The 71485-nt window shown below is 42.8% G+C and overlaps 4 protein-coding genes and 1 long non-coding RNA gene across 9 annotated transcripts; 3 read left to right on the top strand and 2 right to left on the bottom strand.

The window, feature by feature from the left end:
- Window positions 1–16864: 16864 nt before the first annotated feature.
- On the top strand, window positions 16865–24173 carry rhoaa (ras homolog gene family, member Aa). 3 transcript variants are annotated; one of them, XM_079274248.1, is made up of 5 exons: window positions 16865–16924; window positions 18958–19113; window positions 19719–19839; window positions 19932–20062; window positions 22367–24173. In XM_079274248.1, the coding sequence occupies exons 2-5, from the start codon at window positions 18958–18960 to the stop codon at window positions 22538–22540; spliced, it is 582 nt and encodes a 193-aa protein (XP_079130374.1). In that variant the 5' UTR covers window positions 16865–16924; the 3' UTR covers window positions 22541–24173. The 3 variants fall into 3 exon arrangements, with proteins under 3 accessions (XP_079130374.1, XP_079130376.1, XP_079130375.1); XM_079274250.1 differs by having other exon boundaries at window positions 16910–16978; XM_079274249.1 differs by lacking the exon at window positions 16865–16924 and adding an exon at window positions 16991–17150.
- Window positions 24174–30843: 6670 nt separating this feature from the next.
- LOC306781094 lies at window positions 30844–31958 on the top strand. The gene is made up of 3 exons (XR_013772185.1): window positions 30844–30990; window positions 31399–31567; window positions 31659–31958. It is a non-coding gene; the product is annotated as an uncharacterized lncRNA (long non-coding RNA).
- A 4292-nt stretch (window positions 31959–36250) lies between these two features.
- Window positions 36251–40477, bottom strand: tpk2 (thiamin pyrophosphokinase 2). The gene is made up of 8 exons (XM_079273650.1): window positions 40298–40477; window positions 39964–40205; window positions 38889–38952; window positions 38678–38808; window positions 38416–38534; window positions 36995–37127; window positions 36798–36894; window positions 36251–36695 (listed from the first exon to the last, which is right to left on the bottom strand). The coding sequence occupies exons 1-8, from the start codon at window positions 40365–40367 to the stop codon at window positions 36649–36651; spliced, it is 903 nt and encodes a 300-aa protein (XP_079129776.1). The 5' UTR covers window positions 40368–40477; the 3' UTR covers window positions 36251–36648.
- gmeb2 (glucocorticoid modulatory element binding protein 2) lies at window positions 40182–48653 on the top strand. 3 transcript variants are annotated; one of them, XM_079273648.1, is made up of 11 exons: window positions 40182–40300; window positions 41649–41775; window positions 42716–42872; window positions 43016–43086; window positions 43222–43346; window positions 43477–43580; window positions 44233–44390; window positions 46022–46090; window positions 46185–46322; window positions 47490–47612; window positions 47729–48653. In XM_079273648.1, the coding sequence occupies exons 3-11, from the start codon at window positions 42730–42732 to the stop codon at window positions 48280–48282; spliced, it is 1485 nt and encodes a 494-aa protein (XP_079129774.1). In that variant the 5' UTR covers window positions 40182–40300; window positions 41649–41775; window positions 42716–42729; the 3' UTR covers window positions 48283–48653. The 3 variants fall into 3 exon arrangements, with proteins under 3 accessions (XP_079129774.1, XP_079129773.1, XP_079129775.1); XM_079273647.1 differs by lacking the exon at window positions 40182–40300 and having other exon boundaries at window positions 41448–41775; XM_079273649.1 differs by lacking the exons at window positions 40182–40300; window positions 46022–46090; window positions 46185–46322 and having other exon boundaries at window positions 41448–41775.
- Window positions 48654–50139: 1486 nt separating this feature from the next.
- On the bottom strand, window positions 50140–51426 carry pdyn (prodynorphin; the record flags this gene model as incomplete). Its single annotated transcript, XM_079274268.1, has 2 exons — window positions 51303–51426; window positions 50140–50688 (listed from the first exon to the last, which is right to left on the bottom strand). The coding sequence occupies exons 1-2, from the start codon at window positions 51423–51425 to the stop codon at window positions 50140–50142; spliced, it is 672 nt and encodes a 223-aa protein (XP_079130394.1). The 5' UTR covers window position 51426.
- Between the last annotated feature and the right edge of the window lie 20059 nt (window positions 51427–71485).

Raw genomic sequence — 71485 nt, 5'->3', positions numbered from 1 at the left:
CTGTTAGGAGGTTGTGGTCATGCTACGTATTCATTCACAGCATGTAAATACCTGTGAAGGCCTCTGTGGTCTTTGGTCCTCACTCTTTAACTGCTCCAACACTTTACTTACTCGCTTGCTTACTTAGTTTCTGGGTAAGACTCCTCCAAGATGTCTCCAAGAACCACAAATAAGAGAGTCATCTTATCCCTCAGCACTTTATTATGGCAACATCTGGGGAGCTCAATTTTTATCTTTGCTCATCTATCATATTTTACTTACAATAAACTGGAAAACTCTCTTTTTTTAAATTACAATTATCTTTGGACCTAAATCAATATCAGTGTAGTAGTGTTTCAGTATGCATCACCTGCTGGTAACTGTAGAACAGATGTATATCAATCAGATGCAGACAAAGAAGTTTCTACTTCAAGGCCTGTTTATGTACGTCGAGCTCGATGTTTCCTGAAGCCACAACAAGCTCAGCTTATTGTCTCCAGCTTCCTCCTCCATTTGCAATTCTATTGTGGAATAGCGGTTATCTGTCACAGAGATCAATGTAAAAGTAATAATACTTACCCCCAGTCAGAAGTGTCTCCAGCAGTGCTACAAACAACCTGCACCAATACACGCGGCATCCTGCCGTCTCCTCCGAGTAATAGCCGTTTAATTACGAAGAACAGGAAGAAATCATTGGCAATTTTCAGGGAGACAACTAATATCTCACACTGGGGCTGCCGGACTGAAGAGGAGGCAGTGCAGAGAGCAGCGTGGGCCCTCTAGTGCTCAACACGGAGAAGCACCCGGAACCTTTGCGAGCGGACGCCACAGTGAAGGCTGCTGAGACATCAAACGCAGTCAGCATCAAGAGAAGTCATGCAGTAAAGAGGACCTTTTCTTCCTCTCCATTGCCTCTAAAACATATTGCTCCTCACGTTTAATACTGTAAATGTGATAACGCTGCTCAATGCTCAATAAAGCAGACAGATATTCACTGCGCCTACACGGGATTATTTCTGGAGCATTACATCACTCAACTGTAATCAATCCTTCTTTCTTTACACGGCACATCATCCACACCGTGTAATGCGCATGAGTGCATGGTTCTCATAAAGAAATAGTGTAAAGTTTCCCCCCTTGCCTCCTCATCTCCTCTGTATTCAGATGGAGCAATAACCTAAGTGAGTTTAGGACTGTTACAATGTGTAGCAGTAAAGACAGCTGCGTTTGAAGGAGCAGTGATGACTGATTACTATAGTGTGTGTGTGTGTGTGTGTGTGAAGTATTCAGATCCTTTAATAAATAAATATATCAAGTCCTGCATTCAAAATGTTTCTTTGTGAAAATAAATGGCAGCATTATCAGAAAACGACCTTAAAGTCAAATGAAATGATCATTTGTTGTATTACTGGACTGGTATTTATGATAAACCGGCAATAACAGATTTTTTTGGCCACTTGGAAGCCGCAGAAATGACATAAAATATCAACATTTGAGCTGATATATTGAATTGAAGCACTTGCCCTTTTACACATCCAGCAGTGACAGAGAGACATTAGCATTCATTTTAAAGTGTGATACTGATGAAGCTTATGCCAATATCTATTCTCTTTCAGCTTTGTTTTTGGTCTCCACTAACCCCTGAGGGAATTATCCTTAAATGTCTTTCGCTGTTAAATGCTCCGCTATGTTCACCAGCTCTGCGCTCACTGTGGCCGTCTGCTGCTTGGTGCTTTGCCGACACATTCTAACTCACAATGTGTCAAATAATGCAACCTGGTGGCTGCTCCTCGGCATCTTACCGGCATTATGGGCAGATCGACCTCAGAGACCCATCAGCTGTGGGTTTGTTAAGTTACACCTCTCATATTACACATAACCATTTCACCCAAAACATTTATTGGAGAAGCTTCCATGTTGAGTCTGGTCATGTTACATTTTTCTGGATTTCCTCAGATTCTGATTTGTATTGACTTGAGCCAACACATGGTGTTTAGTGCAAACAACATTTACAATACAATAACAATAAAACAATGATGCCCGGCAACATTAAAGGTACCCTGTGGAGTTTTTGACCACTAAAGCAGAGGTAGAACACTCTTCAAACCAGGCACCTAATTTACTTGTAACACAGATAAATGGCTTATGTACCTCGGCAACTACTTTTCCTTGCAGTACTTTCCCCAGCTTTGCCTTGGTATCCTTCATTTTGCTTGTGGAGCCTCTGATTTCTATCCACACCTTTATATCTCACAGTGACTTTGGGGATTCTGGTGGGGTACTGAACATACAGTTTAATACATAACAGTGCAAAATATCATATGAACTCATGTTATGTATGATGTGAAACCCAAGTGGCAACCAAACTGCAGTCCCTCAAACGGCCACTTGAGGTTGGTTCCAAAAGCGAGTCGTTCCGTAAAGACCGCCATGTTAAAATGCCCAGCTCTACAGCAAGCATTATGCACATGTTTCCAGCCTGGTACAACAACAACAACATGTCGCTACATCTAATTTCCCAGTTCATGACAACTATACGGGGAGTGAATTTTATACAACTGAACCGCTTAAAACTATGCATAAGCAAGGGGAAGGGCCTTTTTGAGTGACAGGTATAGTTTTGTCCCCGGTGAATAGCCGCTAGGTGGCTGGCCAGAAAGAGCACCCCAATTAATATGACAGTTATTGGGAATCCACTTTGATAACCAAGCTAGCTAGCTATTGAGCGCAAACGAGAAAGTGTTCGCTGGTAACTTAGCATTTCTTATGCTAACTGTACATGGGCCTCGCGCTTCCCCAGCACCGCCCTCTTGTCCAAATATGGACAACTCTGGCTCCGAAAACATCAAGATGGCGACGGCCAACATGCCAAACTCAAGGCTTCAAAATGGTAGTCAGGACCAATGGGTGATGTCACGGTGACTACATCCAATTCTTATACATTGTCGTGTTTTTTTTACCATATGGGTAAAAAGGTACAATATCTACCTCCAACATGAAAGACGTTTAAAGTAGCAGAACATGCAATACTCAAGTAAGAACAGCATTGTACATAAGTAGAGTACTTGAGTAAATATACGGATTGACATTCATCACAGCTTGCCTGTGTATGTGGATGAGCATTTGAGTCAAATTTGCTCTCCCATCTTTTCCGTGTGTGTGTGTGTGTGTGTGTGTGTGTACACCAGCTGTGTAATGGACCACAGTCGATCCGTGATCTGTACGGATCCCCCCTCACGGTTCGGCACGCATGTGAAGCGTATGACACAGTTTAACATTAACCACAGTATGAAATAAAAGTTTTACTTGCAATCGTTATCCGCCAATATTCAGTAAAATATATGATCAGGACATCATTTATGCTTTTCTAGTCGCCGATCTCTGATAATGTTACATTGTTAACTAATCCATGTTTAAATCAACAGGAGAAGAGCTAACATTAGCAGCACCGCTAATGGCTGATGTCGGGGCTGGATTTCACCCCAGAGAGAGGAGGCCGGAGCGCATGTCCAGCTGCTGTCTGCAGTAGAGACGCAGCGATAATAAATCTACCAAAACTGGTTTACAAATAAAAGGAATTTAATCCCACTGAAGCAGTTATGGCTTAATCCTTCTATGATAATCCTTCAGTATAAAAGATAAGCCTTTGCAACTTTTGGCAAAAGCTTCATGTCTCTAGATCTACTTCTAGCTACTAATCCTAAAACACTTAATGCTTATCTTAATTATGCATTTCCAAAACACTTATGATTATGACTAATTATGAATTCTCAAATATGAATCATTAAACACTTTGATTATAACTTCTAAACACACAGTTCTACACTCAAATTTCCTACACTGACGAACGCAGGATCTGTTCTTACATTATGATGCGTTCAGGCTCTGTTCAGTGAAGTATTGTGAGAATTGAACGAAGGTAAATTGTAACGTTATCATGATGTGTTCACGTAATCTCGTAAAATGTAGTGTTGGTGAGAAACTTGAATAAATCCAGTAGTTTGAAGGAGATGTTTTCACAACAACATCAATAGATAGAGATGAACTCTGAGCTGTTTACACGAGCTCTAATAATACATCGTTAAAACTACTAATGACTCGATTTGTTTTAATCAATGAAAATACAATCTTTTATTTCCTAATCATTTGAGTTGTGTCTTTATATGAAGAACAAGACACTATCTATTACTATAACGAAGTAAAAGGAGAACATTTAGAATGTTTGATGGTTCACTGACTTCAGAGCGGTGGAAATGATTTTTGGGACAGATGGATCCTTGTAGACCAGCTGCTCTAACCAAACAACAAAGGATGTGTATCTGTTAATATGGACCATCAATGATCGGCAATTACTATCGACAGCAAAACAACGGGATCAGGGATCTCTAAAAGTTATATCTGCTCCTTTTTTTTCTTTTGTGCCGATCCGATCCGGACCTTGAGTTGTATGATCCGTCGCACCACTCGTGTACACGGCCACATCCCCTCGCTCCTCTGCGGTCTTTGTCCCCGGCCCCTGCATCACCGTCCCCTTCCGTTTGTTAGGCCAGTGTTGGGTTGTGGATGTCGACAGATCTCCACAGCCTGCACGGCATGAAAAGCCCTCTCATTAATTCTGCAGCGAAAGACTCGATTACTGAGCTCCGAACCCCCTTACTGCTGAGAACAGCCTTTCCCCGCATGCATTGATTTCTGCGGCCCCTCTCTCTCTCTCTCTCTCTCTCTCTCTCTCTCTCTCTCTCTCTCTCTCTCTCTCTCTCTCTCTCTCTCTCTCTCTCTCTCTCTCTCTCTCTCTCTCTCTCTCTCTCTCTCTCTCTCTCTCTGTCCAGCTCAGCACACGCTTCCCCCCCACACACTGAATGATCTGAATATCATAATACGGCCCATGATGAATGCTAACTAGACAGCAGCTCCCGGCTTTGATGAATGAAGACACCGCGCAGCCCAAACCACAGATAACTATTCAGCAGGTATGAATCATGGTTAACCAGGCAGCACTTTCTCACAGAACAAATGAAGTAGCTTACTGTGGACACACACACCCTTACCGTACACCCACATGCATTCACACAGCAATGACGGGACGTAATGCACAAGGTTAGCTTTTGAAGGCGGTTTAATTACGCGTCCACCCGGTCCCTGCACGAATCAGAGGCCCACGGCCTGCTCTCACTTTGTTGGGCTTCTCCTTTGTTGTGTTTTTCCTCCTGACTTTGCAGCTCCATTCAAAACAAATCATCACTCTTTATTGCTTCCATATTTTCATGGTTGCATGGCTTTTCTTATTTTTTGATGGGAGAAAGATCTGATGATTTAAACAAGTCTGTCATCAGCAACGGCCTGTAAAAGTAACATACACTTCCATTATCTATAGTCTGTGGTTTTATGTTCAGCTCTACAGCATGTAACTCTCAGAGTAAGAAACAGAAGTGTGCATATCTTTTTTTGTTTTCTATTACATCCCCATCAAGTGATCTTATCATGAAAAAAAATAACGTTTGTAATTAAGGGAAAACTAGACGATGTTCTTCATAGACTTTCCGAAAAAGTGTGAAACGGTGGCTCTCCAACACCAACTCTATTGTCCCCAAGCCTCCTCCTGATGTTGGCACACTATCAGCAGCGGCAACAACTGTTGTAATAGTTGTATATTAATAAATAAATAATGATGAAATGTATTTATTAATTAAGTTATTCCCACTATGTGCATGTACCTGCATTACAAGCAATGACTGACAATGACCATGAATGTAATTTGCTTACTGTTTTTTTCATTCTTTTCTAGATGAACACATTTTGCGTCATTTTTTCTTCTTGCCTGTCTCTCTTTTATGTCTGTATTTGTTGACAGAATAAGTCGCAGACCCTAGCTGGAACTGACCCTTCGCTCATTCCCGTCCCTGGAATGCAGAATGGCCAATCACAGCGTAGCATCGACCAGCTGTCTGCCGACAACTATCCGTCTCTGCTCTCATGTCGTGGTTTCAGATTGTGTTTCATTTTCAGGCTGGTTAAACGTTGTACAATAGTGATACTCGTTACCAGGAGAGGTTGGACCGAGGCATACGTTTCTAAAATGAAATAATGCTGACTAAATACATCAGTATGTAATGCATACTGCTCACAATAAGAACGATTGAGTATCATGTTACCAGCAGATTGATCATGCTGACGTATGCTCAAGCAAGACGTATCACATGACTGATCCGGTCTCAAGGCACCCGCCATGCGGCTCTGTCACAGCTCCGAATGCGTCACAAGACATTTTGTTTTGCACAAGACAAATTTTTTGCTTGTACTTACCAATCCATACGTTTACTTTCTCATCTTAAAACTTAACAAAGTGACATTTTAACAGCTTGGCTCAAAACCTCACATGGTATGGTCTCAAGGCAGCTCGCCAGTGGCAGCAGTTACTTTGTTGCATGAAAACATGTTAAAACTTAGTCAAGAAACACATATTAAGAGCCTTTAGCCTGGCGCAAAGTCTTACGAGTGACAGCCCGGTCCCAAGGCACTCACACACAATGCATTGTGGGGCAGTTGCGCAGTAAGCTCACATCTTATACTCCAGAATACCTGCAGGTACACCCATCCATTTCTCTTGTACACAAAATCTACATACAATGCCATGTGAGCGCGTTACATACTCAATTTCCCCTAATATTTCGTGAATATATACTTGAATATATGTTAATATGGGATTTCAAAACCCGGTTGTGGATTTTTAGGATGACGATGCAAATCTCAGTGCTGGGGATGTTCTGTTTTGTAATTCCATAGGATCCAAGTTTTATTACAGCCATTGTTTTGTTTCTCTCCTTTCATTCCTTAGTTTTCCCTTCATACCTTCACACAAGCACATCCACACACAGATAACAGCCATAGCCGACACACACACATCACATACCACCTCGCTCCATAGTGCGCTGTATTAATTAATTAGGACTGTAACTAGGAACATTCACTAAAGTACTGTTTTTAAGTATTTGGAGGTACTTGTACTTTACTTCCGTACTTCTTTTATACTTTTACTCCACTACACTTCAGAGTTACTCTGCTGTTGAAGGTTTTACACACACTATGAACAGTTTATAAACTATGATTATTTGTTGTTGATTAATATCAGCTCCTTCTCCACCAGCTTCATCATATTTAATGGTAAATGGACTTGGACTTGTACAGTGCTTGTCTAGTCTTCCGACCACTCAAAGCTTTAACACTATGTCATCATTCACCCATTCATACACTGATGACAGGGGCTACCATGAAAGGTGCACCTGCTCTAACTAACTCATACCCATTCATACACCGCAGGAACAGCGGTTTGGGGTTAAGTGTCTTGCTCACATTGACGTCACCCAGACCATCAGTCCTGCTCTCAGCCTTCAGGATCTCATGATCAAAAGCAGTTTCTGGAGTTTGTAACCCTCTTGTGGACAAGTTAGAGAAGTAAGTGAGTGTGAGATACCTTTGAGCATTCAGTATGTGCTGGACTCCTTGGATCCTGTATTTCATTCAGCCTGCTAGGATGATGAGGTCTTGGACTGAAGAGGATGACCGTCATCAAACAGGGAGAGATAGAGGACACCTTAGGCACACAAAATGATGAGGAACCAAAGAGGAAGTCAGGACAAGAGAGGGAGAGGGAGAAGGTTAATGGCATTATTTGTCAATTACTGCACATTTTAACTGAATTTCCATTTTCCAAATTCCCCATTCGGTTGCCAAAACGCTGCAGAAGAAGAGGATGCAACGAGATGAGTTTATGCCCAAAGACTATATTTAGTATGATAATGCTTTGGCTCAGTATCTAACAGTACAACTTTTAAGTTGTCAAAGTTTTTGAAACACGTGGGAAAACGCTAACATTGTGTTTATTAAATGTATTCAATGTTAGAAATAATTCACCCTGCATATGTGTGCATACCTTTGACATCACCTGTATTGAGTTCATTGCAAATACTTGATTATGCTCCTGATCATTTTCTTATCATACGATATTTAGTCTTGGGGCACATGGGACTCCTAAAATACAATGAAATATGTAACAAATGTAGCTCATGCGCAAGTTCAGTCAGGAAGACATTCGCTTGTGATCGCTGTCTCTCCTCTCCTTGTAATTACTCTATCAGCTGATTGGGGGCGTGCACTGTTAAGCAACCAACCAGATTCGGCACACAGTTTCCTTAAGCCAATCAGCTCGTTGCTGTCAAACTTTAAAGTGTTCTCCTCTCTGCTGCTGTCAGGTGTCATTTCAGCGTTAAGCAGATGCAACCCTCCTCCACCCCAGTCGCCTCCAGTCAGCATCACAGTCGTGCTCCTGATGCATCATCAGATAGCAGCGACTCCTGTCATCACCACCACCAGTGTCTGGACTCCAAGGGGGGATTAGGCCTGTTGGACCTCAGTATCCCTACCCTCGCTGATAGTACTTCAGGATGGAGTCCAATCGCCAAAGACTTTGCACTTTGCATATTTGAAGCTTGTATAATAAATCATTGTTAACTTATGAAACAAGTCTCTCCTGATTGAAATACAGTAGTCCCATCATGTGCCCAAATAATATATATAGTGTGATAAGAAAATGTCATTTTTCAGCCAAACAGTTTGACTAATTTAGAAAAGATATGCACCAATAGCACCGTTTTGTAATAAGTAAAGTACATTTGTGGTCATGGAGTGCCCTCTGTTGAGCTTTAGAATGAGCTGCACTCTGATGTTTCTGAGTAATAATGTAGCTTCTAATAGAACTGTTTTTTCCTTTTAATTATAGACCACACTCAGTTCCGGTGGTTGTATTATGGAGGAAGAGATATTTGAAAGTGTCTCCTTTATTGTTGACGGGATGCCTGGGATGGCTGCAAACTATGAACCAGATTTAAGGGATCGTCCTCAGAACTTTGTCCTGCAGCAAACACAACAAAGTTCAAGCTCTCCCAGCTGAAGGCGACTGGCTCCACCTGCAGGTACATCTCTGACCTGTCTGGCAGCAAGCAGCACGTGAAGCTGTGGAAAGACGTCTCTGATTCTCAGACCGATCAGCACTGGATCCGATCCCCTCCGCTCATCTCCCTACGGCAGAACCTCCAGTCACCAGTCCGTCAAGTCTCTGGTTGAGCCCGCCTGGAGGTGGGGGATTGACCCCCTGGTGCGGGACCCCCACTGGCACTGACTCTTAGCCAGATCAGCACAACTTTACTATCTTTACCATAACTACTATCGGTTACGACTTACTCTGATCCAGAGTCTGTAGTGTGTTTACACTTACGATGTGAAATGTAAGAAGTGAGTAGCCTATGCATCAAAAAAAATAAAGGTAATGAAAACTAGAGCTGCTATCTTTATTAGTAGTAGTCGCATTGCTTACTTTTGCCGATACCATTGCTTTCATTATTATTCTACTGTATCACTTCTGCTGTAATCGTAATGTTTCCATCATTAAAACCCTTCTAGGAGAAAGCTGTGAGTGGTCAAGGGTACCATGGCGCTGGTCTGCCGGGCGTTTCCTGTGGAAGGGGGGTCAACCCACCTCAGGCCAGGGGTCAGACTTTCGGCCAACAGAATTTTACGCTCAGGGATAAGCGGCACTTCTTGCAACGTTATTCGCTGAAAGTTATGTCAATCAACACCAAATTCTACACCCGCCTTCCTGAGACTCTGACGCGTCGAATGCGGCGCAAACTCTGAGATCGACCTGATCTCTGAGATCCCTGAGATCGATAGGCTGACCTGGAGCCCAATACACACACATGGACTGAGAAAATCCTATGGATGACAGGCAGAATCATACTCTGATGATGTTAGGAATCTCAAAATGATTCCTAACAGCTGTATTTGGATGTATTGAATAATATGAGTGATAAAAAAAGTGAAATATATAGTTATATAGTATATAAAAGTACAATGTCAGTGCTGCAACAGCTGGTTCGAAAATGATGACATCGCGTGACCTCTCTGTACTAAAGCCTCTTATTCTTCACTTTATCCCACTTTAACCTTTATTCAGCAACTACTGATCAGTTATACAATGATTTGGGAGAGTTTTTAGGGAGCTGCTGCATTATTTCAAAAACATAATATCAATAAAAGTGCTTTTTTTCAGGCGAACTTGAATATTTTCAATTTACTATATTAACCAGCAACATATACACAATATTACCCATCTGAACAATCTCACCAGTGTTGTGATCTGATTGTAGCATCAAAAATGATTAAAATAGACCTTGTAGTTATAGAGCTGTGGTCTTGTTAGTATGGGTATGCTATTTTCGAGCAGAGGCCTACAAATAAGGCTAGTCCTTAAGAATATACTTACTACTCTCATTATATGAATACTTTTTGTCACATGCATCAAATGTGTTGTAACTCTGTTATGTTGATTATTCTGTACACATGACATCTATCACACTTCTGTCCATCCTGATCCTCCTCTGTTGCTCTCTCTAAGGTTTCCCCCTCTTTTCTCCCCACTAAAGGGTTTTTTGGGGAGTTCTTCCTGTTCCGATGTGAGGGTCGGGGACAGAGGATGTCACATGTGTATAGATTGTAAAGCCCTCTGAGGCATATTTGTGATTCGGGGCTATACAAAATAAATTGAATGGAATTGAATTGAAACTAGAGACAGACCAAAACCATGCAGCGTCCCCTGAAGAGGAGTTCCCACGTTCATGTAACACATCAGTTGCCCTTATGGAATGTTAATGGGATGTGGTATGGGCTGGACATGATGAAATATTTGGGAATAGTGTCCTTTAAATAAAATGTGGCAAAAGCAAATAAAAAAGAATGTGGGTTGATTCTTTTTCATTCATCCCTCACACACACACACACACACACACACACACACACACACACACACACACACACACACACACACACACACACACACACGCACACACACAGTTTGCCAGCTGCTCTTTTGACTGTATGAAAACTAAATAAACTGTAAAATTTAAGAAAGTGGAAGAAAACATTTTTCTTCACCATATCAGGAGCAGAACTCATATATTTAGGAGATTGTTTGAATCAAAACATGATTTTCAGAATGTAGCTGCTGTAGTTCGAATTGTGTGTCAGCGAGTTCTAAAAATAACAGAACAGCACGTTGTCATAAAAGTTGTAGAAGTACCGGTAGGTCCATGTTGGAGTCATTTCTCTAGCACTGAGAGAGAGATGCACATTTAAGACAGCATCATTTGCAGAAAGACAGTCACACGTTCTGAATCTGGAAAGATTCAAGCTTGAAGGTTCATTCTCAACCTTGGAAACACTAAACTGAGAAGATTTGACTTTTACAAAATGTCATTGTGGAGCTCAGATGCCTTTGGTGTGTCAGGTAAGACCTACTCACCACGCTCACAATACATTTGACATGATGGTGAATGTGTCTGCTTTGAAATCACACTGTGGACACTAATTTGTTCCCAACCAACAAGTCTAAAACGAGTCCTTCAATATATTACAAGACAGAGCCGCTCTGGTTTACATGTGCAAGCTGCCTGTGCAAGGGGGGGGGGGGGGGGGGGTCATTCTTACTCTTGGGAATAAACAGTGTTAGTTACTTGAGGCCAATGTTGGTTTTTACAATTACTCTATCTCCCTTATTGTATCCCTCCTCATACCAACACATTTAACATACTAGGACTACTGTGACAAACAACCAGCACAGCCAATCTTAACTTATTCATTCTCAAAGCATTATTTGTCATGTAATTATGTCATCCAAAGAAAGAAAGACGATTATCTATTAAAACTACAACTGCTGCAATTGGGTGCCTTTGACTGTGGTCCCCCAGGACCCCATACATTAGCATTTAAAATTATTATTTAAAAAGCAGTTATTAAACCAGAAATCAAGAAGTCATTAGGAACAGAGTAACTTACAAAGTCATGAGTTTTTAAATGTTTTGAGCGACCGCAAAGACCAGAAAAGCGCTACATAAATGCAGACATTTATACCTGTTTTCCGAAATAAATAAATTGATGAACATGATCATGCATTAATCAGTATTTGATACATTATTCTCCTTCACATGGTCTCAGAATGACAAGCAAACACTGAAATACAAGGGCATAACTCACGGTTAAGATGTGTATTTGATCATGTTGTGTTGACTGAATACACTGACTCCATGTTTCCGCCCGCAGCACTGACACCTGAGGTTCAGGCGGGTCAAACTCTGTTCAGCAGCTCCTCCGGTTATTCTGTTCTGGAGTTTATTGGTGAAGGCTGCTATGGTAAAGTGGCCAAGTGCCGAAATCTGGCAACAAAAGAGTCAGTGGCTGTTAAAATCCTCAAGCAGGATGTGGATTTCATCCCGGACACTGAGAAAGAGGTCGATTTTTGCACCTCTTCTCATGACATACAGTATCACCTTGCTTACATTTTCTCTGCTCTATCAGAGTATCTACAAGGAACCTCTTTGTTCCCCAGGTGTCCATTTTAGAGGTCATCAGTGTCCTGAATCCAGATCACACTAACGTGGTCAAGTTCTTTGAGCGGTTTGAACATATGGGACAGACCTGTCTGTCATTCGAGATGCTGGACAGGAGTCTCTATGACCTGCTCTACGAACGAGACTGGAAGCCACTCGCCCTGAACGAGATCCGCATAATCGCAAAGCAGGTATGTGTTATTGTTGGAACCAATGGTGTATTCTTTCATATAGGTATTACTCATCAATGATAAAAAACCTAATACAGTAGCAAATGGAACCCAATCCTAAACTTGTTTTTTCTCGTTTTCTCCCTGCAGCTATTGGTGGCCTTGGATGCCCTGAAGGGTCTCAGTATCCTGCATACCGATATCAAACCCGACAACATTATGTTTGTTGATATGCAGGACCAGCCCTTTAAGATTAAATTAATAGACTTTGGAGAAGCCATTCCCGCCTCTAAAGTCCAGCTTGGGATGGTGCTTCAGCCGATTGGGTTCAGGTGGGTTCATCCTTCATTCTTCTAAGCATCAATGTTGTGCTCTTGGTCCTTACCTCAAGCGTGCTCATCATTGGAACTTGTCTTGCTTCCTCAGAGCTCCAGAAGTTTCCCTCGGCCTCCCCTTCACTGAGGCTATAGATGTGTGGGGAGTCGGCTGCGTCCTGGCATTCCTCTATCTGGCTAACAATCTTTTCCCTGTCAAATGTGATTATCAGATGGTAGGTCAGCTACCTCAGACAAATGTCCATAACCATGTGGAAACTTTGCAGAATGTTAGCTGATGTGATTCTGTATATTTTGCCTGCAGATGAAGTGCATGGTTGAGGTTCTGGGTCAGCCGGAGTACCACTTGCTCCGTCCTGGGATATATACGCAGTATTTTTTCATTGAGGAAGAGGCTGCTGATCGTCCAACATGGAGGTTGATGGTAGAGTAACCATGTTCTTCTTTGATTGAGTTGGTGAAATCATTTTATTTTAACTCTTAAAATGATTCTCATATAAATATATATATATATACATATTGTTGCTTTAGATGCCTGAAGAATATGAAGCTGCCAACAATGTGAAAGCAGAAGAGCGGCAGAGCTTCATAGACCTTCCCAGCTCTCTGGATGACCTTGTTAATGTAGGTACCCTCAGCTTTGTTGAACGAGTAAAGACTGAATCAGTCGCAGGTATTAACCAGTGTCTGAGAGTTAGGGGCTGGATCAACTGACCTGAACCTGTTTCCAAATCCAGATCTATCCAAAAGGGGAGGCTGCTGAATTTGAGGACAGAAAGGCTTTTGTCGACCTCATCAAACAGCTTCTGCATCTTGACGGGGATCAGAGAATCTCTCCCCGTCGAGCTCTGCAGAACCCGTTCATTACAAAGTCCCACGTGTCTGAGCACACTGACAGCTGTTTCACTGAATGTTGTACTTCATCCAGGCTGAACACCTCAGGAACTATGATTAGTGTCTGCCCAATGGAGGCCTCAGCAGACCGGGTGAACATCTCTGCAGCTTTAAAACCTGACCAAGAGTCAGACGCTGGGTTTTATGTCAGAGGTCTACCCTCTGGTTCCAATGACGATGGTTCATCTATCAGGTCATTTGATGGAACCAAAGTCATTGTCTTCAATGACAACAGTTCCACCACACCGTCATCTGTAGATCAACTCACATACTCAGACAAACATTGGGATGACTGGTCTCCTGATGAAGGACTACCTCCCTGCTCCTATTATGGAGATCCAGCTGTCTGGTCTTTTGATGAAGGATTACCTCCCTGCTCCTATTATGGAGATCCAGCTGTCTGGTCTTCTGATGAAGGACTAGCTCCCTTCTCCTATTGTGGAGATCCAGCTGTCTGGTCTCCTGATGAAGGATTACCTCCCTGCTCCTATTATGGAGATCCAGCTGTCTGGTCTTCTGATGAAGGACTAGCTCCCTTCTCCTATTGTGGAGATCCAGCTGTCTGGTCTCCTGATGAAGGACTAGCTCCCTGCTCCTATTATGGAGATCCAGCTGTCTGGTCTTCTGATGAAGGACTACCTCCCTGCTCCTATGAAGATCCAGCTGTCTGTCACTCTGTCACAATGTAAATAAAATTGGTTGATGGATTGCATTGCAATACAATGTCTCAAGCTGCTTCATTACAGTACTTGCTACAAAGACAACTGACCAGGAGTCTCATTTATAACCGTTGCGTACGCTGAAATATGGGCCTGAAAGAGGCGTATGAGTCCCACGCAAACGTTGTGATCTATAAGAACGAACTTGATGGGAGAATGTGTGCACCTGTACGGAAACTCTGAAAAATGCGTACGAATATTTTGGACACAGGAAATTAGCGACGCACATGGTGAGGTGGTGAAATGAAGCCGGATTTTAGAAATGACATACATTTAATTTCACTTCATATCACACGTTACTTTACACTTATATACTGTCTTTATCATAAACCCCGGAGCACAGAGGAGAGACCGAACTACCGACACTTGGGCTCAGCTGATGATGCTGATAAAGTTATCAGCAAATCTAGTGCAAAATTGAAATTCCTATATAGGCAGGCCAAACATTTAGATCTTCCAACAAAAAGGCTACTCACATCAGCTCTAATCCAGTGTCATATGGACTATGCCAGCTCTTCTTGGTACTCTGGCCTGACCAAGACAAATCAGGGGAGGTTACAGATTATGCAGAACAAAATCATACGCTTCCTCCTTAATGCTCATCCTAGGACACACATAGGTCCTACTCAATTCAGACAGGTCAATATGCTGCCCATGAATCTTAGAGTTCAACAACTCAAACTCAACCATATGTTCAATATTGTCAATAACCAGGCCCCTGAATATTTATCAGGTTCATTTAAACTAAATTCTTCCAACCACAATACTAGGTCCAGCACCTTGTCCTTCGTCATTCCACATGTAAAGTCCTTCGGATCTACTTCTTTTGAGTTCACGGGTGCAAAGCTGTGGAACAGCCTCCCTAGTCACATCAAGGCCAGCGATTCTAAACCGGTTTTTAAAATCAGGGTTAAGCAATTTTTTTACCATGAAATGGCCCTTCAAGATAACAACCAATTTATTTATTATTAGTATCATTTTTTTTTTCATTTTCTATTAAGTCGTCATGCTTGTCTGTGATTTTTCCCTTCTGTGGGCCACAATGGAAACAGGTGTTTTTCGCTTTTTTGTGTCACCCTGTATTTTTTAATGTATTTATTTGTATTATTTGTATTTTTATATTTATACATGTATTTACATTGTTTTATACAAATAAATCAAATCAAAAAAAAAAAAATCAACTGTTTCATCAGATGTTTTCATCAATTGTAAGATAACGTCAAATAGCGTCAAAGAAATGCAGAACAGAGCAAGCTTAGTTTGCATTAAGTTTGTGAGTAAAATCGCTGCAGCGAACACGACTTTATTGACAACCTGCACACAACGATGGTGTAAATTAGCAAGGATTTATAAATCGGAATATTTTTTGGCGTAAGTGCCTTTCCTCCTTTCAACGTATGCAAACATTTAGTGTGGATCCTACACGCACACTGTTTTATCAATGAAACCAGGCCTTTTGTTTACAGAGTGGGTTTAATTCTGTAAACAATGTTCCAACCTTCTTTAATATCCAGCATGTATCAAACGTACTAACTACTAAACTAATAAATGATCATCAGAATGGTCCTCATCTTTCAGGAGTCTCAGCAAAATGATTAACTTATGTTGAAGCTACCCAGCACAGTTTCTGCTTAGTCCACATTCGTATTCTATATTTTATTCTGCATATATTCTTTTAATAACTCTGCACTTCACTGCTTTTTGCACTTCTGGTTAAATGCTGAACTGCATTTTCGTTGTAGTCTCTTATTCAACCCCTGCATTCATTTGTTTGACACTTTTTCACTATTGTTTTGCTGTTGTTGCTGTATATTATCTTCACTTGATTTTAGTTTTATTGCATTTATATGCTTTTATTTATATATTGTATGTCTACACGTACATCTTGTTTGTTTTTTCTACTATTTTTAAGTTTCTGTTGACTTATTGTTAAAAAACCTGGTGGCATATGATTCTTGCAAAATGTATGTGATCTGTATGGTGAAACAATCAGTCAGGAACTTTTACATTTGAACTGATATTGCCACAGACTGTGTTCATCATGTCCGTCTCCATACAATCATTTTGGGCTTTCTATTCCGTCCACTTCCACAGACTACTCGCGTTAAGCCAACCCTGGCGGCACGGTCTGAATGCAAACTGAGGGCGAAACATCACTCAGAGGCACAACGGGGCTCATAGAACTTAATATAGTGTAAAACCATGAAACTAAACTCGGCATTTTATACATGCATTAGCTGGTTGGCTAAGTTACCATTCACTCATTATTCCACCGTGTCCCATTGGCTTAAAGTATGCGGTGTGGGCGGGCGTATTGTTCGTGGCACTGGGGGCGGGACTGATAGGTCCGACAGGGAAACTAAAGAAAGGCGAGGATAACCATTAATACGGTAACGCTGCGTCTAAGTAACTACTCACAACAGCTCTCTGCTTCGCATGTCAGGGTAGGTGTTAGAACCAAGCAATATATGGCGCTCTCAAACTGTGAGCTGTCCACTTTGACAAGAGGCCAGTTGTCCCGGAAAACTCAGCAAAGTTAGCAAGCTAATAGTTTGCCTCCTTGGATGGAATGGAAACTGCTGCTAGCTAGAAGTTAGCCCGTACTCCACATTTTCGGTGAGAAATATAGGTCAAATAAGCATATTAACGTAGATTAAGGTTACATTAGGATTGCAAGTTAACTGTAACGTGACGCAATTCACCAGAGATTGAGTTGACAGATACAATAGCCCTTTACATTAAGAGGTGGGCAGTGAGGAAGTGAAGTTATATCACAACGAAAACTTGCCAAATTCTACAGATACGTCACGCTGAACGCTTTATGAGGACGGTCCCCTGTGTTCCCCTCTCTGAAGCGGGTTAATAGTTCATACAGGGGGCTGGGGGTTATATGTCATCCAGCAAACTATCGTTGAACTGAATTGTATTCAGGCACAATGGTGAACATCAAATCACCAAGATATGTTGATTTTGGTCATTTTTGATAAACAGAGTAAGATTGTTTTGTTTGTTGTTATGATATACTCTGGTTTATTGTCACACAGTTTGTTCAGTGAAGTGACTATTGGTAACAACAACCCAAACTGACTACTGGCTCAAGCATGCACAGCACTGATGTAGTGTTTTGTTGCCACGCTGAAAGACATGACTAAGGAAGGTCAGGCCTATACTGTTGCCAGAATAATAAAATTAACAGTTTGGTCAAGGGGGAAATGTCGGATAGATATCCCATTAAACATATGCCAGATATTACATTTTCTAATGTGGACTTTCCCAGACTTCTCATGAAGAGCCACACATAGGTCACATGTATCTCTTGTCTAAAGTGCAACACGGATCAGCTGTGTCTCAGAAGGTAAAGCGACTGCATCAAATGTGTGAAGATTGCAGTTTTTTTGGGAGTGGACGCAGGATGACACTGGACTATAGGAAAGTGGTGTGTTTATGCGTATGAACCGGCAGCGACACACATCCAGGTGATGTCAGTGTGGGCTTGCATCGAAAACAATGCAGCTCTGATGTCATAGTACCACTAAGAACTGTTGTCAACTTGAGCTTTACTGTGAGATGTGGGCTGTGTTCAGACCCACAACAGTACTGCGTGTGGAAGTGAAGACCCCTCACTCATGTCAATGAGGAGGTCTGTAGCTAAGACTAACCTGGCTCCGTTTCTGGCTGCACCATCACCCAGCAAAGCATTGGTCTGCCAATGAAGTACATGCAAGCGAACATTCTCGGTAGATTACTTTTGTAACGTGAACCTTGTAATAATTCTACAGTTCATCTTGCGATCGCCACAAAAGGAGGAAGATAGACGGATTGTCACCATGATATCTTTCTAGAGTTATTAAATATTATAAGCTGCCGTGCAACGTTCTGGTGTCTGATGAACCTACAAAGTCAAGGATCCGTAGTTCAAACGTGTTGATGCAGGGCTGGGTTTCTCTGAATGCGTGAGAAGAATTACTTACCTGAGAAGAGAAGAAACAGCAACGCCACTGTTGCCAAAGAGCAGAGCTGGAAACTTAGCAGTTCACATTGCTTGGTTGCTTGACTTGTCTAAAATTAAATTGTGATGAAACATTGCAGCTGAACTCCATAAGATTTCAGGATCAGGAATGGAGGAGGGATTTAATTAAGCCGTGCTAGATTATGATCAACTTGAACGGTCGGTTGAGCAAAGAACATGCTCCATTCGTTGCAGACCGGTGCACAAATATTTTCACACTTTACGCACCCCAGCACTTCCAGTTGAGCCTCTTCACATTCCATGGCTCAACAGTTTTGTGTTTCCCATGACCAAACTGTTCATACTGTCCAATACAAGTTTTTATAAAAGTTACTGTCTTTTGCTTTTTTTAAATCTCCGACTTCTCCAAACTCTCCCGTATGCTGGTTAATGTCTTTACTCCTCTTCTCTCAGATGGCTGCGATCAGAAAGAAGCTTGTGATAGTCGGCGACGGCGCCTGCGGCAAAACCTGTCTCCTCATCGTGTTCAGCAAAGATCAGTTCCCCGAGGTTTATGTGCCCACCGTGTTTGAAAACTATGTGGCAGATATTGAGGTGGACGGTAAACAGGTAAGCTGTTTATTATACTGACAAATGCTGTGTTTTTTTCTTCATATTTACAGTATAGAGGATTTCATGTAATTAGCCAAATACCAGCGGTGTTGGCAGGGTTAACTGGACAGAGCCAGGCTAGCAGTTTCCCCCTGCTTCCAGTCGTTCTGCTAAGCTAGGCTAACCAAGTCCTAGCTCCAGCTCTGTACTTAAGACACACCAGACTAAGATCCATCTGAACATCTCACTCTCACAAAGAAAGAGAATATGTGTACTTTCCAAAACATTGAACTATTGCTTGAACATAATATTCACATTCCATATGAACGTTGAGTTATTGGTCACTGTGAAGACATTACTTTCTGTCCTCACCGTTGATGTAACTTTCTTTCTACAATTACAAATCTTTTCTGATCATTCACAAACTTGAATTGAGTTTTTTTTCACCCATGTTTACAAAGAACTTTTGAGTTTCCCTGCACGTGTTTGCATAATATAGAGAGCCATGCCTCTTGATGCAAGTCAGGAGTGTCTGTCGTGACTTGCTCCTTTTCAAGGTCTACGTAGTGAGTGAAGTTAGACACTGCTCTACAGACGCGTCCTATTACCCCGTGCTGCTGTAGGTGGAGCTTGCTCTTTGGGACACAGCGGGTCAGGAGGACTATGACCGCCTGAGGCCTCTCTCCTACCCAGACACAGATGTCATCCTCATGTGTTTCTCCATCGACAGCCCTGACAGTTTGGGTGAGGCTTCTTCTTTGTCGTCGATGTTTTTCTTAAACATTCTGTTGTCTTACCGGTCCATGTTCAACATGTCCACCTTGTGCCTGATGCAGAGAATATTCCAGAGAAGTGGACTCCCGAGGTCAAGCACTTCTGCCCCAACGTGCCCATTATTCTCGTGGGAAACAAGAAAGACCTGCGAAATGACGAGCACACGCGTCGCGAGCTGGCTAAGATGAAACAGGTCAGTGAGGCCGCTTCTTCACTTTAGCTGCTGCGGGTTTCAAGCTCGCCGAGTTAACAGAAAACTCACTCGCCACAGTCCGTAAAACGTCCAGTTATGTACGACGCATGGCTTTGAGCGGCTTCAGATCCCCACCAGAAAAGGCTGAAAATATTCTAAATACAGCATACACTTAAGGAACTCCCCCAAAATGTCCATTTGTTTATTTATTACTCCCAGCTGTTTACCTTGAATTCTTGACAGGTTAAAACGAGATTGGGAGCGTTTTGATTGGCTCTCAACATGGCGACGGTGCTAACAGTATGAACAATGACAAACGTGCCGACAGGGCTAACGGTGTGTACCTGAGGGGGGAACAGGAGGGGCGGTGCGATGCTTCTGCCACGATGCAGTCATCAGCTGTAACCGTCATACGAGTATCAGTGCAGAGTGGCGGCTCACATGCACAGAGAAGCTTGGAAAAAACAGCGCACACACAGAGGGAGAACAATTCTCTGCTCAGGTAGACATTACTCCACCATATCTTTACATAGAACGTAGTTGTTTGCTGCTATATTCATGCTCTGAATGACGTTTATTGCTCCCTCCAAGAAAACCTCTTTTCCTCGCATGCCTACACAAAGCAACAAACAGATGCAGTGCATCCGGGAAGTATTCACAGCACTTCACTTTTCCCACATTTTGTTATGTTACAGCCTTATTCCAAAATGGATTAAATTAATTTTTTCCTCAAAATTCTACACACAATACCCCATAATAATAAAGTGAAAAAAGTTTGTTTTAATTTTTTTGCAAATCTATTAAAAATAAAGAACGAAAATATGACACGTATTCCCAGCCTTTGCTCAATACTTTCTTGAAGCACCTTTGGCAGCAATTACAGCCTCAAGTCTTTTTGAGTACGATGCTTGGCACAACTATTTTTGGGCAGTTTCTCCCATTCTTCTATGCAGGACCTCTCAAGCTCCATCAGGTTGGATGGGGAGCGTCGGTGCACAGCCAATTTTCAGATCCCTCCAGAGAAGTTCAATCGGGTCCAAGTGTGGGCTCTGGCTGGGCCACTCAAGGACATTCACAGAGTTGTCCCGACGCCACTCCTTTGTTATCTTGGCTGTGTGCTTGGGGTCGTTGTACTGTTGGAAGATGAGCCTTCGCCCCAGTCTGAGTTCCAGAGTGCTGTGGAGCAGGTTTTCATCAAGGATGTCTCTGTACATTGCTGCATTCATCTTTCCCTCGATCCTGACTAGTCTCCCAGTTCCTGCCGCTGAAGAAGTTTGGAACCACCAGGACTCTTCCTGGAGTTGTCCACCCGGCCAAACTGAGCGATCGGGGGAGAAAGGCCTTAGTCAGGGAGGTGACCAAGAACCCGATGGTCACTCTGACAGAGCTCCAGCGTTGCTCTGTGAAGAGAGAACCTTCCAGAAGGACAACCATCTCTGCAGCATTCCACCAATCAGGCCTGTATGGTAGCGTGGCCAGACGGAAGCCAGTCCTCAGTCAAAGGCACATGACAGCCCGCCTGGAGTTTGCCAAAAGGCACCTGAAGGACTCTCAGACCATGAGCAACTACCGTAAATGTTCTGGTCTGAATGCCAAGAAACCAGGCACCGCTCATCACCGGGCCAACACCATCCCTACAGTGAAGCATGGTGGTGGCAGCATCATGCTGTGGGGATGTTCTTCCATTCATGGATGATGGAGGCCATTGTGCTCATTGGGACCTTCAATGCTGCAGACATTTTTCAGTACCCTTCCCCAGATCTGTGCCTGGATACAATCCAGTCTCGGAGGTCTACAGACAGTTCCTTGGACCTCATGGCTTGGTTTGTGCTCTGGCATGCACTGTCAACTGTGGGACCTGATATAGACAGCTGTGTGCCTTTCCAAATCATGTCCAATCAACTGAATTCACCACAGATGGACTCCAATCAAGTTGTAGCAACATCTCAAGGATGATCAGTGGAAACAGGATGCACCTGAGCTCAGTTTTGAGTGTCATGGCAAAGGCTGTGAATACTTATGTTCATGTGATTCTTTTTCGCTTTTTATTTCAAATAGATTTGCAAAAATTTCAAAAACATATTTCCGGATGCACTGTAAGTCATTAACAATAGCAAAACTATTTCAAAACATCCATTTCAAAACTGTCACAGCGAGAGAAAGCAAAAGGCAACGGAAAGGTTTTCATTTCTCTGTAAGTTCCTTTCTATGCCGTTAGACACTCATAAGACCGATCTATATTACTTTATGAATGATTTCTACAGGTGGATGATACCCCTTCATGATTTTGGTTGATCCAAACAGGAGCCAGTGAAGTCAGACGAGGCGAGGGACATGGCTAACCGGATCAATGCCTTTGGTTACCTGGAGTGCTCGGCCAAGACAAAGGACGGTGTGCGGGAGGTGTTTGAGATGTCCACCAGGGCGGCGCTGCAGGCCAAGAGGAGAGGCAAGAAGGGCGGCTGCCTCCTGCTATAGAGCGTCGGTCACACGGGATCGGGAGGGGAGGGAGACACAAACCAGGCCAAAAAAATAAATCAACTTCCCTCCTCCGTGTCTGCTTCGACACCAAGGTGGGCACAATTGAACGGGTGGTATGAGGAGAAGAGTCAACCCGGGCTTAAGGGGAAAGAAGGAAGGTCGAATGCAATGGGAAAGGGAGCACATACATTTAAGTACAAGGTTATAGCTTTTAGCTTTCAAATGAAAAATACTGTCATCTTGTGTTTAGGATTATTTAGACATGACATTATTAGGAGAATGCGAAGACAACATTGCTCTCACTCGTACTTTTTAAAGGAGTGGGAGGGTGTGAAGGGTTTCTGTTCTGAACCATAGCGCTCTGGTTTGAGGGTTGAGACCAGTTCACCCCAGATGCATGCCTGCCTGACTAACTGTGGGGAGACTTCCAGGGCCAGCAGCGGGGCCGTGCTGGTCCTTCTCCTTCATAACCCAACTTTCCCTTTTATCAACCTGTAGTCTTTCATATAGAATTCCATTCATTTAAAGAGCTGATTTAGATTGTTGGCATCTGAGGTTATGAGACCAACTTGTTTGAGTGTTTTGTACAAGCTTGTTAATGAATGGAACACTTAACAAATGGAGATTAAGTTGAGCTCTACTTTCAATCAGAAAACCATGTGATTGATTTGACGTGGACGGTCAGACGCACTGTATACAGTTGGGAATTAAAGGGTTAAAAAGGTGTTTGATCCTCCAAACAGTAACTGCTAACTTTAGGAGGAAGCCTCCCTGATTTCTGATTTGCTCCCGTTTTAATTGACTGTTAATGCAAACTCAACACCATGGCCATGTCTCCCCATTGTCCTTATATCATTTCTACTGCACCATTTCCATCACTACACTTAGCTTCATGCTTAACACAAATGCTGTTTTCAGTCACTAATTATTTACAGTCACTTTGCTGTTCTTTTCCCCTTAGTGTTGTTCAGCTACCATCAATGAAATGCTACGCTTTATGTCCAGATTTTACTTTGAAATCCTTCCATCAGGTCATAGGATGTCCTCTAGTTACTGGTATGCTTTTAATTTGAAACATTTACAGGAAGTGCAGAGTTTCAGAGGCAGTAACTTAACAGCAATAACAAAAACTGCAACATGGAAGCAACTGTTATGATGACGTGACTTTCGTACTGATACATTATACTGAATTTAAGCATGTGAGACATGATGGTACAGTAACTCCACCCTCAGTGTTTTAACCAGACGTTATTTGTTGTCCAGCTGTTGTTGGACACTCCCATTATTTAAATTCCAGCTTTTATTTTGAAAGTTCTGGTGTCGCGGAACGCCAGGCTGTTATCGGAAGTGTGTTTCGTTTCCACTCTGCCTGTTCACTCGTGATGCCTACAACTATTCTTTTATTTCTGCTTCTTTTTCTGTTGTATGTTTTTTGAACTACGTGATATTCTACTGCCTTATCTTGTATTATTTGCAAACAGCTTAAAACTAAAATGTCAGTGTGGTATACAATAAAATTATGACTCCTAAAGGATTGGTTATTTGTAGGAGGACTATTGTTTTGTATCCTCACATTTCACCAGTCATCTTTTTTAATGTATTCTAAAGGAAATAAATTGTAACTGAGAATGACCAGATACCACATGCTTTGTCTTTATTTCAGTCATTGTCATGAATCACGCTTGTGTCCGGCCCTCACAGGTGGAGTAGTCTTCACAAAGGTTCAAACCAACTCTGCTCTAGAATCCTAGTAAAGATCCAAAACCTGTCAGGTTGGACTTTGTGGAAAGACCTTTAATAAATTTAAAAAATGTACACATTTAATGAGCTATTTGCGAAAAAGTGAGATTTGTACATCTTCAATTCATCATCTCTCTAATAAGTGTTGTACTATTGTAATCATTAAGTTAACGTTGTTTAAATTAAAGCTACACTGTAAGAAAAGTCAGTGAATGTTACGGTGATAAACTGTTAAATCACAACAGTAAGAGACCGTAAATTGTAAATCGGTTATATTCAGTTTATCGGACAGTGAAACACCGTAAATACAAATATCAGCTAATACAATAATTTGTGCATGTATTTCTTGTATAGAATACATTTTGTCACTGTTAAATGTACTACGCATTGTACTGATAACGGAAATACACCGTAATATGAAAAAATAATCCATACCGTACATTTTGCACTCATTTCTTTTAAAACATACATTTGGTTACTGTTAAATGTACGGACCACTGTGCTGCCAACGGAGAAATAACACATTATACATTTAACAGGCAGCCTCGTATGTTTTGCATTTATTATTCGTATAAAATACATTTTGTCACTGTTAAATGTACTAAACATTGTACTGATAACGAAAATGCACCGTAATATGAAAAAAGATCCATACCGTGATTTTTGCATTCATTACTTTTAAGAAATACACTGTGTTACTGTTAAATGTACGGACCATTGCACTGCCAATGGAGGTAAAACGCATCATACATTCAACAGCCGGCCCCGTATTTTTTGCATTTATTATTCGTAAAATAGTCGGTATCTCACTGTTAAATGTACTAAACATTGTACTGTAACGGAAATACACCGTAATATGAACAAAAATCCATACCGTGATTTTTGCATTCATTACTTTTAAATATTACACTGTGTTACTGTTACATGTACGGACCATTGTACTGCCAATGGAGGTAAAACACATCATACATTCAACAGCCGGCCCGGTATTGTTTTCATTCATTTTTTGTAAAATATTCAGTTTGTCACTGTTAAATGTACTAAACATTGTACTGATAACGAAAATGCACCGTAATATGAAAAAAATCCATACCGTGATTTTTGCATTTATTACTTTTGAAAGCTACATTTGGTTACTGTTAAATATATGGACCATTGCACTGCAAATGGCGGTAAAATGCATCATATATTCAACTGCCAGCCCCGTAGTTTTTGCATCTATTATTCGTAGAATATGCAGTTTGTCACAGTTAAATGTACTAAACATTGTTCTGGTAACAGAAATACACCGTAATATGAACAAAAATCCATACCGTGATTTTTGCACTTATTACTTTTAAAAGATACATTTTGTTGCTGTTAAATGTACGGACCATTGCCCTGCTAATGGAGGTAAAATGCATCATACATTCAACTGCCAGCCCCGTAGTTTTTGCATCTATTATTCGTAGAATATGCAGTTTGTCACAGTTAAATGTACTAAACATTGTTCTGGTAACAGAAATACACCGTAATATGAACAAAAATCCATACCGTGATTTTTGCACTTATTACTTTTAAAAGATACATTTTGTTGCTGTTAAATGTACGGACCATTGCCCTGCTAATGGAGGTAAAATGCATCATACATTCAACTGCCAGCCCCGTAGTTTTTGCATCTATTATTCGTAGAATATGCAGTTTGTCACAGTTAAATGTACTAAACATTGTTCTGGTAACAGAAATACACCGTAATATGAACAAAAATCCATACCGTGATTTTTGCACTTATTACTTTTAAAAGATACATTTTGTTGCTGTTAAATGTACGGACCATTGCCCTGCTAATGGAGGTAAAATGCATCATACATTCAACTGCCAGCCCCGTAGTTTTTGCATCTATTATTCGTAGAATATGCAGTTTGTCATTGTTAAATGTACTAAACATTGTACTGGTAACGGAAATACACCGTAATATGAACAAAAATCCTGACCGTGATTTTTGCATTCATTACTTTTAAGAAATACAGCCAGCCCCGTATTTTTTCATTTATTGTTCGTAAAATATTCAGTTTGTTAAATGTACTAAACATTGTACTGGTAACAGAAATACACCGTAATATGAACAAAAATCCATACCGTGATTCTTGCATTTGAATGGGAAATTCCAAACACTTTTCCCATAGTGAACTATGGATTTTTTACCTAATTCAGCCTAAATACCCATAGAAAACAATGGGCTAGGACCCTGGAATTTTTACAGTCAATTGACCTTTGGCCAAAGATCAAGTGGTATGAAAATCAATGGGAAATTCCAAACACTTTTCCCATAGTGAACTAAGGATATTTGACCCAATTCAGCCTAAATACCCATAGAAAACAATGGCTAGGACCCTGACATTTTCACAGTCATTCCACCTTTGCCCACAGATTAAATGATGCGAATATCAGTTGGAAATTGATTGTTTATTTCACCTAACATCAAGGATTCTAACCCAATGGTACTTATGATCCGAAATGGCCTTTTCTCTCAATTTTTACACTTTAAATCAAAGTAGAGATTTGAATCCTTTTCCTCCTTAAAGAGGGGCTAGTGAATATGAATTTGCGGCCGTAGATGCAAGCTAAGGTCCCCAAACACAGCCCCAAAGGTCAAAATTGAGGCATATTGCCTTATCTTTCGGCCTGTTTTTGGAAAGTGAGAAACGGCCCATTAAATCTGAGAGAAAGGTTGAAACTGCCTGAATTTTGCATAAATCATTCTCCTGTGATAACATGATGCAGGATCTAAAGCAAGATCTCTGCAGACCCTTGGGAAAGCTAACTTCTGTTAGCAGCATGCTAATGACTTGAATCCAATTGAGCCTTAAAGAGGGTCCTCTTTTGTCCATCATATGTGAATATTAGGACAACAAGCCATTTCCAAGTTTTTTCAAATGCACCCAACAGAGATGATTCGAACCAGATGGCACTTATTTTCCCAAATGGCCGAAAGCCAGTTTTCACCAGTCTTTTCTCTAACTTTTTATACTTTAAATCAGGGTAGAGATTTGACTCATTTTCTCCTTGGGAAACCCTCATCACCATTACCTACCTATAATCTGGACTTCGTAGCTGCAAGTTAAGGTCCCCAAAAACAGCCCCAAAGGGCTTAATTGATGCCTTATTCCCTTATATGAGTGGATTTTTTGACATATGCAAGAATTGCCATAATCTCTCAAATATGGGTCCCAGAACCCACAGATTAGCGAGCAGCATGTCCAGCGGTGTTGGCAGACCTACAGAGCGGCCCCGTCTGAAGTCACGTTAACCTAATTCATGATATAGATTAGACCGGACCGTGTACGTTTTAGTGATCTGTTTTACCGTTAATTCGGAAAAACCAAAATACGGAAATACCATGGTATTCTGGTTTTTCGTTTCAAACCAAGAATGGGAAAATGGAAATGGGCGGTCGTATTTCCGTTTTTTGTTCTGAATTCAAAAATGGAAAAACCAAGAACCAAAGTCAAATAAGGTCCGTGTACGTTTTAGTCATCTGTTTTACCGTTCAGTCAAAAAATACGGAAATACGGAAATGCCATGGTATTCTCGTTTTTCGTTTTTGCAAATCCCTTTTTAGTTTTTTCATTTAAAACGAGACACAGAGCACAGCAGGTAACCGGGAAAGAAGAATATTTCAAGAACTTTATACATTAATTAATTAATCTGGGCCGATGGGAGTGCGTTAGCATCAGTAGTTGACTATATGCTGTTTAATATTCATTTATCTATGTACACAGCAATAATTAAGTTTTCGATTAATCGGTGCATTTGATGCAATACAGTTCGTGATATAGTTTAATCAAAGTCATTTTCGTGTTCAGAGTTGTAGGCACTGATATTTATTTTTCCACCGTATTTTGCTGTTGATTTAGTGAACCTGAAGTAGATGCAAAGTCAAAGTGTTTACCAGTTTTACCAGTAGATGACAGTATAAGTGTATTTAAACCATAGATTTAGTCATATTTACCAGTGCCTCTAGGTTATTGATACAGATGTATTTAATGCTGATTATTTCATCTGATATTTGATGTTCATGGTTAATTTGCATTAGTTGTATACATCATGTATTTACATGTTATATTTGTGTAATTTAAGAACTCAACATACATGGAAGAGCGAGCTTGTGTTCATGATCATGAGGCAATAGATATTGACAATTGAAAGCATAAGATAAAACAACAAAAATGCACAGTATATACAATGAAATAGAAGTGTTAAATTAACGAACTGGTTGGTAGTCATTGAGGCTAGATGGTTTCCTCTTTCGTTGTAAATTGGATTAATTTGCTCTATCATCACGAAGGTAAAAGGTCACATTTTGCCTGAGTACACTGTGTTGGCCTTTATAGTGGTTTAAATGATCAGATCCCCTTCCAGGTAGCAGGTGCTTGTGATTCTATACAGGCAGTATGACGCGTCTTCTTTAAATAAAAAGTTTTATTTAGCTTTCAAGTCAATAAAGTAGTCAAGGAAAAACTAAGTTTGTTAGTGTAATGCATGCACAGAAAACACATTGTGATAAGTGTAACCACAAATATTAACAATATCTGATGTAATTGATCTTGTTTTGAACAATAAGATTAAACAATAATAAAAAGTTATAAGTTATATATTCCATATGAACAATAATAAAAAGTTATAAGTTATATATTCCATATATAATAGTACATTGCAAATACATTGCCAATAATTGTACTATTTGCAAATATATAAAATATACTAACATTGTACGTCTAACAATTTGCAAATTAAATCTTTAAACACACTTTCAAATAAATGTAATATAGTGCATTTTCGAGAGAGAGAGAGAGAGCGAGAGAGAGAGAGAGAGAGAGAGAGAGAGAGAGAGAGAGAGAGGCGGCAGTGGTCGGAGCACCTGTTGGAGGTTGAACTTTTGAACCCACTTCAGCGCGCTTTCTACGCGCCCTTTCTACGCGCTCAGCTCTGCTCTGCTCTGCTCAGCACCTGCTCGTCAGAGAGGCGGCAGTGATCAACCAACACATTAATTTAAAAAAAGCACTGGTCGCAGGTTGAACTTTTGAACCCACGTCCGCGCGCTTTCTACGCGCCATTTCTACGTGCTCAGCACCTGAGCTGCTCGTCTGCTCTTCTGTGGGGATTATCCTGAACACTATTGAAGAACAACTGCCTGACTCCTAGGAACAAAACACTTCTTCTGGAGGTAAGCATACCTACATAATTCATTACAGTCGGAGAGGAGAGTAACAGCTTTTTTGAACTGACGTTACCGTACATTTTTAAAATCAGGATAAGGCTCTCTCTACGACATATGTGTCAAACTCAAGGCCCGCGGGCCGAATCCGGCCCGCCACGTCATTTTATGTGGCCCGCGAATTCGCAAGCAAAAAAAAAGATTTTTTTTTTTTTTTTTCTTCTTTTTTTTTGGAAAAATAATTTAAAGTTAGACTTGAAAATAAAAGTATCCCCAAGGTCGAAATTATGAGATAGAAAGTTGAAATTATGAGACAGCATGTTGTCTGTGTACCGACATTAAAACTATCACAACAGGTGGACAGGAGAGGCAACAGCCCGAAAAGAGGTTTTCCAACGATTGATTGAGTTGAAAAAGATTGACAAATAATCCCAAAATGTCCACGAAGAGAAAAATTGATGCAGAGGGAAGAAAATGTAATGAAAGATGTGAAAGCGAATACATATTTGTGCTTCAAGGAGAAAACGGGTCTGTCTTCTGTGTTATGAGGCGTGTCGGTGATGAAGGATACAATTCACGTCGGCACTTTGACACCAAACACGGAGCTAAATTTAGCCTCCAAGAAAAACATCAAGTTGTCTAAGAATTAAAAGGCAGAGTGCAATCACAGCAGAATATATTTACACAGCTACAGCCCAGTGCATGCTGAAGGTGTGTGAGCAGAGCTCCGACCAGATACAGACTTTTACAAATGTCAGTTTGTGAAGAAACACCATCGCAGACCGAGTTCATGAACTAGCAGCAATCTAACAACACAGCTAGCTGAGAGACGAGCAGGTACTTGTGTTTCTAATGAACTGTTGATGAAAGCACAGACAACACGGATACATCATCTATCATGTTCATCAGACCTGACTCTCAGTGAGCAGCTCTTGGATGTAGCTGCATGCACAGGACGACGACAGGGAGGAACATTAGTGATGCAGAGAGGTGAACAAACAGCTTTGAACAAAGTTTATGTCATAACTTGTGTTTGATATTTGTCTTTGTTATTTTCTTTCATAGTTTGATCTTTGATAGAGTCATGTGGGTTTCTTAACCCTCAATTAAAATGATTTATGTTATAACAACAGAAATGTGTTTAAATATCATTTTTCATTTATATAACTGCATGTACAATATGTTTACACTTAAATAAACAATAATCAAATGCAGAGAGTTATTTAACAATATGTTGGGGAGAAGTTAGTGATACAGTCTTACAGTTACAACCGGCCCTTTGAGGGCGACCGTGATGCTGATGTGGCCCAGAGTGGAGATGAGTTTGACACCCCTGCTCTACGAGGACAGTTGGAGGGCTGCTCAGAAGATGTGAAGGATATGGTGCACCTTCTTCTCTCCTATTTTGATGAAAAAGAGGAGAACCTCTTCCACTATGTGGAAGAAACATGTCTGGTAAAAGAAGTAGAAGTGGAAAGCTTGCCGGTGACACCATGCATCATTGTATGTGGTAAGTTGATATTTATTTTTACTGACGAAACCGTAACTAATGTAAGGAAATATTGCATGGAATGCACCGTCATGCTATAAAGTGCTAGGTGTGTTTCTTCCCAGTAGTATTTTCTTCTCTATAACGGTGTAATAGATTCATTCAGTTTGACCTATCAGCTTCTTTCCTGAGGCTTCACTGGGACTCTTCTACTCCAAAATGAATGAAATGGACCAGCAAACACCAGCATTTTGAGCTAAAAAAGGTTTTGAAGAATACATATTTGTTGTTCATTCTGTTATTGTTGTTTATTCTTCAAACACCTGTGCCAGCTCAAAATGCTGGTGTTTGCTGGTCCAGATCCACTTCACTTTTTTTTGGATGGTAATGGCTGGTTTTCTGTAATTATTTTCTACGTCTATTTTGTAGGAACCTCCTGCTATGCATCGAGGCAGTTCATGCTAAGTGTCGACGGCAAGGTTGTGAATGACCAAATCCCAAACTTCATTTCTGCCATCTGTTTGATGTTTGGAAGCTATTACTGCCTCAATATCCACTATCCTGTGGTTCTGGGCTCCACACTTGAGTTCCTTCAGAGGTAAAGTAATGTATATATATTTTTTTAATTTCTTCATTTCGAGCAAATCACTGTATTTAGTGGTTGATTATGAATTCTTGTGTTCACAAAGGTGTTTCTTCCTCATCAATCCAGAGAAGGGCACAAAAGTTGAAACCAAGAAAAACAAGAAGCAACTGTCAGTGAACCCAAGAGTCCTCACCCTCATTGCGGATGTCTCTGATCATGAGTGGAGAGAGACATGTTAGAGACGGACTTATCCAACGGAACTGTTAAAGGACCTGTGTGTAGAATTGAGGAGAATTGATTGGCAGTAATGGAATATAGTATTCATATATAGATTTTCATTAGTGTCAAAACTAAGAATAATTGGGTTGTCATTACTTCAGACTGAGCCCTGTATATCTACATAGGAAGCAGGTCCTCTTCAAGGTGCCAATTTTTACCGTTGATATTCAGAAAAGTATTATTTAAAGTATTTAAAGTATTATTTAATGTTTTCAGTTAGCTTTTGGTTTTATAAGCAGTTTGTGTTGTGTTCATTCAGAACAGTATATATATATATATATATATATATATATATATATATATATATATATATATATATATATATATATATATATATATATATATATACTTTTGTTTTGGTATTCATTGTTCTAATAAGCAGTTGTTCAGGTTCTGTCCAATTTATGTGAACTGGCTTATTGTACATCGAGGTGAAATTACTAATGCCTACTGATAACTTCAACAATGAGGTCAAAGCAACAGTATGTTTTGTTAGAGGCTGTTCTTTCAGTTTAAACCTGACGTTTGACCTAAGAAAAGATTTTACATTACATGTAGTGAGTTATTCAATTTTAGCTTGTTATTTCTTCCCAGAACAAACATTTCAGATTCACTAGCAGGGTAGGTAGAATCCAAGGAGGAACAGAGCTTCTTTACTATCCATGCATTTGAGATAATAAAGCTGTCCCTAAAGACAATTTGAGCCTTTGTTTCAGTGCTTTTGTTAAACTTCAGAGTAGGTTGAATGCAGGTGGCATTGCTAAGAAGAATTTCCTTTAAGGTAAGTAAATTGTACACATTTCTAACAAATATCTGAACATTTTTATTGGTACATGTGCAGTTTGTGCAGGACATTAAGACAATTTACTCTTATCTTGTAACATTTAATTAATTTGCTCCTGCCACCTTTCAGACATTGCATTCAAACTCGAGTGGTTATGGACTTGGATGAGAACCAGGAAAACGGTGAGATTCTAAAAGCAAACTGTTTTTTTTTTGTTTTTACTTTTAAAGATGATTTTCTGTCATTTGTGTTTTATTGGACAGCAGAAGTAGAGAGACAGGAACCACAGTGGAGTGAGAGGGGATGATCTGCAGCAAAGGGCCCAACGGGAATCAAACCTTTGTTGCTGGATAACAATATGTGGTACGTGCTAAACCAGGTCAGGAACTGGTTTTATTTTTGATTGTGAATTTAGCCATTTAATTTTAATTTGCAACCTTTGCATTGAAAAGAGTAAAGGTTGATGCTTGAGATGATTTCATCTTTCACTTAAGAGGATGTATGTCCACCCCTTGTCTTTTTTTTCTCTTTATTCTTTCTTTCAGGTGTGATTACGACAATCAGCGGTTGTACTTCAGATGGACCTCATCACCCTCTTTGCTGTCCTACTAGTCTAACCTTGTGATTGGATACATATGAGTTTTGTCAAGGATAAACAGTGGTAAGTTGTTGTAAAGTTTAATGTATGTTCATTTAACAAGAGAAGGCTTTAGGGTCTTCTATTTTTGTAAGCACTGTGTAGCCATTTCATGTTCAAACAGTGTATGCATGTATTCTTGATGTTAAGCACTGCATAAAACGGCATTGCATAATCCAATAACCTTTTTTTGACATACTGTGAATTCATTTTGACTTTATTGACATACCATACGTATTATGGCTATTTCTTATTCATGAATCATATTTGTAGCTTGACCTTTTCATGAAATCTTTAACCCTACTCTTTGTTTACCCTTTTGTAAGTTTGTTCTGTTTCACCCTCTTTAATGTTTTGTGTTTTTATAGTTTGATTGTTTTGTGTGTGAAGTCTGTGAGAACCATTTTGCAACTGTGTAAGTGCTATATAAAGTTATATTATTGGTGATGTTACTGTTATTATTATTGTTAGTATTAATGTTTTCTATGTTGTCTTTTTTTCTGGCTGGAGGATCATGCTAGCCCACAGCGAACACCAGATTGACTTGTGAGTCTTCAAGCAGAAATCATGACACCTGCCTAAAGTTCCAGTTTCCTGAACAGCATACCCTGTCTGTATGAGACTCTGTCCCACCTGTCTTCAGTCAAGTCTGGACCCAATGACTCAGACACCAGTCTTGTCAAGGCTAATTAGAGGTAAGCAGTGTGATAGGTGCAACTCAAACTTCACTTGTGGGCCCTTCTTATACGGGAGATTTACGGTGATTTACGGTGAAGGTAAACAGTCCACCTGGGAGGCTGTGGTTGATCGTCAACAGATCAAGAAAGTGACAGAATCCATGAATGGAAGGTTATTGAAAAGAAGGGGGGGGGGGCTATATTGGTAACAGATACATTTTTTTAAATATCAATAACGTTTATTTGTAAATTTTGAGTTTGTTTATTATTCTCACTTTAACAGATGAAAATAAACAAGTGAGATGGGAACAGTTTTCATTTAGTTGCATAATAATTGTGCACACAGATATTCTCCTAAGAAAGCCAAAACCTCAGTTTTACTTTCTTAAATATTCAGGTTTGAAGTTTATTAACATTTTGAATTGACCAAGAGCACTGTAGTTGTTCAATAATAAAATGAATCCTCAAAAATAAAACTTGCCTAATAATTGTGCACACAGTGTATTTTTTGGAGGCATCTGTGTATTTAGGCTGCCTGTCGACAGAAATTAAACACATGCTGATGATGCCTTATTGCTGAAATGTGTAGTTTTTTTTTACCATTCTACCTGATAGTTATTATTTTGTATTAAGTATAAAGTGCTGGTTTCTTCTAGGTCATTGGAGCTCAGTCTAAGAAAGTAAATGTTTCTCTGTGTAGGCATCATGTTGAAGCACTGCATCAATCTAACTTTGCCTTTGTTTCTGTTTTTGGGTGCAGAGAGGATCATTCCAGTCCACAGTCAATACCTGATGGTCAACAGACGAGTCCTCAAGCAGAACTAGTGAAAATACACGCTTCAAGTTCCAGCTTCCTGAACTTCATGTCCATGTGAGATGCTATACCATGTTGAGTGCCCTCTTCAGTCAAGTCTGGACTCAGTGACTCATTACTCTTGATCAACTCAGGGCAAGTGGCTAATCCTTTCATGTTTATTCATGGTTATCCTTAATATATATGGACACATGCTGTTTCTTCAAGATCTCAACACTGCTTTGTGAGTATATTGTACAATATATTGTATCAGTTCAACCTGTTATTCACAGAGAATGTTAGTTTCTTAAGGTATATCAATGATGGTCTGTACCTTGATTTACAATATGCTTTACTTGATATTTCCTTTGTAATTTACAAAAATCAGAAGTTGACTGAAATCTATGCCAACCAATTGTATTACGTTCTACCGTATTTTTGTACCGTGATTCTTACACATTGTCACTATATTTTTTACGGTAAAGTTCTGGCAACCACAGCTGCCGGTAATTTACCGTTAAGTTGCATTTTTCAATAAAATGCCGTAATGTATCATACAGTTGTACTGTGTTTTTTTACTGAGAAAAACTGTAATTAGCTTCACAGTATAGTTGCTGTTTATAAAGTTATTTACCACAAAAATTTACGGTTGCAAAAATATGTACCGTGATGTATTATACGTTCTAACTTTATTTTTTACGGTGAAGTTCTGGCAACCACAGCTGCCGGTAATTTACCGTTTAATTGCATATTACCGTAAACAGGTTCATGAAATCTCTTGTTTTTTATAGTAATGTACCGTAAACAAAAAACTGTTCTCAACTGTGAAATTTACGGTTGCAAAAATATGTACCGTGATGTATTATACGTTCTAACTTTATTTTTTACGGTGAAGTTCTGGCAACCACAGCTGCCGGTAATTTACCGTTTAATTGCATATTACCGTAAACAGGTTTATGAAATCTCTTGTTTTTTATAGTAATTTACCGTAAACAAAAAACTGTTCTCAACTGTGAAATTTACGGTTGCAAAAATATGTACCGTGATGTATTATACGTTCTAACTTTATTTTTTACGGTGAAGTTCTGGCAACCACAGCTGCCGGTAATTTACCGTTTAATTGCATATTACCGTAAACAGGTTTATGAAATCTCTTGTTTTTTATAGTAATTTACTGTAAACAAAAAACTGTTCTCAACTGTGAAATTTACGGTTGCAAAAATATGTACCGTGATGTATTATACGTTCTAACTTTATTTTTTACGGTGAAGTTCTGGCAACCACAGCTGCCGGTAATTTACCGTTTAATTGCATATTACCGTAAACAGGTTTATGAAATCTCTTGTTTTTTATAGTAATGTACCGTAAACAAAAAACTGTTCTCAACTGTGAAATTTACGGTTGCAAAAATATATACCGTGATGTATTATACATTCTCACTTTATTTTTTACGGTGAAGTTCTGGCAACCACAGCTGCCGGTAATTTACCGTATATTACACAGGATTTTTTTTACAGTGTAGGGTAGGTTTTTTGTAATATATTTCTTATCTTTACAGCATTCAATGCATCAGATGCTACCGATCTGCATTGACATTACCAGCTGTGAGTACTAACAATAACATGTCCTGTTAATGAAGATAAATTGACCTGTTTTCTTGCATATCATCGAGACGTGAGGTGGTTTGATACGGTCGGCGCTGAACGACAGTCCTCTCCACAGCTCTCTCTTGTGACCTCGTCCTCTCTTTTTGGGAGAGTGGCTTTGGTGGGAGGCAGAAAGGGAGGGGCAGGGACTTTTTCTGTTGGATACTTAAAAAATGTTGTCTACTCGTGCCGGTTTCTCCAAAGTTGCCTGCCCCTGAGACTGAGCCCCCGTTAGCGAGGCTAAATGTAAAGACACTGGGCTCAGTCCTCAGCTGCTCTATAATGTCTGATGGAGTCCTGCCACAAACTCCTGATAGCATGGCTCTGAAATGAAAAGTATACAATCAACACAAGGCCTATTCAAAAGTTGTCAAATGATTTTTGTATTAATCTCAACAGTGGACATTTTGTAAGATAGCCACAAACCTGTGTCTGGTTCAATAAACGAGTGTCTGATGAGGAAGTCCAACACCACCATGGCACAGTTGGGTTTGAAGTCATCAGTGGCCAGCAGTTCCTTCACCTGGAACCAGGCCAGGAGACAGAATTCAACATGTATTTGGGTGGCATCTAAGTCTTGGAGCTTTCAATGTCACCCTACAGATTACGTCAGCGACACCAACCTCATCTATGGGCAGTAGGTAGAACTCTTGGACCTCTCCATCGCCTGCTCGGGGCTTGAACTCCGGAGGAACTTCCAAATCGAAGACAAACTGACTTTCTGCAAACACCCCGTCCTCATCCTCGTAGGTGTGGCTGGAAAATACGTTCAAGTGGTTAGTTATGGAAAAAAGTTAATCAGTTCATAATTCCCTCTCTAATATCTATTCCTGTGATAACATCTCCCTCAAGATTACATTTCAACACATCATGATGACGTTAAACTTGACCTACGGCCAGAGCTCATTTTACCGAATAGAGCTTGAACGCATCGTAATGTTACTCAATGCGAGCTCCGTTACTTAGCCAGGGCAGGACTGCTGCCCACCGGCTGCTAACAGCTAACGTTAACTAGCTCTCCTCCTGCCGATTTACACACACATTTGTTGTTCACAGTGTAGCGTTATCAATGAACCAATAGGGTACCAGTGTTTAACCACAGGTGCGTAGGACTATTCACACATGTGAAGCTGGATCAGGGTAGCAAGTGACAAGTGTTGCTGTTCCTGTGTAGCGTAAATAAGATGATAAATGATATAAGCTGATATCGGATCGGTAGTATTGGAGGCATTACCACTGCTGACTACGGACTGAAGGAGTCATTAAAGGGACCTCTCATAACATTGAATAAACTTTACTGTCTTGACAAAAGTTCCAAAGTGCACTGAGGTGGATTTAGTTCAGAGTATATTATTGATTGTATCGCCATCTTTATTACATTTGCAAGCATAAGTGTGGTGTCACTATGTTCTTCTGATTCTCAACAAATCCCATGTGCAGGCTCAAACCAACAACTGGTAGTCCGGCTCTCAATACTTTATGACTTCCTGTCTGTGACACTCAGTTCCAAGCCCATTAAAAAAAAAAAGTTGAGTAATTTCCTGAATCAGCTGGTCAGCGTAGTTTTGAATCAAACCTTACGCAAACAGGAGGGAATAGGGCAATTGTTGGGAACTACTTTCAGCGGCAGATGAATCCACAGTGCGTGTGTTCACTGTAATGAAGGAACATGTACTTGTAGCGCTTTCATAGTCCTTCATTCACTGATGGCAGAGGCTACCATGCAAGGTGCCACATGCCCATCAGGACTCGAACTAACCATTCACACATGGCAGCCCAAGGACACAAGGACACAGCAACATGGGGATCGAACCGCCGATCCTCTTGTTGACGGACGAACCGCTCTATCACTGAGCCCCTGACATGTCTCCAGGTGCAACAGCATGTCCCATAATTAATAGCTGTTGGACAACAATGGAGCTCTACGGCACAGAGGCAGAAGTTACATCTACGTATTAGTAGATACGGTCATTGTCGGAATGAGTCTGTTGATCAGACTTGAGAACAAGTCACCGGAGTTACCCTTTAACTGCGAGACGCTCACCTTACGTTGGTCACAGGGCGAGCCTTCTCTGCAATGGCTGCTGGGATACACGCTTCCTCCTCACATTCTTTGACCAGAGTGTTTTTGACGCCAACACCAGCAGCAAGACCACCTGCTGCCTTCAAAAGACACAACAACGCATCACCCTTCTAGATTCTTGTTTTTGGACATCTGAAATATTGAATTGAATATTGAATTATAATTCCCACTCCTATCCCTGATTGCTGGCATGTACCGTCAGTCAGTCACAGCGTGCGCTCACCACATTGTCCAGTAGTCCGGGGTACGTCTGCTTCGTGAGGGAGCGTCGTGCCAGCCACATGTTGACTTCCCCACTGCCACTGACGGTGTAGCCGTTGACGTGGACTCCACGCCGCTCCACTCCAAAGAGACCTGTGGTTGAGCGTCACAGTGAGCTCACACTAACGCTGATGACAACAGACGGAGCTGCCACAGCGTGCGCCGTGACTTACTTGTAGCTGCTCTTTCCATCCACATCAAAGGAGGTTGGGAGAATTTTGGCGTCACATTGTACTTCTGAAAGACAAGGAATGCTTCAGGATTACTGCGATACAAATGATTACATTTGTATTATTATTTAGAATGAGGATTGGGTTTAATTCCAGTGTATGAGATAATAGAAACTGTCATCGGGTCAGCAGTAAAGTACAAGCAATTGCATCGTGAATGTCATAGCTCATGGAAATTCAGCCATTAGTTACCAAAATCACATGTACAGATTTAACAATCTGATGTGAGGTTGGTGGTTTTTTTTTAAATATATTTATATTTTAAAAAGTCCCCTTTCATAGAAAATACACTTCACAGTTTAGCATAATCAAATGACATTTTAAATAAGGCCTAAAAACGTTTGTGACATGATTATATCACACATACAATGTAAAGGAAAAGGCATCTGCTCTCTGTCAGTACATTTAGTGTTAGTTCTGCAATACAATGTTGGCCTTTGACACAATCCATCACAACTTACTTTTTCTGTCTCTCAAAGCATTTGGCTTTTGGTAATAACTTTGTTTACATTGTCAGCATGTTTTCCAAAGATATTTAAAGCTTGGTTCTCATTCATTTCAAATGAATACAGGGGTCAGGCAGAGTTGCCTTATTTCTCCTTTTTTGTTTACTTTAGTCACCAAATTATAGAATAAAATGAAATGATAATAATTGTTATTACAATAATGCTAATATTATAAATATTTTAAGGAATAAAACGATTTAAGACGGAGTTAATTATATATATATATATATATATATATATATATATATATATATATATATATATATATTAAAATATATATATATATATATATATATATATATATATATATTAAAATATATATATATATATATATATTTCACTTTTATCTTATTTATCTTATTCCATTTACAAAATTTTCCTTAAATCATAGTTTATGCTGTTTGTGTACTGTACCATCGACATGCTCTTTACATGCTGCTACTGTTTACTACCAATTCTTCCGCGGCACGGCGTCACGTGGACTTTAGTGTGAGCGCTCCACAGTGCCTCACCTCGTCTCTCCACCCTTTAAGACACGTTAGGGAGCTCTCCTGTCTCAGGCTTTGAAGGACCGCGTCCACAGCCTCGGACCTCTTCTCGTACGAGTCCAAGCTGCCACACAGAGACACAGCGCCCTCGTGCGGAGGACTGAACACTTCCGGGTACCGTGTCAACAGTGAAGCTACATGCGGAAGAATCCAGCCCACTTGTGCTTCGTTTATCTCAAACCGCCAGCACTTAGAACGAGAGGAGCCTGCGGGAACAAGTCGGAGGTTGATACGTTATAAGCCACCCTTCACACCGTCGACTGCGTGCTATTTTAACTCGGTGTCACTCGTAACTTACCGGGTAAATAGAAGTTATTCATTCGGCGGAGGAGCTGGAGTATTTTTTCGGACCAGGCAGAGTTAGCCATTTTACAGAATGTTAACTAACCACCTCTCAGGCACCGATAGAGTAAACGTGGATAAACTAGGTGGACGAGACGACTGCTAATCACACCCCAATGCTAATCAAGCTACTCTTTTGAACACCATGTTTTTTCTCAAAGCGCTCTGCGCATGTCTGCATCTTCTTCGTGATTTTTTTACATGGACTTCAGGGATCTGTTTATCTCGCCTTAAATGTAACTTATCTATTAGGCCCATCTATAAACTGTATTTAAACTATTATCTGTTAACCATCTAGTGTTCTAATACAACATCTTACATATAGGACATGCATTATTATTTCAGATATTGATTTTAAGCAGCATGTATATGCAGGGAATACAAAGGTTCATTAACAGAAAATGGATGTAATCACTTCAATAAATCATGTGGGGATTTTTTGCCAAATAAAAAAAAATCCTACTTAAACTACATTTGTGTACTCAAAACATTAAAGGTGCAGTCAAACGTCTTCATCTTCCTCTACATGTCCATAGTGCCATACCATTCAATTAGACATGTAAATAATACTTTAAATTCAACCCCTGTAATGTTTTGCATTCAGACAATAAAGATAAAACAGATTTTACCTGTAAGAATCACATGGTTTGAATGGGGATAAGTAGCATAGATATTATCATAAAATAAATCCAACTTGGAATTGAAAATGTAATGGTGATACACTATAAGACACAGACACATTGAAATGTGACAAACTCGTTATTTCTTTAAAAAAGGAAAACCTATGTATATCTCTAATTCGACCAAGGCTAGATTAAGGCAGTGCAGTATATAGCACCATCATTGTTTTTTCTATCTATTATTCTATCTATTTTATGATTTTAACTAATACTGTTATTCACTCATTTTGTTTAATTCATTGTCTTTCATAATCGTAACTGTACTCTGGCAAATGTCTTGCCAATAAAGCTTATTGCATTGAAATTGAATTAGATTGACTTTAGGTAAGAAAACAAGGCACTGAACACGCACACTGTAGGAGTTAACCGACTCCAGAAGATGGCGGTAGCGCAAAACTACTGCCGCTAAACTGCAGACAAGTAGAAGAAGAAGAACAACAAGGTTGTTACGGTCGGCTTGAAATAAACACAAAGAAGAAGGAATAATATGGAGTAGTTTTGAGAGGATGCAATTTAATGAATTGCAAGAGTAGTCCCCAAACATCGTAAAGAACTGCGCGGCAGTGTGGTGTTAGAAATATGAAAGAAACAACTGCTATGACTCTATTCACTGCACTCTCCTTTTAGCTAACACGGAGCTAACGTTAGCCAGCAGCCACCCGGTGGGGGCTAACCGTCACATCCCCTCATCTTTTCACTGTAAAACGAGGCGACATTCATCAACTAACGACTGTTTTTTGATTAAGACCAAAAGGTAAGATGTATTTAATATCCCAAATGCGTTGGGTCTCAGCTAAATATGAGTGCACGACATATAGCATTCAATTACAAGTTTAGTTTGGTTTTGATGTAACGGTAACCTTCGTGATACTGTCATTGTTAATTGCACACTGCACTGTTCGAATTAGCTAAACAGGGATGTAGCTTAGTTTACTCTATTATCTAGCATTAACGCATGTGACGTTAGTTATATCGGCTATGGTGGAAGTTTAAAAACATGCCATTACCAAAAGTTCTTATTAGTTAGAGACAGCATCTGCATCACACGCCGTTGCTCACTGTATCTGTAGTGTAACGTGACAGTCAGTACGTCTCCACCGATCACAGCCAGGCTCATATCAGAGAGAGAGCCACCGGACGAGGAACGAGTCACCCACAAGTCCCTTCAAGTCTCTGAACGTTTTCACCGTCGTCAGTTGTATTATTCAAGTCTGAAGAGTACACCAAAATATACTTCAAAATCACTGAACCTAACATTTTGGAGACAAATATTTTTCACACGTAGGACATGCATTTTCCCCTGAAGAATAAACAATCTTAAATAAGATAACTATAAATGATAAGGTGCCTTGTTGTACTCTTTAACTTTGTTTTAAAGGCTCTATTTCTCCCTTCTCGGCAGTGAGCTAAACAGCTGTTTTAATGATTTTTTGATAATGGAAATCCACCACAATTGACTTCTTGTGAGCGATTTATCACATGGACCCATCTCTACGGCCTTACTGTATTTCATATCCGTTGAACATTGATGCCCACTGCTTTCCACAGTGCATTTAAGTTGTAGCCAGTTTTGGATTTAATGTTGCAAGATAAATACTTTTTGTTGTTGTAATTGCTCAACTTTCCTCAATACTATAAAACAATATTATTAATACCTCATGTTTTCTCCCTGTCGTCTTACTGGGTGTGTGAAGCTCCCCCTGTCCTCATGGCCTCGTCAGAGGTCAGCATGCAGGACGTGAGCGAGGTCGTGATCGTCACCATACCGGAGACGGTGGGAGAGGACCTCCCCTCTGTGGTGGAGGAGGACAAGGTGGTGCTGGTGACTGCAGAGCTGACCTCTCAGCTAGGGTAACATACCTCACACACGCTGCTTAGTGGTCATCGGCGCACACACACACGCACACACACAGCGGAATGTGAGTCGTTGAGGAGCTTGTCCTGTTGTCCAGTTCGCTATATTGAAACTCATAAACGGCGTGTGGGTTTTCCAGGGAGGACGTCCTCACGGTGGCACAGGTGGAGTCAGAAGCTGATTCACTGTCGAGGGAAGAGGCAGTCATCGGTAACGTGGCCCGCAAGGCTGTGTGAACATATGCAGTGATTCTTGCCAGTGATCCAAAGCACAGAATAATGTCCACCTTCAGTTTGCATGATCAGACGACACAATTGATCATGTTTTTGGTCTCCGTCTCTGCAGTGAAGCTAACCGAGGAGGTGGACGTGGAGGCCGACGTCTTCTACCCAATCACCTGCGGAGACGCCAAAGCCACGCTGGTGTGGAAGAAGTTTGTCTGCCCTGGGATCAACGTGAAATGCGTCCAGGTACGCGCCGGCGCCTCGGAACAACAGAGCCTGCAATGCAAAATAACAAAAGCTCATTTGCGAACCCGTTTAAGGAAATCATCAATGGCTCATGGTGGTTGTTTTTTTCTCTTCTCGCCTCTCTGATCAGTTCAATGAGCAGCTCATCAGCCCAAAGGAGTTTGTGTGCTTAGCGGGGAAATCCACTCTGAAGGACTGGAAGAGAGCTATCCGTCTCAACGGCACCATGCTCAGGTCTGGACTCATCACATGCACTAACGGAGTTCTACTTGGTCTGGTGATCTGGGTCACAACGCTCAAAGGCTCTGTTTTTACTCAACAAAACCGACATTTAGTGAATTGCATGTTTCGTGGAAACATGTCGGGGTGAATCCAGTTTATTACCGGATCATGATGCTGATGTTCAGGACCTCTCAGGTGACGCTTTTGAGCTATTATGGTGTTTGGCAACATTTAAACAAGTTCTGCAGACGAGATCATTCTGCAGGAATTTGGTCCAATCCAGGCTTTCATAAATAATGCAGTCGGGTTGAATTTGTTGAATTTGTATTGTGATTTTGAAGATTTAGGTAATGCATTGATAACTAACCCGTCAGAATGAGGACCTTCACTTCTGAAACCTAAGTGCATTTTGCTGCTAATACTTCCGTTATTTGATTCTATATTTATAACATATTTATTATTTTATTTTATTTTGGATTTCAGGGCAGAGACAAACAAACCTTGTGCGAGTTTGTATTTGACTCGATCCATATTTCCATAAAGAACTTGGTTCCATCTCCTCCTTCCGTGTGTTCGTGATGGTTCTGTTAGTAAACACAGCGAGTCTGTCCTCATGTTGTGCATCGTGCCCATTAAAAGCCTTTCATCGTATTTCCTTTCACAGGAAGATCATGGACTCCAGTGAGCTGGACTTCTACCAGCACACAAAGGTCTGCTCCAACACGTGCCGCAGCACTAAGATCGACCTGGTGGGAACCAAAGTGTCCATCGGCGGGGATCAGCCTGCGGAGCTGCTTCCTGCCACGCCCTCATCGGCCGATTGTGAGTTCCACATTAACACGCACCAACACGTGTCTGTTTCTACATGTTTTCCTCACACAAAGACATGTTTCTCCTGTGGTGATGATTATGACACATTACAGCTGATTTTCACACCCTGATCTGAGATCTGTAGCAATACAACAGGACCCTACCAGACCTAACCAGACTTAATATCAATGTCTAACCCAATGTAATGACGGGACGACGTCGGCACACCTACCTCACGTTACATTGATCACATGATCAGCACTCATCCAATCATTTCAAATTAAGAGCGCTGTTATTCAAGATAACAAGGTACGAAGGTAAATCCGGTTGCAGAATTCCTGGATGTGCCAGTGGCAGTAAACAAGGTGGATCTGCCTCCAGGTCCATGTTTCATATCGGTCACATACATGATATGTAGACCAGTGATTCTCAACTGGTCTGGCTGCGGGACCCACCATCACCCCTTAATGACAAGGGACCCACGACCCAAATATATATATCTCTCTCATTTGGGTATATCTATATTCAAGACGTCTTTAACGTCTCTGTGTAGTAAACAACTGTCAAATCAAATAAAGAAAGTACACATCAATTATATTTGAACAAATATTATTCTCATTTTTCAATTTAACTGGATGGATTATAAATACATATAAATACATGAATACATGTTCTTCTCATTTCAAGTAAAATAACAGCTGGATTAAAAAATAAATTACGTAATGAAATTCAATTTAGAAAAAATATTTCCACTGAATTGCCCTGCAGCTTTAAACTCAGTCCATTCAGGATGAAGTGAAAAATCCACAATATTGTATTTTTCTCATCTTCCAAAAAGAGAAATTAGTGTTTGAAGAATTCACCTCTATGAGTCTGTCCAGTCAGAGTGTAATGACTCTGGTCTCTCTGGACATTTCTCTCTTTTGGAAATCGTTCTATGATTTGACTTTCACGACTCACACCTCAATAAATAGTCCTCCTCTGCTCTCTGTATCCTCGTCTCTCCCCGTGTGTCACGGTGTGTGTACGTCTCACTCAAGTCAGGAAACTTGTCAGAATACTCATATTTGATTGGCTGAGCTTCATCACGTGATGTGATTCACAACGCATTGGTCTGTGTTTTTCCTGCACCGCTGAACAAGTGCCGTAAATGCTGGAATAATTTCGCTGCATAAAAAATGCCCTTCAAAATAAAATCACTAAGTTTTTTTTTTTTTTGTGGTCGCGACCCACTTATGGGTCCCATAAGTCGCGACCCATAAGTCACGATGGGACCCATAAGTCGCGATGGGACCCATAAGTCGCGATGGGACCCATAAGTCGCGACCCACTTATGGGTCGCGACCCACCAGTTGAGAATCACTGATGTAGATGACACCCTCAGACTCTCAGACTCTTCTCACCCTTAAAGGTTCTGAGTGAGCAGCTATTCACAGAACCAGAGTTGCCTCCCTGACCGCCAGCGGCTGTGAACAAAGTGGATGAGCCTGATTACGCTCAGCGTTTGTGGAACAGAGCCAGCGGCTTCAACAGTGGCAACACTAGTGACGTGATCGTAATGCAGCGTGACCCAGAATGAGCAGCAGACTTGGACACACCGTGTGTCTCAGTGTGTCAGCGTTGTTCTGCTGCTTGTGTTGCAGTGAATGGAGCAGTCGTCTCGTTTCCAGACGTGGCGGAGGAAACATCAGAGTGGGTCACAGCCATCGGAGGTGATCAGCAACCTGCAGACACACTCGCCATCATGTGCAATGGACTGGTCCAGTGGACCGGTGTATTCTTAATGGTGTGTGTGTGTGTGTCCAGAGGACTCTGTGGCATTCTGGCGCACGGTGAAGGAAGCTGGACTGCTGGAGGAGGTGGTGGAGGACTTTCAGAAGGAGCTGCAGGAGGTGCTGAAGGGGTTGCAGGAGAGAGTGTGTGACCCACCACTTCAGGTCAAAGGTTGGAACCTCACACACAGAAGCAGGGCTTTTGGAAACATTCCAACTGAAGTCCTCCCTGCGCTTGTTTTTCTCTGGAGCTGCAGTGTAAATGACCACTATGACAGAAGGCGGTCTGCCTCCACACTTGACGGTGTGTTGGAGTTGTGCTGGTCACGAACTACAGTTAGTCTGTCGCCTGCAGCTCTTCATCCAACAGCTCGCTGCTCTCTGTTTGCACCGTTCCTCGCTGCAGTATTTCAGACAGACCTGCTCATGTCCATGTCTGGGTGGTTGGACCTGTTTTCCCTGAAGAATGAAGCTCTGTTGGCTTGGCGACGAAACCGCTGCGTTGCCTATAATCATTGCTAATGACCGCATTGGAACGGGGGAAAGCTTTTAATATGAAGAGGCGGCAGCAGGGAACGTGAGAGCAATCAGTAAACGGTAAAATAACGCCGAAGTACAAACAGGAAAGTCGAAACCACTGAGACTCAGGTTGAAGCCAGAGAATGTGCTGAGAGCTGAACGCAGAGAGGCTTTTAGAAACGGCGCTTTCCCTCCGGTAACACGAGCTCAGCCACCAAAGACACGGCCACACAAGCAACCCTTTGTGGCCTCCAACGTTCCCTGTGGTCAGAGTTCTAAACGGCATGCACAGCTGTTTTACTTGAATTAGTCGGACAAGTTTTGTTGCCAGCCAACTCAAAAGAGACCAAAATGTAACGTTTCTCTGCTTGTTCAGGCGGATGAGAGCTTGGAAGCGAGTGTAATATAGGTTTCACACCAAAACAGCGTTTCTGATAGTAAGCGGCTCATTGTAGACATCGGTTCGTAGTGAATACAGCTGTTTACAGTAACGGTCTGTAACCTGTGTAGTCTGTCACAGTCTCCAACAGCTTCTTATTTGCCAACTCAAACACACCTCATTTAGAGTTCAGTGATTAGTTTAAACTCAGCGTTAATTGTATTAACATTGGCTCTGTCCCTCTACTGTGTGTCAGTAACATGATTTTTGTATGTATGGAGATTGAAAGCATGAACTGTAAGTCTCTTTAGACTGATGTGAGGATGATGTTGGGTCAGACGTCACACAGCTCCCTCTGCAGACATTAAAGGTCTTCCATTACTGGAAACACCTTGCTGTGTAAAATCCCCTTTCATGTTTAACATGCAGTGTTTTTTTCAGATGCTGTTTTGCTCAACAACATCGTGCAGAACTTTGGGATGTTGGACCTAGTGAAGAAGGTTCTGGCCAGTCACAAGAGCCAGATGGACCGCTACAGAGAGCAGTACACGCGCAGCCTCGCCGGTCAGTACAAGGGCCCTGAACAGAACCTTAGCATTCAGGATGGAGTCGTGTTTTGTGTGTCAGCTGTGGAGGAACGCGGACCTTGCATACGGATGATGTGTTGTCTCCCTCTGCAGCTCTGGAGCAGCAGTGCGACGAGCACAGGAAGCGGGCCAAGGAGCTGAAGAGCAAATCCCAGCACCTCAACAACGTCCTGATGACCCTCACCCCGGTCCCCGCGCCCCCAGCGCCCAAGCGCCCGCGGCTGACCCGCGCCGTCTCCGGCCCGGCCTCGGTCAACGCCGGCCAGATCACACTGCCACTCAGCCAGCTGACGGGCCTGCAGCTCGGCAAGATGCTGACCGTGGCGGGGGCCCCGGGCGGCGCCAACCTGGGCGGCTACACCTTCCTGACCTCCTCGCTCTCCGGGTCCGAGCTGGGGGCCGACGCCTCCAACCTGACCGTGCTGTCCGCGGCGGCGGGTCAGGAGGGCGGCTTCAAGGTGGTCGGCCCCCAGTTCCAGCTGGTGACTCTGCAGGCCGCGCTGCAGAGCTTGGCCGCCGCGCAGCAGCCGGTTGGCACCATCAGCGTGGTGGACGTCACGGCGACCGCTGATGAGTCTCAAGAGGAAGGCCAGGCAGACGGCGATGAGGAGAGGCAGCCGGAGCAGGAGGACGGGGAGCAGCAGTGAGACAGACGACAGCTGTCCTCCCCCCAGTCCCCCAGCTCCTTAGCCACCTTCATTTCAATATTTTGGACACTGGACTGACCGTGCGATGGATGGAGGGATCGTCCACATTTTGACTTTTTCACATCAGCTCATGCACGGTCTTCACTTGTCACTTAACACACGAGCCTTCCTTGTAGATGTCCGTCAATTTTCAAGATAGCTAGATTTCTATGGTGGCATCTGGTGTGAGCGGTGTGTGATGTGACTGTAAATATGTATTGGTAACTAATATATTTGATACGGCTCTTTCTGTAGGGATTCATTCCACATAGGCTGGAGGAACAAACAGTGTTGTTTAGTTTGATAATAAACGCTCAGTTTTCAAGAACAGATTGTGTCTCACTGTTTCTAGTAAATATGAACGTGTTCTCTGGCAACCAACCGGCAGAGGAAACCTGGATCGTACATTTTAGAGCTTTTTTTAAAATCCCAACTCACGGTCAACTCACGAGCTTTCCCAGGATGTCTTCATCAAACAGCTCGGTTGTCATGGAAGCCTCACAGCTGTGGTCGCATGACAACTATTACTCATTAGAAAGAGGAGAGTAAGAGACCAATGTTTCATACGCTAATATGTTCTATTGAGGAAAGTGATGTTGACCATCCGGCTGTATTAATATAAAGAGTGTATCAGATCAGTTCTGTGTATTTCAGCACGATCAGGGGCCTGCAGTGTTCTGTTCATCTGGCGGGTCAGTGAGTCCTTTGACTCAACAAAGGTCAGAATGAAGGACTGATGCACCTGGACCAGTGAACCGGGTCCTGGATCAGTCACACGGGTGGACGCGTCTGTCGTTTGGCCACAAGATGGCGCAGCCGTCTCACCGTCCAGTGGCTCCCGGTCGTTCCTCTGGTTTGTCCGCGCGCTTCAGATGTGAGCTTCCTGGTCTCCTGATGTGCCTCTTGGACTCTTTGCGCACAGTAATGTGATTGTTTTTGGATCACGGTAAAATAATAAGCAGACTCTGAATCTCAGTAGTTACAACGGTTTAGATGGACGCCAATAACGGGAAAACGGCAAACACATTTAGGCTTTGCAGGATATTTCGTCATAAAAAAATTTAAAAAACGTCTGACAGAAACTGTAAATAAAAAGGAAGCACCTAGAAACATGTGAATAATCCAACCGTGCCATATTGGTTTCGGGTGTATGGAATATTTAAACTTTGTATAGCTTCCTCACCAAATGTTATGGTGGTATGATCATTTTAATGTTTTACTGTTTTAAGTTTATTATTATTATTTACCTTCACTCTCACTTCAGAAAAAAAAGTGTCAGTTATGAGAAAATGTGGCACAAACGTATGGCATCTCAAATTTTTACCAATATGTCACACGCCTTCCTTTAATGAAGGATACACATAAAATATGAACCAAATTTAGGATTACAAATAAATAAGTATTTAAAACTCCACTATGACGTATGCCAAATTTAAGAGTATCTTAATATCTTATTTTATTCAAGACAGTGTAGTCACGTATGGTATGAGGTATCAGGTGAGTCCGTCCATAAGGAAAAATAAAAGGACCAATATGCTGAAGTTTTGGCGCGAGGGCTGAAATCAGTCAAGTCTTTTTGAGTCGGTGGCAAACAGGAAAGTGCTTTTATTCATGTTTTTATTAAACAAGCATCATTTGTTGAATGACAGACGATGATGCCAACAACACAGAGATGATCATTATTTTACACAGAAGGCAACCGAGCTGGCTGTAATATAGGCAGGCATATGATACGTTCTGGATAAATGGTGTCATTTCAAGTGAACCTGCACAAGTTCTTCGTAGTTTTTCTTCATTTTCAGCCCCTGCAGAGTTCATCTATAGGCTCAAGTCATCGTAGTAATACGGCTCCTCAGCCGAGCGCACAGAGATTTTGAAGTGGCGGCGCAGAAATCCTCCGTAACGCTTGTCCCACTTCAGGTTGTTCAACTTTGGTCGGATCCGCCTCATGAAGCCCCCGTAGCGCTTCTGCAGCTCCTCGGGCTCTTGGCTCTCCGTCTCCGCGGAGCTACTCCTCTTTGACTTAGGACCGAATTTGCGTAAAAAGCCGCCGTAACGCTTCACGTAACTGCGGAGCCGGTCCTCCGCGGCGTCGTCTGCGTCCGCGTCCCTCTCCTCCAGCCTCTTCAGCAAGTCCTCGTACTTCTTGGGCAACGCCCCGGCCTTCAGGACGTAGTTGTTGCGCCACGGAGAGGCGAAGATTTTGTTCTTGTTCTTGTCGATCCTCTTGATGAAGCCGCCGTAGCGCTTGACCAGGTCCGCCTGCTGGCTCTCCTCCTCCGCCGCCGCTTCGTCCTGGCTGAAGTCCGCAAGCCCCGGAACCCGGTCGCAGCTCTCCAGCTGCCCCTCACACTCTGTGTTGCACGACTGCGGGACACAGGAGAAAAAGAGCATGAGACCAATATCGGCGCGCGCGCGCAAACACAGTGAGATTTGTGGCGCTAAAAGTCAATTTTACACTTTTTTTGCTGAATAACAGGTTTTGCTGTCAGTTTGAGAAACCAAGAACAGTACCCGAACCCCAATTCCCTCCTTACATTTCTCTTTAAGTACATTTAAGTCCCCTTAAGTGCTAACACACACTCTGCTTGTCCAAAGAAGGATCCAAACCCAAGGTTTTACGCAACCCATATTAAGCCTATGAGGCTATACATTCATTCACACTGACACATTTGGCATTTTTAACTTTAGGATTTAGGAAATTGAAATTGACAAAAAAAGTAAACGAAGTTTCGTTTTAGAGAAAACTATTTGGAAGTTTAAACGTGGATAGATGCCCGAAGTTAACCCAATTCCAATTTAGGCGCCGCTGCCAATCATTTCAAAATTTAACTGACAAAAACAATAATGCAACTAAAGCCCAATAAATTCTCCAAACAGCAGCAGTTTTTTCCACCTCTCTCTCTCTCTCTCTCTCGCTCTCTCTCTCTCTCCCTCTCTCTCTCTCTCCGTGCTTCGTGTTAAGTTGTCTCCGGTCTTACCAGGCTGCTGAAGGCGGCGTCGTGGCCGAGGATCTGCTGCACGCATTTCTCGCACTGCGAGGAGCAATCTGCGCGGATGGAGGGCGGTAAGCTCAGCATCAGCACCAGGACATACCACTCCATTCTTCACCAGATCCCTGGCACACGCAAAGACACACACATACGCACAAAAAAAGAACACAGGCAGTGAGTCTGGGTAAGGCTCAGAATTGAACCAGCTTGGTTTTGAGGACTCGCAGACTGTAGACATAACTTAACTTGTAGCTCAAGAAAATGACTTCCTCTTAATTGAGTCAGCTTAGATAATCGTTAAAACACACGATGTTATTGATCATGTGGACCTGTGCGCAGTGCGTAATGGCGCACCGACGTCAAGTATTTCTGTCAGCACTTTGTTACAAAAAAATAGAAATATGAATTGTGTCTTACTCAGACCAGAAAAGACAGTAAAGTTAAAAAAAAGTGTGGAGTCGGTACCTCAGGAGTTGGACAGATTCTTCCAGCCGTAGTAAGACTCACAGAGGCGCATCTACCATCAAACGTCCGCCCTCCAACTCTTTGTGTTTCTCCTGCGCGGCTCGTCGCCTTCGCTTTTTATCGCCGGAGACTGGGTCGTGTCACCGCAGCGTATCAGAGCATTCTAATAAGGGACCAATGGGAGGGGAATGTGCTGCGTAAATAAGCCCACAGCCTCCCCGCTTCGGGAGGTTTTTGAAAACAACGCCCACACAGAGAAGGTATCGAGGAGCGGCAGCGCAGTTCATCCCATCGGCGCATCATCACCACCACCATCATTCCATCTCTCAGGGGGCCTCGATCAGAAACCTGGGCTGTAAGAAAAATCACATGAACATCAATGAACAAAGTGTTTTCTCTTTTTCAGTAAGACTGAAAGAAAGCAACCTACAGGAGAGACTTAAATAGAAGACACTGTTTGATATAAACATGATGAATGAGATATTCAGTCATCTCTGTCATTTTAACCACATCTTAAGAGAAAGGACTGGTTTGGACATTGCTGGCCTTCAGCTCACACCTTTCTTTTGACCATTTGAGTGTAGTGGAACAAGCTGTGAACACAACACCAACATTATCACGATATAAAGTTGTTAACTTTGTACTTCAGTTAACAAACGGTTCTTTTGACACACCTAGGAGATTTGGAGCAGCACGATCATTCATCTGAAATATGCTTGTGTCCACCTGATGAATGTAAGTCCAATATTCCTTCGTTTAGCTCTTATTCGGTCTCTAACTATTCCTGAGGCATCGGTGTGTTCCTCGTCTCTATGTGTCGTTCTGCTGTTTGTTGTTGAGCAGATTGTGAACAGTGCCTTTATCACATAGACTTTCAGAAGTGGACATCAAGGTGATGTCACCCATTGGTTTGTGGACTTCTGTTTTGAAGTCTCACGGTCAGCATTTTGGCCGTCGCCATCTTGTTTTTGCAAGCACAAGTTACACGAAAGGGCGGAGCTAAGTACAACTGAAAGCAGCATTTGACATTTTTAGTCAACCAAAATGTTTCAATTAACTTTGACAAAGGGAAAACACACTGTGAAAGAGTTAAATTAGGAAGACGAAAACACGCACAACTCCCAGACCGGACAACGCTGCGGTAGCGACCTGTTAATCAAAAGGTAGCCCCGCCCCTAAAGCATCCCCTGCTTTATGGTCTATTATTTGACTCTAAATGGAGCATCATTTACGAAAAGAACATCATGCTGTGTTGAAGAAGACTTGAAATATAGCAATTGAGACCATAAACAGGAAGTGTTCCTGCAAGACACTGAACCCTTATTGCTCCCCACAGTTAGGGGGGCTGGAGGGGAGGAGTCCTAACTTAATATTACGGGGCAACCGGCCCCCTCTGGTCCCCATCTAGAACCGCCCCTGCTTACAATGTTTCAGTAATAAATCAAGATAGAAGTAGGGTCATTTTTCTCATAGATTTCTATACAATCAGACTTCTTTATTTTACAACCAGAGGAGTTGCCCTCTGATGGATGTTAGAGAGAATGCAAATGTAAGGCACTTCAGCATTGGCTTCACTTTCTAGAACCGGAGGTTTCCGCCTGGTTTATCAGAGCTTTCTCACTGAAAACAGCTGGCTGCTGTCTGCTGGTTGATGACAGCACTGAGACTGAACCAAAACAACAAAGTATCGGGCTGTAAAACCCAGGAGAACTGCAGTATTGGTGATAAGTCAGTGGGTTTGCTTTAAACTAACAAAGTGCTGTCCTATCATGTTTAAAGACAAGTGTTTATACAGTACCTGTTTCAAATGGCCAAACTCAAAGGTAGAGTAAAGCCTTGATGCAATTAATTCAACACACGGGCAAACCGCTGCACACTGATAAGAAATGATTTCTTGGTTTGCCGATGTTTGCACTGACATTACACTCCTGTTGACAATGTGATATTTAATCCTGTTTGCACTTTTTATTTCATCCATTTTCATTTCACATCTTCACTTCGAGATAGAAATGAATGTCTTTAACTATCATGACAACTGTTTTCATCGAGTCATAACTTACTACGCTGTGACGGCGTTATATTCCTCTAGTTGGTAGAAGGTGCTGCTCAGCAATACTCAGGGGGCTGACACCTTCTACAGTTGAAATACATCCTTTTAACACACAAAACACGCAGCTCTTAAACATGAGGATTTAAGTCACCAACAGAGTCACTCTGTCAGTCCGCCCAACACGTTGGTCCACTGTAATCTCCATAAACATTTTCTACATTTAACAGGTCGGGATTTTGGTGTCTGAAGCGTTCTGGTTTTCTGTTTGTAATCTGAGTAGTATTGACCAATCCCATTTGAGCAGGCTTTGCTGAGTGCAGGTAACAGTCTGTGTGTAGAGACAAGGAGGCAGACAAAATGAAATTTAGCAACTCACCGGGTATTGTCTGGCTGTGATGTCGATTTTTATTTTTAGATGAGCTTGTAAACTGGCTACTTGTGAAACAACACGGTCGTATAAGTCGTCTCTCAACTCCAACTCCAGTCTCACATCTCAAGTTGCTAAGTGGACTGTACACATTGAGCAGCGCGCAGAAAAGGAAGTGTTGGCCTGGATATCGGCAGGCTACATCCGAATCCCAGAAATATAACCTCTTGCCCAACAGCCGATGGATTCCGAGATTGGCCCCCGCTGCTGCTGGCCAGGTTGCTGTGAAATTAGCTGTGAAAATTCTTGGTCACCAGAAGATCAGAGCCCTGACATATTATTGCCAGGACAACAACCTGCATTTTAATGTCAGCAAAAGGAGCTGATTGGGAACTACAGGAAGTGACACAGAGAAGGACATGCCCCCATCTCCACCAATGGGACTACGATGGAGAGAGTCAAAAGCTTCAGGTTCCTCTGGGTTCACAGCAGTGAGGACCTGACCTGGACTCACCACACCGACATCATCATTAGCATGGCGAGATAGTGGTTCTTCTTCCTGGTCTTGGCAGGTTGTGGAGGCTCAACATGGAGTCCAGGATTCTCTTCAACTTCTAGAAAAAATGCGCCCCGTATCCATTTTAATGCCAGGTGTAAAGGGGGTCATTGAGATTATCCCGACCGGCCTGGTGTGGCAGTTGCAGCACCCTGAGAAAAGGTCTGCAGACAGCGGTGAAACCTGCTCAGCACATCACCAGGACAGAGCTGCCATCCATAGAGGACCTTTGCAACCAGCGGTGCATTAAAAAGGCCAACAGGATATCAGAGACCCCAACCACACCTGCCACAAACTGTTCTGCCCTTTTTCAGAGGCAGGCAGGTCGGTTCGGCCATCTGATCTGGATCCTCCTGTGCTTTCATTTAGAGATTTTACTAGCTAGTCCAACTGGTAAGTGGCCCCTAGGGTAGACCCTGAATACGCTGGAGAGATTATACATCTCGTCTGGCCTGGGAGCGTCTCAGGGTTCCCCATAAAGGGCTGTAAAACATTTCTGGGGAGAAGGACAAATGGAATGCCCTGCTAAGCCTGCCGCCCCAACGAACTGGCACTGGATACCGGAGAGTTGATGGATGGATGGAACAATCGTGGTCATGGTTAAAAGAAATAAACATTGACTGTTGATTGATATCTGGTGATAAAGTCTAAATGTACTTGTTGATCTATCCACCCTAAGGTCCTTCGTCTATTGCTCTATATGGACATCACCTGACGGACAAAAGCCATAATTTCCAAGGCTGCTAGTGAGACGAACAACAAACATTTTTGTATCGGGGTACTTGCTTAAGCGTCGATCTTTCTGGGATGAAAATCTTTAAAGGGCATCTGACTCAGAGAACCTCGAACATCATCACAAAAAGTTTTTTGGTATTTTTACAGCCAGAAAGTTCTGTTGTTATGATTTAGATCAAATTGTGTGTGATGTGACCAATCACTGCCTGGCCCATGGATATATGACAGACACAGTTTGGGGATTCAAAGGCTGAGTTTGCGCATCATATTGACAAGCTCTTTCTTCTTCTTCTTCTTCTACTACAGCAGTCAGTGAGCTTTCTCCCTGCACAGAGCAGAACTGACCCTGAACACGCTGAATGCAGTGATACAGTGCAAGATAAAAAATCTGACAGCACAAAGTAACGCTCATGGGTGTCTGGTGGAATGATAGCATATAGAACACAATAGTTACTATGGTTACCATGGTACACCTTTTCAGCTGCATTTGTCCAGCATTTCTGTTTTTTCGGGTAATCCTGGTTCTACTTTTTTTCTTTACCCCAACACAAAAATTGATGAGTGCTGGAAAATATAACAGTTGTTTTTACCAGCATGTCATCCTGACACTTACGTTTTGGTTGAACAAACTGGACTTCATGCTGGGATATTCTTTGTCTAGTTATGGTTTATACGAGAAGGAACAATCATACGTAAGTGTACCAAGCGGCTCCAAAAGCGAGTCAATCCCCATGGAGACCCTTTTTGAAATGTCCAATTGTACAGCAGAAAAGTGTACAGCCAGGTACAAAGAACGCTTTTGGTCTTTCAGCTAATTTCCCTGTTCATGCGCAGGGGGTGAATTTTTATACAACTCACCCGTTTAAAGTGACAGGTCGCCACCCAGCCTTTGTACCGCAGTCGGCTCTACGAAAAGAAACTCTCAGGAGTCAGAACCTATAATAATAATAATATAACAAAACCTATATGAAGGCTAAACTCGTACTTGGAGAAATTTGCACAGTATTTTAAGATATTATCTAAAACTATTGGCGCTCTGTTATGCCATCCTTTATGCTATTTAATGTTATATTTCTACAAACGATGATGATCATGTCATCAGCTGATCCACAGCTGACCACCAGTGTCAGTAGCAGACACTCCGGCTCTCTCCTCTGAGCTGCAGAATGTGATGGTGAGCAAGTACAGATCAAATTCAACCTGGCTCATATCTTTTATATCTTTCACAAGTGAAAGGTGCTCATAGAATAGTTACGGCTCATTAGCACAAATAACACTGCTGGTTTGAACGTTTGTGATCAAGTGGATCTGGTTTCAGAGGGCTACAGGTGCATTTACTCAGCAGAGGTAACATTAAATGACGTAAGTCGATCTACAGGAGAAGACATATTTGAGAGCAGTACAGAATGCCTGAGACTCTTACTTATACTTTTAATTGTCACCTGGGGCCAAAATGTAGTGTTTTCCTTTAAACACAGACCGTTACAATATCAATTGCTGCAGAAAACTTCCCCAGAATAGAGGAGATTCAGTATTCAAAGCTCAAAATGTTCTGGGGGAGGACCCCTTAGACCCCCTGCTTTATATGTTATAATGTTGAAACCACAACTACGCCCTTCAATAATACAACACATGAGGGGGTTGTGATGGTGGAAGCAGCTGCAGCAGGGAATGATATTGACGTGAAGGGTATAGCAGCAGAGCAACAGTCACACGTGTCAGGTTATGATGTCCACACCGTAAACCTTCATCAATTGGATGTCAAGTAGAGGACTCAATGAAGCCTCCGATGTAACTGTGATGTCAAGTGTTGTTTTCTGAACTAACGCTAAAAAAACACACTAATAACCAAAGTAACAAATCCATTGCACTGTTTGCACAAAATGCCACATTTGATGACCAAATCATTCTTCAGGTCTGATATAAAGAGACGTTAATCATATCAGTCAGACCATTTGGAAAGCACACGTATGCAAGTAATTGGAGTGACATCATTCATTGACTTAGAAATGGTTTCACAGGAATTTAAATAATGTATTAACAAATTCTTCATTGTGTTGCTCTAGTTGTGTTTAAATCTCGTTTCTTTTTAGACTCAAAAGAATCAATGAAAAAGGAGACGAGGTGGAATCACAGAACTTGTTGCTGCCGACCTTGTGTCAGGACATGTCAACACGGGGACAAACTGTGCTCCGTGTTTCCTCTATTCATAGGTGTGTGTTTTCTTTCTCGTCTGTTCTTTCTCGTCTGCAAGGGCTCGTCCACGAAGTGTTTACAAATCACGTTATCTCTTTCCTAATGAGCTTTTTTCACTTGGCCAAAAGGTTCCTAAGCAACCTGGAGTGGGATGTTTCTTTGTGCTCCTTCATCTTTTCTTCCATTGCTCAGCTTGGCTGAAGCACTGTGTGACAGGGAGCATTGATTTATTGACTCTTATATTTACACACTTCTGTCCTTTCTTAGCCATTGATCCAGTGAGCATCATTCACCTGTGATGCGGTGGATGAGACACCGGTTAAATATATCGTATAACAATGTCCGGAAGGTCACACTGTAGAGGTGTTCAGACCGACAGACAGGCCAATTGCATATAAAATGCAATGGCCAGATCAACCTGTTAGGGGCCCTGGGCAAATGCTGTTTGACACCTTTTGACCCCCCATCCGCAATCACAACGTAACATGTATGAGTACGTGTAGTGTACACACCAAACTAGAAAAGGCAGTTGATTCCTGCATAGACCTACCTTGATGTTACTATTATCATTGTTGGTCGGAAAGTAGATCAAACAACCACAAAGAAATGCAAAACGAACTAAAAGAGACAACCACAAAGAGAGGTCACATAACCACAAAGACACATGAACTGAACAAAAGCAACGCTAAACCACCACAAAGATACACATAGTTACCATTAGGAGACACCGTACTACCACAAAGTGACACAAATGAACCACAAAGAGACGCAAAACAAGCACAAAGAGACGTAAATTGACCAAATGAGATGCAAAAGCAAGCAAAACAACCTCTTACAACACGTGTACTGACCTGTAACAGCATCAGCCTGCACAGCAAAACAGTCCCCTCGCTTCCTGTTGTTCCACTGTCCTAATGGAGAGGTATGGAATGGATACGATTAGTTCCATTAATAGTCACTGACAGTGATCTGAAACTGGCAAAGTGGAAGTAGTGAATGAAAACAGTAAATCTATTTCAGAAAAGAAATTCAGAGCTGAAGATGACGAGTGTCACATCAGTCTGTTGTATTGATGGAATTATTGCAGTGGAAATGCACACTAATAATATAATAAAATATGATGAAATATAAAACAAGCAATAAGAGCCCGTTTCAAATAAAGACAGTTCTGCAGTTGAGGTCAATAAAGAGATAATGGAGATCAATGAATCGACAGTATTGGGGCATTTCTCCCGATACTAATCGGGAGAAATTTTTTTTTTAACGCCAGTGCTATTTTTGGTGTGAATGCCTGACCTTAATGAAGCGCAAATCACATTCAGAACACAAGCAACCATCTCTTCACTTCCACTCTCTGGTCTTGTTATCATCCAGGAGGAGGGGGGGGGGGACTCGGGGTCCATCGGTGTGTGAAACAGGCTTGCTGCAGAACTTCTACCAGTCCAGCAGACAGCAGATAAACTATTCGTAGAAAAACTGCAGAATAACCGTTAACTTGGAGTAGCTGATTTATACACATTCATCTTCAACAACATTTGACATAAGGGGTGACCACATGAGTAAACGGTGTCATTGGCCTCTTTAAATATGTCATCCAACCTTCCTCATCATCCTCTCGCAGGAGCTTCACAGATTGTTTACCTCGGACGGTACTTTGGGAATGAGGAAGATGAAGATTTGCTTCTTTGAACTTGTAAGTGCTTTTTTTCTCAAGCTTACATGGTTAAAATGACCCAACAACCAAACTACCTCTTGTAAGTCATCAGTTTGCTGTTCTGATTCACAACATTTCCAGTTGATTTTAATCAACATATTTAAAAATCCAACTGTACCTGACCTGCTGACAAGCCATTCCATAGTCTCCAGTCCAACTGGATTGTTTCCATTTGTTGTTGAGCTGATTTGAGTCTTTCCAAGTCCCCAAATCAAAATGTGCTTTTAAAAGTTCATCATTACTGACACAACGATGACTGTCTCTAGCTTCTCTCAGACTGTGGAGATTATTTTCGAGCTAAAATGCTTTGTGAATGATTAATTGACAGTATTTCCCTGTTATTAGTCATCGTAGAAGTTGATTGACAAATAAGTGAAGTTTTTCTTGCGTGTGATCAGCCACCATGGCCAGTAAAATGTGTTTTACATTGAAATACAGGTGAGACAGAATGTCTAATGCTCATTTCCCAACAGAATCAGCACAGTATGTTTTATTAGAGATAGGCGGTAGACTCCAATATCAGTAAATGAGTATGTCTTTCTGTTTTCTTCTGGTGTGCCACTTTCAACGTCACAAACGAGCCGGAAAACAGGGTTAGCAAAGAGAGGAAATGATACGGTGGTTACTTCATTTTTTAAATATCTGTTACTTCTTTCAAACTCACAAACCAGAGTTAGTGATTGTTGAACTAACAAAGTCGGCTGTGATGAGTGTTATTTAGTTTTTGTCCAGTTTGAATAAAGTGTGTTTTACAATGATCCCTGAGGGATTAAATGACTGTTTCTGTCAATGGAGTTTGGTTGCTTTGAGGAGCCCATATACCAGCTGTTTCTTTTTCACATCTTACACATTGAACTAAGGGTTTATTTTGAAAGTCAGATGTTAATGGGTGTTAATGTTTTTCTAGAAGGAACAACATTTAAGACGACACAAAAAACTGAAAGAACACAATTAAAACATGGCATAAAAGCATAGGACATGAGTTTTAAACAAACGCCAGTCTAAACAGGTGTGTCTTGAGCTGATTCTAGAAAGAATTCACAGAATCAGCAAGACATAAGGGTGCAGGGAGAGCATTCCACAGCCTTGGTGCTACTGCCTCAAAGGCTCGGTCACCATGGGTCTTAAGGCGAGTAAGTGGGACACACAGATATCCTAACACATTCGATCTGAGAGTGCGGGCGGGTGAATATGGGTTTAGTAGTTCAGCCACATATGTAGGAGTCTGACCGTGTAGTGCTCTGTAAGTGAGGGTGAGGATTTTAAAGTGGATCCTAAATGCTACAGGGAGCCAGTGAAGAGATCACAGTGAAAAGATCACAGTGAAGAGATCACTGTGAAGAGATCACTGTGCAGAGATCACGGTGAAGAGATCACGGTGCAGAGATCACGGTGAAGAGATCACGGTGAAGAGATCACTGTGAAGAGATCACAGTGAAGTGAGACCGGCGATTTGTCCTGGTGAGTAATCTGGCGGCAGCATTCTGGATTACCTGCAAACGGTTGAGAGCAGATACACTGAGTGATGAGAAAAGTGAGTTACAGTAGTCAATGCGTGAAGAGATGAAGGCATGTACAATCATCTCTAGTTCAGCTGTTGATACTACGGATCTCAGTTTGCTGATATTTCTTAGGTGGAAGAAACAGGATGTAGACAGCTGCTTAACATAGGGGTCAAACGACACTGATTGGTCAAATATTACCCCTAGATCACGCAGATTGAAATGGGCAGCAGAGGAGAGTGGACCAATACTCAGCTTGATCGTAGGGGCAACTTCATCTGGTGCAATAACCAGAACCAGTGACCAGCTGTTTTAGAAACCTACTGAAGTTGTAAACTATATATTTGTTTGGTGTTTTATGTATTCAGTAGAAACCAATCGTCTCGGTCTGAGAGACAGACAAACACATTGTTGGCTTTGGTCTGAAAGCATTGAGATTCTATTCCTGTCGTCACAAACGTCCAGATGTTGTTGAATCAGAATTGGAGGGAAAATATTGTAGCAGTCTGTGGTCACGCAAAGTTCTACGATCGTACCTCATTTTGTACACAGACCTGATTAAACTGTGACTACATATAAATGTATGTGTATGAACTGTCAACTGTCTATGGTATAAACAATAACATTTCTGCAGTATTAATGTCTAGATTATGTTACTTTGAGTGTTGATGGAGCAGCTCCAATGTTAGCATAGCCTAGCCCCGATCGAACCAAACTGCATTCAGAAAACAAGCATTTTAAAAGTTGTTTGCTTGACGTGTTGTGGATGACATCATTATTTAGTTACTTTGGCATCGTTTTTACATGTTTATTGCAATTAAATCGCAGCAAACCTGTTTATTTTTAGTTGATAGCGCTGTAGTAAACCAGCCTATGTGTGGCAGCGACTACAGCTCAGTGACCCAGACCTGACGGCCTTTGGTTTGCCGACGTATCTGGGACACAAATCAGCAATATAGGTTATTTTTATGAAGCAGGTATATTCGGCTGGTTTTAGACTTTTCCACTCGCCGTATCGTTCTCCGGTATTTGACTGAGGTTCTTCAGTGTTTATCTGACCTCTTCCAGTCAGATGACCCAGTGAAGAGGATCTCTGATCACCAGCCACCTGAAACTGCTTCCAGTCCAGCAAACCCGTTAAGACACTGATGCTCCTGCTCACCTCCTGAAGGACGTGGCTGTGTTTGTTTCTGCTGTATTTTCAATAAATGATTAATCCACTCCTTCACTCACACACACACACACGCAGAGACGCACGGGTTTGAATGTTTCCACTGTGCCGATATTTTTAAATTGACACAGAAAGATTTACATATCAGTCACAGTGAACCAATTCTACATCAAAAACATCCCATATGATTGTGGCTGAAAAGCAGCACAGACAACATTTAATGAATCATGGGACGGACACAGAAGAAGTCTTCACTGAAAGTCAGACCAGAGTAATGAGGTTTGGAGGAGAGCGAAACGGAGCGAGGCTCACTTTTAAAGTTCGTTTAGTTTCATGCCATATAAGTTGGATGTTGATTCACTATTCATATTTATCAACAAATGTTTTGCGGTTTGAATCAGAAAAAAACAGCCGGGCATCAGTAAGCTTTAGAAAGACATTTTAGTGCAAGTGACAAATATTTTTCTCATGATTTTAGAGCTCCATCAACATTTTACTGTTGAGGCTTTCAGGGGGTCTCGGCCCCCCCGACACCCCCTTTATCTGGCACACTGTTGGTCAGTTCCCCTTTGCATGGGCGATTCACGACCTAGGTTCCCCTCTAGCGTCAGTTTTCAATGTTTTGGTTTAGGCAAGAAAAAAATGGTTGGTTGACGTTAACTTGACTGACTAACAACTCATGCCACTAGCAAGTGACAAGCGAGTCGTGTGACTAGCGAGTCACAGCAGGCTGAGACCCACACCCTTGGTCTTGGTCCTGCTGTTTGGTCTGCACCCGATCCCAAACGAAGCGAACCAAACGGGTAAACACACAGCTCGTTTGAACCGGACCAAACAGTGTGAGAAGTGTGAAAACACCGAGATGTCCCAAAACAGTCCCAAACCATCATACGTAATACGGCTTATGTGTAAATGTGGCCATATCGGCCAATTCAATATCGTTCTCTCTTTCTCTCTCTCTCAAACACACACACACACACACACACACACAGACACACAGACACATGTACACCATACTCAACAATGTGTGTGTCGCCTTGGGCTTCATAAACGCTCCCCCTTCCTGTTTGAGCAACCTTGTTTGCATTTACATTCCCCAGTAACCTGGAGACCTGCATCTCACACAGAAGCCAAGCTTAATACTCCCACATGTAGTTAGAAACACACACACACACACACACACACACACTGTAAAGCCTGGCGTTATCTTATGTGTCATGATTTACAGCACATTTACACACACACACACACACACACACACACACACACACACACACACACACACACACACAGATAGTACCCTTGTATTGTTTGTCTTGTGTTCAATGGCCATGAAATTATGACCGTCCTCATTGCTTTTCCATTTCCTTGCTGTGGTTCAGCGACATGCTCCCGTATGTCTAGAAACACACACATCATCACGGTCATGATGGTGTGCGTGATAGGTAAACTCTCCGTAGGCTTTTCCATGCATCATCATCACCACCATCACACGCTGCCGCAGCTCCCTGCCATCCCCCCACCCACTGACTCCTTGGTGACGCCTCACACCTCCACCAATGAAAAATATCTGTTATGAGACAAAAGTGAGGTGAGCGTACAAGCGACAACAACACCGCCAACCTGAACTCTTCACTGTATCTGGTGTGAAGGTAACCATAGCAGCCGTTGAGAAAAGCTGCCATCACCACTATATATAAATAAACCTCCTTGATGGGTGGAGGGTGATTTCATACGTTTTCGCCTCATTGAGGAGACAGACTCACGAGGCGGTGGCGATGCGGATAGGCAGGAGAAAATTGCCAAAATAGTGTTTTATATACAGCATGTAATATTCTCATTTACTTCTTTCTCCACTTGTGCAGCTAATGATGATATGAAAGCAGAGGTTTCTTTAGAGTTGATACTGTCGCTCACGTGGCAAAATAGTTCAGCTAAGTAGTGCAGGTCTGAATAGCAGGTGCATCCAACCATCTCGTCACTTCGTCAAAGACTGACACGCCGTCCCACTCGGCGCCTGATACGGAGGCACCCTTTAGCGTCTGTATGAGACCCACCGGGCTTTCAATGGACTCCTATGTAAACCCATCCTCATCAGTATTAGAAGCTCAGAGAAACTGTAAAGAGCTGGAAGGGCCGCCTTGGGACGATATCAGGGTGGATGATTGAGTCCTACACACAAACCTTCACTTAGGAGACCGCTGTACGTGTCCCGCATGAAACCAAGTCAATGTTGACTTATTTTACCTTACTTTTGTTATGTACTTTCCTACTTGACCAACACTGCAGACACAAGTTACATAACAAAGGCACTTATTTCAACCCAAAACACAATCTATCAATCATATATTTAGTTGCCGAAGCCTAACTGAGTAGTTTAGTTGCCGAAGCCTAACTGGGTAGTTCTATTTCATCCTTACTGACCGCCAGAGGCAGTGCTTAACACTGGATGTATCCCGTCTCGCGCATGCGCAGGTCGAATATTTATATCAACAAAGTCACGTGTGACCTCGGATGACCACCGTCATCTATAAGTTCCGGTGTCATCCTGAGCTCAGTCCTTTTTTTCTTCTCGCGTCGCAGGTTAGCTACCATGGTAGCTTAAACAAGGATGTGTCTACGATCAAGACATATTAGAGCTCGTCGCTGTAGCCTTGTGACTACCGGTCGGAGTTGCGGTTCTCTCGCCCTCCAAAGGCTGCGACGAGCTGTCCCTCTTCGGAGGGAACGGTGTGTTCGCCGTTCGGACATCGAACCCCGGACTGGTGGCCGCCCCTATCATCGGTCGTCACCAGTCTGATAAGGGTCAGCTAAGTCGTGATGACAGCAATCGGTAAGATCGATTAACATTGTTTTCTATAACAGTTGTTTGTTCCACGGTTGGCAGAGCGCTTCCGCTCTAGTAATCGAGTGGCGCGCTAACGAGAGCGTAGAATTACGCTGTCGGCCCGCCCTTCACAGTGTTACGGCTATCACAGTTAGCAGAGTGTTCCTGCTCAGGCAAACTTTGTGAGACACTAGTCCGCATTGGCGTTGTGTACATGGAGATTTAATCTTTACATCTGACGTAATTCGCAGTTAGCAGTGTCTTCACTCAGGCTAACTTGGATGCTAGCTGGCTAGCTAAACAAAGCTGATACTGGGGCTGTAGCCATCAACTTTGTATCCTTACAGCTGTCACAGTTAACAGAGCGTCCTCGCTCAGGTTAACTCAGTGGGAAACTAGCTAAAACAAAAAGCTGATACTGGGACTGCGTCCATCAACTTTGTATCCTTACGGCTGTCACAGTTAACAGAGCTGTCACAGTTAACAGAGCGTCCTCGCTCAGGTTAACTCAGTGGGAAACTAGCTAAACAGAGCTGATACTGGGACTGCGTCCATCAACTTTGTATCCTTACGGCTGTCACAGTTAACAGAGCTGTCACAGTTAACAGAGCGTCCTCGCTCAGGTTAACTCAGTGGAAAACTAGCTAAACAAAGCTGATACTGGGGCTGTAGCCATCAACTTTGTATCCTTACAGCTGTCACAGTTAACAGAGCGTCCTCGCTCAGGTTAACTCAGTGGGAAACTAGCTAAACAAAAGCTGAGACTGGGACTGCGTCCAGCAACTTTGTATCCTTACGGCTGTCACAGTTAACAGAGCGTCCTCGCTCAGGTTAACTCAGTGGGAAACTAGATAAACAAAGCTGGTACTGGGGCTGTGGCCATCAACTTTGTAGCATTACAACGATCACAGTTAGCGGAATGTGCTCGCTCAGGCTAACTCGGTGAATGCTAGTTGTACTAAATCAGCATTGAGGTTGTGCCCATGGATGGTTTTGACGCATTACGGCTGTCGAGTTCGCTCCGGCTAACTAGAAGCTAATACTCGGTGTGTCCATTGATTGTTGTAAACATTATGGACATATCGGTAGCGGATATCAGTTAGCAGAGTGCCCTCGCTCAGGCTAACTGGTAGCACACCAAGAGTTACAGCGCCTGTCCAAGTGGAGAGTGTCCTCGCACTGTAAGGACTGTGGGTTTTTTTGTCCGTTTTCACAGTAGCAGAGTGCTCTCGCTCAAGCTAACTGGTGGGACACCAATATCTGCAGCAGCTGTCTTAGTGAAGAGTGTCCTCGCTCCCCTCTCACTGTAAGGACTGTGTTCTTTTTGTCCGTTTTTCACAGTAGCAGAGTGCTCTCGCTCAAGCTAACTGGTGGGACACCAATATCGGCAGCAACTAGTTTAGTGAAGAGTGTCCTCGCCCCTCTCACTATAAAGACTTTGCCTGACCTGTTTCCACAGTGGCAGAGTGCTCTCGCTCAAGCTAACTGGTGGGACACCAATATCGGCAGCAACTATCTTAGTGAAGAGTGTCCTCGCTCCCCTCTCACTGTACGGACTGTGGTCTGTTTTGTCCGTTTTTACGGTAACAGAGTGCTCTCGCTCAAGCTAACTGGGGGGACACTAATATCTGCAGCAACTATCTTAGTGAAGAGAGTGGGCTTAGAGAGTGTCCTCGCCCCTCTCACTATAAGGACTTTGCCTGACCTGTTTCCGCAGTTGCAGAGTGCTCTCGCTCAGGCTAACTGGTGGGTCACCAATATCCGCAGCGGCTGGCTAAGGGCAGAGTGTCCGAAGGATCACTCGCCACTGACTGCCCCCTGCCTGTTCTCTCAACCTTCAGCAGAGCGCTCTCGCTCGGACTGATTGGGAATTCCGCATAAACTAGTGGGACAAGGGTTCCACCAGAATCGCGGCCATGTTCAACTCTCCCGGCTGTAGGACCTGTATAGCTCCTCTTCAGCCGGAGGACGGCCCTGACCTCTTGCCCTAGCAGGGAGAACCCAGGCAGGACCTGCGGCATCACGCCTTGAGCAGTAAGGTCTGCTAGGCTGGCCGAAGTGGAACACCTGATGCGGGAGGTCTACCTCCCCCTGTCAGGGCAGCTGAATCCAGACCAACCTACCCTGGTCATTGGTATGGCGCTTGCACGCCGGGCATACACAGCAGCTGGAGCATCCACCTGTGAGTGCCTTCTTCAGGCACCTTCCCGCCCTCACCACCTTTTCTGTTCCTCCCTCCGAGGAATATCTGAGGGAGTTGCGTGCATGGTGGAGACACCAGGGCTCTCTCCCGCCTTACATCAGACCATGCAGGAGGTGGCAAATCTGGCCTTGCACGTATGCCAGCCAGTTCGACGACTATGGCGTCCATCAGTTTCCCCTGAGGAGACTCTGAGGCCCGATGCCAGGTGCCCTCGACCCAATGTCGGGTCAAAGATGACCTGCTATCCAGGGCTTAGGACACAGCAGCGCTGTGCACCGTATCGACAACTCCCTCTCCCACCTCATGCTTTCCCTCGCAGATTCTCTGCAGCGGGCTACTTCGACGCTTCTGCTCAGTGATGCTTCATTGCAGGCGTTTGCGCTCATATCGAGGGAACGTGGATGGATGATGTCCACCCTGGTTCAGACTCGCCGCCAGGTTTGGCTGGCGCAGTCACCCCTATCTGAGACATGTAGGAGGACCCTCCATACTGTCCCAGTGGAGCCTGGTGAGCTGTTCGAGTCAGCTGCTGTACAGGTGCTTCAGCGGACTGTTAGAGCTAGCCAGACCTGGCAGCAGTTCTCTGGTCTTTGCAGGGACATGCCTGCACCCCCAGACCTAGGGGTCCCATTTTTGGCCCACAAGGCCGTTTCTCAGCCTCCAGCTTACCCTAGTAGCGCAACAGGCCTCGGCGTCCTGCTGAGAGGCCGGACCGCTACCTATACAACCCTACTTACGTCCCCGTCCCCCCCGGCAGGGGTGCCAGGAGATGTCTCCAGGCCGGCTGTCAGGGTTCTTTCTCCCATCAGCGGATTTCCAAGGGAGAGTGGTGCACGTCTATCGACGCCTGTTCCCATGGTGCGTCACCACAACTTTCAGTCCTGGGTGCTTCCATTCGGACTCTCCCATCTCCCCATGGGTGTCCACAGTGTGTTACTGCTGTCCTTTCCCCCTGCAATCACAGGGCGTGAACATACTGCCGTACTTAGACGGCTGGCTGACCTAGGCGCCGTCCCGGCTTCAGGCGCCACAGGACACTGCTCGCCTTCTTTCACGTGGCCCGGTAGGCCTCAAGGTGAACATGGAGAGGAGCTACCTGAGCCCTTCTCAGAGCATAACCTTCATTAGGGTGGCCCTATGAGGGCCTGTCTGTCGCCCCAGTGCGGATGGCTGAACAGCCTTCACTTGGATGCCAAGTGGCACAGATACAGGGCAATAATATTATCGAAACAGTGTCTATTCATCTATTCACTATCCCCATGGAGGGAGTGCATATCTGGCGAACAGTGTCCCAGGAACCGAGCCCCAGGGGCTCGGTTCCATTCCACCAGGAGATTGTCACAACAGTTACCTGCCTCTCAAGGCGGGTGCAGGGTGACAGAACGGGACAGCCTGGGGGCAGTTGTCTGCTGAAAGACCGCAGGTCCAGGTTCTAGAGCTAGCGCTCGAGCACTTCCTTCCATGTTGAAGGGAAAGCATGTGCTTGTCCGGTGGACAGCACCTCTGCTGTGATTTCCCATGAACTATCGAGGGGGCACCAGATCTGCAGAAGTTGCTACGGGGATCACCGTGGCCTTCTGACTTGGGAGGCCCCTCGCCTGACCAGCCTGTGGGCAATGTACCCACCAGGAGAATGGAACAAGGTTGTGGTTTTCCTGTTCCGTTACAAGCCTCCACCGGGAGAGTGGCGGCTGCAGCCAGACGTGTCGACCCACTGCCCCCACTGGGTCTCCCTGACGGAGGACCAGCCCTCTGGGTCAAGATGCCCTGGCTCACACGTGGCCAGAGGATCTTCTTTATGCCTTTCCACCATTCCCTCTGCTTTTGCTGTAAGCTTGTCAGAGTTCTTCCCCGACAGGAGGGATCTCCTGTCGCAACTAGAGGGTCGGATTTGGCATTCCAATCCCTGCCGCCTTCAATTAGGGGTCACGGGAGGGCCCGACCGGATGCTGAGTGGCTGCATAGAACCAGTCTGACGGACTATTCTGAATGCCAGTGCGCGGTCTACCTGCCTGCAGTACAAGAAACAGGTGGAAGCTGTTCTCCGACTAGTGGGCGGCTCAGAACAAGGTCCCAGTACAGCGCCCGTGCCTGCTGTACTGAGTTTCTACAGTCTCTCCTGGATAAGGGCCGGTCTCCCCTGCATGGGACCTACCCTTGGTACTGGACAGCTTATGCTTGTCCTTTTGAACCCCTGGCACAGGCGGAGCCTAGATGGCTATCAGCAAGACGGTTTTCTCCTTGCTGTCAATTCAGCTCAATGTGGGGGCGAGCTGCATGCCCTATCAGTGGAAGAATCATGTCTGAGGTGGAACTCAGATGGCTTGGGTGTCACTTTCTGGCCTAAGGCAGTGTTTCTCCCAAGGGGGTGGATACGGTCACATATAAACCGGCCTATCCAGCTGGCAAAGTTGACCCCCCCCCCCTCCCCCATCGGGAGAGGAGAGGTCAAGGCTGCTGTGCCCAGTGTGGGCCCTCAGAGCTTATATGGCAGCCACCGCCTGCATAGTCAGTTATGGTGAGCCTAAGAAGGGCTGTGCTCCTTTTTAAGGGAAAAAGGAAAAACGGCACCTGTCCCACTGGATAGTGGAGGCCATTGCCGATACATACAAGGCGAGCGGCTGCGCTCGGCCATCCGGGGTGAAGGGTCACTACCAAGAGTGTCTCCACACCGAGGGCAAGCCTGAGTGGTGTGCCTGTGGGGGATACATGTGCGGCGGCCTCATGGGCATCGCCGAGCACATTCACCAAACACTACAGAGTTAACGTTGCCGGCCCTCACCCACTGGGGAGGGTTCTTGGCCAATTTTCTCTGCCGGAGCTATAAGGGGTAGTTACTGTGCTTCCTCGTGACTCTTTTGGTATAAGTCATCCAGTGTTAAGCACTGCCTCTGGCGGTCAGTAAGGATGAAATAGAACGAAAGTTACGGACGTAACTACGGTTCTATGAATCCTGGATGACCGCCAGAGTTCTTGGTCACTCGGAATCCCGTGAACTCGCGAGAAGATTCCATAGGACTGAGCTCAGGATGACACCGGAACTTATAGATGACGGTGGTCATCCGAGGTCACACGTGACTTTGTTGATATAAATATTCGACCTGCGCATGCGCGAGACGGGATACATCCAGTGTTAAGCACTGCCTCTGGCGGTCATCCAGGATTCATAGAACCGTAGTTACGTCCGTAACTTTCGTTTTGTTGCCTAAGCGCAACCAAGTAATCCTAAAACTAAGTGGATTTACGTTGGAAGTTTATTTTGAAAAGACACTGTGTAATGAGCAGAAACTGACACATCTAAAACTGTTGCTAGAGGGGAACCTAGAGCGTCATAGTTTGAAGCATACGGCCGCTGACCAAGCGGTATTTCACGAGTTGGGAGTGAGAATGTGGTCGCCTCTGGCTCCGCGACTGTAAGTTCACTCAGAGCAGCTGTCAATCAGGATGTCACGCCCCCTTTTTTAAGCATCAAATAACGAAATAAAACCAAACTTGTCAAAAGAAGTATCACTTGAACATACATCACTGTGATATGAGGCATCTGCAATGTGATCTAACATTATGTATGTAGTTAGCAATACATTTCCTACGTCAGCCTGGTTGTCTTTAAATTCAGAGGCGGATTAGAATAGATTATTGTTGGAATGCTGTTAAGCATTCCAACTATTGTTCTTCGAATCTTTATTCAACTTCTTCTATTTCTTCCGTCCCACCTCTTCTTCTCCTTCATTTTTTAAGCTACAGAAACCATTCAACTATCAAAATGTTCCCCCCCCCCACACACACACACGCCATTTTTAAATAAAAGCCTGCGACCATCAATATTATTACGACCACTACTGCTATTACTACCACTACTACTATTACTTATACGACAACTGCTACTACTACTGCTATTCATGCTAATAAAAGTGGTAATACTACTACAGCTATTAGCTATTAGTACGTCTGCTACTAGTACTACTACTACTGCTACATCTTCTACTGCCATTACTATTACTATTACTACTACTACTACTACTACTACTACTGTGATATTAAATACTACGACCAATACTACAGCTATTACTATGACTACTGATACTACGTCTTCTACTACTTCTTCTAATTACGAATACTTATACTGCTAATAATACTGCCACTACAACTTCTACTACGACTACAACAAATATCACTACCGCTGGAATTCTTTTAAGCTACAGAAACCGTTCAAATATCAAAATGTTCAGCTCTTTCAGGAGAGGTGTGATATGACTTCATATTTGTAATCTGTCAACTTTTTGAATTATTAAGCTTTTTGCAATTTTTAAAAAATTGGATATCTATTTTCAGCAATGTTTTTGAGATTCATTTCAGCTTTCAGCATTCCAACGCATTTTCAGCAG

The sequence above is a fragment of the Melanostigma gelatinosum genome (assembly GCF_949748355.1).
Source record: "Melanostigma gelatinosum genome assembly, chromosome: 8".
NCBI classification, from domain to species: Eukaryota; Metazoa; Chordata; class Actinopteri; order Perciformes; family Zoarcidae; genus Melanostigma; species Melanostigma gelatinosum.
Note: the sequence above shows the minus strand (reverse complement) of the source record. Positions and strands in the feature narration are given on the sequence as shown.

Coding starts and splice junctions, on each gene's coding strand:
- tpk2 (XM_079273650.1), bottom strand. CDS start 40,367: ATGGCTAACTCTGCCTGGTCCGAAAAAATACTCCAGCTCCTCCGCCGA. Junction 38,809..38,888: donor GATGGAAAGAGCAGCTACAA/GTAAGTCACGGC, acceptor GCTCAACCACAG/GTCTCTTTGGAGTGGAGCGG. Junction 36,696..36,797: donor GTTTATTGAACCAGACACAG/GTTTGTGGCTAT, acceptor TTTTCATTTCAG/AGCCATGCTATCAGGAGTTT.
- gmeb2 (XM_079273648.1), top strand. CDS start 42,730: ATGGCCTCGTCAGAGGTCAGCATGCAGGACGTGAGCGAGGTCGTGATC. Junction 43,087..43,221: donor GAGGGAAGAGGCAGTCATCG/GTAACGTGGCCC, acceptor CCGTCTCTGCAG/TGAAGCTAACCGAGGAGGTG. Junction 43,347..43,476: donor TCAACGTGAAATGCGTCCAG/GTACGCGCCGGC, acceptor CTCTCTGATCAG/TTCAATGAGCAGCTCATCAG.
- rhoaa (XM_079274248.1), top strand. CDS start 18,958: ATGGCTGCGATCAGAAAGAAGCTTGTGATAGTCGGCGACGGCGCCTGC. Junction 19,840..19,931: donor CGACAGCCCTGACAGTTTGG/GTGAGGCTTCTT, acceptor TGCCTGATGCAG/AGAATATTCCAGAGAAGTGG. Junction 20,063..22,366: donor AGCTGGCTAAGATGAAACAG/GTCAGTGAGGCC, acceptor TGATCCAAACAG/GAGCCAGTGAAGTCAGACGA.